General features: G+C 40.1%; 2 protein-coding genes across 2 annotated transcripts; one reads left to right on the top strand and one right to left on the bottom strand.

Annotated features, from left to right (window-relative positions):
- Positions 1–1597: 1597 nt before the first annotated feature.
- LOC140236946 (DDB1- and CUL4-associated factor 15-like) lies at positions 1598–15021 on the bottom strand. Its single transcript, XM_072316891.1, has 13 exons — positions 14609–15021; positions 13622–13749; positions 12728–12872; positions 11718–11821; positions 11136–11275; positions 9103–10387; positions 8439–8701; positions 7593–7681; positions 6388–6516; positions 5138–5247; positions 4319–4374; positions 3703–3873; positions 1598–2393 (listed from the first exon to the last, which is right to left on the bottom strand). Exons 1-13 carry the CDS (start codon positions 14714–14716, stop codon positions 2335–2337), a joined length of 2787 nt encoding a protein of 928 aa, XP_072172992.1. The 5' UTR covers positions 14717–15021; the 3' UTR covers positions 1598–2334.
- Positions 15022–18122: 3101 nt separating this feature from the next.
- On the top strand, positions 18123–51823 carry LOC140236619 (uncharacterized). Its single transcript, XM_072316539.1, has 15 exons — positions 18123–18371; positions 19055–21894; positions 22771–22857; positions 23845–24040; positions 34031–34143; positions 34780–34911; positions 36557–36809; positions 37429–37572; positions 38247–38360; positions 38992–39065; positions 39653–39763; positions 40915–41030; positions 47223–47361; positions 49313–49433; positions 51503–51823. The coding sequence occupies exons 1-15, from the start codon at positions 18269–18271 to the stop codon at positions 51592–51594; spliced, it is 4635 nt and encodes a 1544-aa protein (XP_072172640.1). The 5' UTR covers positions 18123–18268; the 3' UTR covers positions 51595–51823.
- Positions 51824–60948: the final 9125 nt, after the last annotated feature.

Raw genomic sequence — 60948 nt, 5'->3', positions numbered from 1 at the left:
TACCTTCATTAATACCATCGATTAATAAGATAAAATTAAAGTCATCCTCATGAGATGACACATTGATAAAAACTCAAATACTAGTACATCACCAGGTGCTCTATTACAAAGTGTAATGGGGTCTTAACCCGTTATAGACAAGTCCCGACTATACTCAGCCAGGTGTCTATGGGAAATGTGTGTTATAGCGAAATCAGTCCGTCCTCAACGGGTTAAGAAGGCAGCATGTTTAACAGGGCTGATAAAATTCATCCATTGAAATCAAGGAAACTTGTGTGTTACAAGCATCTCAATGAGAAAAAAAAAATAAGGCCTGAATCAGGGACAGCTGAATGTTCTATTACTATAATGTGCAACTTTTGTGATGTGGAAACTTTTGCACACTTTGCTCGCCATGAACGCGACAATAAAAGTGTGAGGATACTTCTGCTTGTTATACACTTGTGTGCAACAATATCCCATGTCTCTGACTCTGCGGAATTGAAAATACATGAAATCCATTTCACCCGGCTGAGAGCGAAAAATTACTTGAGGGAAAACTGCCACTTCTCTGGTATCAGCACATAATATGTGACCGTGCACTACAAAACGAACAAAAAGTCGCACACACTGATTTTGTGTGAGGACTGAATATAGGTGAAAAGGGTCAACCGAGCCAATGTTGACTTTTTCATATTTTCTGAAAGAGCAAGTCTTCTTGTACATTATGCTGAAATTTGGGATCATAAAACAGGCAGGAAAGTGTGATTTTTAGCCGTTTTTCTGGAACATTATTTGGCAGAATAGTGTGATTAAGTGTGTCTTTAGAGTCCCGTTTTCATTTCTTAAAAACCTTGTGCACACTCTTCACTTTCAAGTCCTATAAATTTTGAAGAGATAACGCTACTGCTTTGAAAGTTGGCATTCATTAAGGAGAGATTGTGGTAATAAGGCATGATCAATTTCAATTTAATCTGATAATCCTTTCATTGTTGTTACTCTGGTGGTTTACATCCTGTTTTTTGTCCCATTCATTGCACAGCCAGCACAGCTTGGTAAAGATTAAGCGCTTGAATAGACACTGTACTTCAGAGCCTCTTTTCTCAGTTCACACTTTTCCTGAGCGTGTGCCTTCTTTCCAATATTTAGATAGGTTATGAGAGTCAAATTGGTTTGAGTTATACATCATTTTAAAGCTAAAAGTCTGCTCTTTCAGAATATGCTCTTAACTAAAATTTCATGTCTGGCAACTTTTTGTTTGTTTTGTGGTGCAGGGTCACATATATGGGGTCATATTGATATTTCAAGGAAACCTACTGGTGTATCTCAGACTTGGCAGCTCTGTTTCAATTTTGTCAAGCATGTGTAACAGTTAGCATTATCCTTTAGGAACAGATTCTGACCTCTTTACAACATCACTCATTCTGTGCACCAAGCCAAGCGTGTCAACTGGGAAAGTGCATGTGTTTAACCTTTACGCAAAAATTCTCACTGAGGCTAGAGATATCATTGTTAATCGAATCTTAAGGGTGCTATGAATTAAGGTTGGTAAAAGAAATAAGACATAAAAGGATACATAATGTAAAAGACAGTAAAATTAGCATGTTAAATGATATCTTTAGGAAACTAAGAGTGTCAAATTAAAAAAGTCAATGGAGAATTTATTCACAGCTCATTTCAACAATTCAAACAAAACACTTTGAGAAAACAAACAAACCATTTTTGGTTGTTAGCAGCATCCACCCTACTACATTCTACGCAAACATCATTGAGTAGACACATGCTAAAAAATGTTAATGTAGTCAACACTACCACTGGTGAGAACGGGATTGTGATAATTATGCAGGGATCATCAAATACTGGAACCAAATACTGAAGTGAGTGTTACATTGAAAAACAGAACATGGTGTGACATCAAAGGCCTTCTTCCCACTGCCTGCAGATCATGGTAATTACACAAATTAATTAGGAAATGAATTGATAATTATGCACTGCATAAATTATGATTATTATTATTAGAATTAAGAAATTACTCATATGCATGGACACAAACATTGCACTTTGACTGCGAAAACTCACAGTGAGTCTTGGTCAAGCATGGTTCTAGTTTCTTTTTGGCCTCGGGAAGCTGACAAGGAGAAATGAGTCATTGCCTTTATGGGGTGGTCGCTTTTTTACAGGTGATGCCCGAGTGATTTCTGCATCCAGCGACCTAAACTTTGGTTGTCCAATCTCAAAGGAGACGTCTCCTGGTGATATTCAGCTCCCCGCTCAGCATGGAACCGTGTCATAAAAACACTATAAAATGCTGTGGGAATTAACAGCCATCGCAGAAGCTGCTCAAACGGTCTAAGTTCAAGTTAAGACAATGGCCACATAATGAAGAGGGTCCAGCAGCTTGGTCAAAGAGCGATCTAAAAGAAAAAGAAGAGCAAAAAGAATATATATATATTGTCAAAATCAACCTGTTAAAAATGACTCTGCACTGCATGTCCAAGTTGACTGTCATAGTAGAATAAAATCAAACTAACAGAGAAGTTAGATTTTCGTCAAAATTCTGATAAAATGTGACCCGCTACAACAAAATGATCCTAAAGTCGGGCGAGGTCGATTATTTGAAAATTGCATGACACAATTCCCTAATCTTTTTGCTTTAAATTGATATATAACACGTCTTATAAAAATAATCGGCTGCGGAGATATCGATGTTTAAAAGAGAGCATGTCAAGACGTCTAGGAAATCACTGTTTCGAGAAAAGCGCCCTAAAAGTTCTCCTTGCGACGCAATCGCAATCAAGAGACACGCAAGTCAGTATTCACCTCCGGACAATAGAAGTTAAGCCGTAGCAACCTCCGAAATGCTCAGGCATAGCGCAACCCGCTCGCACGCACCAGTCGACTGGGCAGTGTGCGAGCTTCACGCTTCGGTTAGCGGCAAGCAGCAAACTGACCAATGAGATCACTCTGGTCGTTGTTAGGGGCGGAGCCTATGTGTGGCGCTCAATCCAAATGTTCGAACCAGTTTCTGCTTCGTTGAAACGCCAAAAAAACATGGCCCAGAAAAACGCTATTTTTTGGTCTTTCCTTTCATCATTTTGCTTCAAAATTTCGACAGATGATAGAAAACATGTCAGACTCTAATAATATGTCAAATTCAGAAAATCGTAAGTTTTGACCAATTTTGATGCTCTAACTTCAAACTCGATTTTCACTGCTTCGACCGTGCGCGACTTTAGGACCATTTTGTTGTAGCGGGTCACAAATATAGTTAAGGTATGTTCTCTTTCAGTTGTACATATTTTCAAAAAGCAAAGGAATGAGGCAAGGAAAAAAAAAATTACATCTTGTCCCGGGCTGACATGACCCCTTTTCTCAACTGGCATAAATAAAAACACTTTCTAATGCAATTTTAAATTCATGAAAATACTGATTTGGGTTTTGAAACATTACGATTATGGCTGTATCCCATAAGAATATACAGGAAATTGCATTCACTGCAATGAAAGACAAAAGGACAACATTCTGACTCTCTGTCAGGGGAAAAAAAAAAAAAACAACAGAAAAACTCCTGCTAGCATTCTGCAATAACTTTCTCATTTCGTCTGCCAACACTGAAGAACTTTTCATCTGGGCTGATCTCTGGATTGGATTTCACTACTTTTGCTCAAAATCTACTTTCTAAGAATGGCCTCATGAGGAGCCAGACGTGCTTTGGAAACTCACTCTTAAAGACAGCCTCATTGGTGAGGACGTGCACCCCTTTAGTGTGAGCCTGGGGTATGGCCCAGCGTCTCTGGATCCTCTGGCACAGCGCCCTACCAGGATTCCACACCTTGCTCAGCTGGGACTGGTCAAACTCCTGCAGACCCTCCACCTCAAAGGTTTGGTACTGGCCTGGAAAAGGAGAAAACAACAAGACTGACAATTGTTAACCCGTTGAAGATGAGTCCCGAGAATACTCAGGCAGGTGTCTGTGGGAAATACGTGTTACACCGTACAGCAAAATCAGTCAGTCTTCAAAGGGTTAAAGTGGCTGAATTTTGTTTGGAATTGGTTGTCAGTAAATTCCTGGATTATCTTTGTTCAAAACATGGCAAATATCACAGCAAAATTATACAATCTTTTCGCTGACCATAACAAGTACCGTGTTGGATATATGGAACTGCATGCAGCAAAAACTTTCCTTGGATCTACAGAATCACCACATGTAGTGCAATACTTTCCATTCTGATCAAGGGATGACATGTACCATACAAATTTGTTTAGTAACTGGTAATCTATCCATAGATGAACATGTATGTGACAAAGTTCACAAAGGTTATTCAGGTCAGAACCCCACCTGTCTTTAGGTTCCAGGCAAATTTGAATCCAGTCTGGTACATCTGAGGAGTTTCACTGCAGTAAAAAGACAGAATTAAACAAATTATATCATGACTTTTATCATGAGAAATGAAATAAGAGTTGCATGGAAAGCATTAACCATGCATCATCTTTGTAAGAAAAAAACTATTGTCTCAAGTTTGTTGAGTGCAAAATTTGTTGACTGTTGAGAAGTCCCTGACTTATTGATATGAAATCAGGTTTTGAATGTCTGGAAGGAATCACAGAGATTCTGCAGGCATGAAAGCCAAAGCAAACATCTGAAAGCCAGATCATGTGGACTTTCTCATATGGCATAATAATTTTCTATTGATTTTACCTTCAAACCAAATTCTTGCCTATCACTTCTGAATCTAAACTTCCCCTTGTCCAAAAGTAATAATTGAAAAACTGGCAAAAACTTGCCATTTGATGAACAAGGATGAAATTGAGTCAGCCCGGCACATTAATCCTGGAACAAGGTGTTTCACCGAAAAAAGTTCCCCTTAACCCAGGTGTAAAAGAGCATACCTGAATATACGAGGATTTTGATACTGGCAAAGCCCTTTAGATGTAACTGATAACCTGATAAAGTTTACATGTGGTTCACCCAAAGAGTGCCCCTTGACCCAGGTGTAAAAGAGCATACCTGAAGTAGCAGGGTTTTTACACTGGCAAAACCCTTTGGAACATAACTGATAACCTGATACGGTTACCTGATACTTGTGTGAACAAGTCTACATCATTCCCATTCTTCTTACATCATATACAAACGACTGAAAGCCCTAGATCCACTCACTTTGTGGGATCGTCCTCAAACTCAAACACATCTTTGGGCTTGACTGGCTCGGGCCAGGCACGAACAAGGCACTTGATCATGATCACAACGTTGCATGAATCCGAACAGACCTGCCAGTAGTAATGCAGTTGATACACAACTTTTATTCATGTATACTTCTCGTTTTGCACAAGAACTGAGAGAAAATTGACAAGAAATGTCTACTCTGCATCGAAGTCCAGTCTGCTGCGGAACTTCTTTGTTCACTGTACACTCATTGACAACAAATGTTTACGCAGACTCCTTTAATAATTCGCTACTTTTTTTTTTTTGAATTTAATTTCAACAGAATCCTCACATGAAGGACATTTCTCTGTGATTCTCTGTGATTTTCTTTTAATACCCTCCTGCCTATTCCTACCCAATGGAAAACAAAACTGAAAAAAAAAAAAATGACATACAAGTAGTACACAGGGAGATTAAGCATTTTGATAGCATGGAATAGAGACCAACAATGAGTTATGACTGCCACCCAATGCATCAGTTTCGAGTGAGCTTTAAACAAAGTGCATGATTCAGCACTACACTAATAAGAAATAGAATCGGCCAAATTTTGGCTGGAATGCCTTGGGAGACATGTAAGTACTCGATCAGTAGATGAAGGTGTTGCCAGAGTTGAAGAAGAAGGAGCAGTGAGAGGGCAGTAACAGTAGAAGCAACGAATGCAGAAAATCCTGTTGCAGCAATGGTAGAAGTTGCAGTGGTTTGAGTGAGAGTACTGATGGTGTGTATACTGTAAAAGCTGTTATTTTTGCGAGGGTTGACTTTTTGCAAAATTTGGAATCTCTGTTGGGATGCGAATTAAACAACATGCAAAAATATCGCCACCTGATCTTGATCGTATCAAGTTTGCAGAATGAATGGACAGGCATTAGTGCATTTACGATAGCCTTGGTGTCGAATTGAGAAGACATCTCGCAAAAATATGTCTGTGACGTCATTCACAGAAACATTTGTATGCGAAAATAACAGCTTTTACAGTATGCAATGTAGGAGACGTACAATAAGGAGTGATCGTGTTAATATTCATGAAAGAGGCACCGATACTTACATCCAGAACCTGCATGTCATAGTCGGTGAAGGCAATGTAGTGATCGTAATAATATTCATGAAAGAGGCACCGATACTTAATCCAGAACCTGCATGTCATAGTCGGTGAAGGCAATGTAGTGATTGTGGTAATATTCATGAAAGACTGCACTGATACTTACATCCAGAACCTGCATGTCATAGTCGGTGAAGGCAATGTAGCGTCGGCCCCATGGTGCCACAGTCCGGATGGCTTCACACATGTAATGCTCAGCATCCATGGTCAGCTGCTTTACTTCCACAAAGGGACCCTGCCAAGGTACAGAGAAAAAAGTAAACCCTTTCATTGCAAGAACTGCACTACTGCATGGCATGCTGTATGATATTTTGACCGTCCAGGGGACAAGAATTTAAAGATTACTTGGCTTGGCACATAATGGTTGAGAGAGACAATTAATCATATCTTGCCAAGAGACATCCAGTGTTAACCAGAAAAATCCCCTTGACCCACTGTATGCTACTTCTATGTGACTGAAATTGAATTATCATTTCTTCAATAAATGCAAATCACCCTCGTTAATAGTAATTGCTTAATAGTTGTAAATGTCTGTCTAATTTATTACATTCTGATGCAGTATGTTGTATTGTATGTTGATATGTTAGAGCTTTAGTTCAGTTTGTGTAATTGTCTTTGTGTGTACTTGAATGTATCTAATGTACATGTATATCTTTATGTATTTGTATCAAGAATTTCTATTGTGGACAATAAAGTCAATCGATAAAGTAAGTCAATTAATCAACCAATCACATATAGAAAGATATTATTAAACATGAGCGAACAAAATGTGGGAGGGGGGAGAGAACAAGACTAAAATTGTAAAGATCCAGTCAATTCATCAATGAAAATATCTGATCTGGTCAATTGTACTATTTTGAACAGAGAAAGGGAAGGAATCACTGTCAATAATGGCAACAAATATTGGCTCCATCATATTTTTCTGAGATTGCCTTCAGGTACCCATGTCACTGATGGGGTTGAGAGAGAAAAGTGCAGTGGGGTCATCCAGTGTGTGACATTGAAACATGTCCCAGCCTCCTGGGGCTTAAATTGTGAGCATGAAGGCTGATAATATTACAATTTATCTAGCACAGCCTTGTCAATTTCAAAACTGATTATTATTACTAAGCACTGCCAGGTCCTCATTAACAATCATGGGTGAAGAGGGGGGTATTGTGGGTGACACACCTGGTCTAAGGATAAGTACAAAAGGATTTGAACCCTAGATGTTCTGTTCATGAATTCAAAGCCTTATCTGCTATACCACTGCGTTCCCACATAGACCCTAAGTCAGCGATATCGCATTGCTCAGTCACACGGATCACTCACCTCGTTTGGAAGACTCCTGTTAGCAAGTAACATGCGCATGTTGTTGGAACCCACTACAGTCAATGGCAGCATGCTGTGGTACTCAAAACCTGAACATTAAAAAGCATTGGATGCGTAATATGTTAAAATAACATTTACAACTATGACACGATTTTACTTTGATGATTACCTTTCACAAGCTTGGAAAACTACAACACTGAAAGCATGTTTGCAATCTTTGTGAGGGACTGCTCTTTTCACTATCTTGTCCTCTAACCGGCATTCGTGACTCTCAATCTTTGAATCAAAACTCATAACATTACAATGTACATGGCACATAGCAAGTAAAGTGCAGTAACCACAAAAGACCCCCAATACTGAATCATCATCATGTATGGCTTTACTTATATCTCTTGGAGATTCTGAAAATAGTCCGTTTATCATCTTATACCTGAATGGATCAGTTGCAGTTTAAATTAGTGAGGATGCAACAAAGCATGAAAGTAGACAGTACTCTTTATCACCTGGCAAGAGGAGTGAAGGTTTCAAGAGACAACTCTAACCTAAGACACAAGAACTACAGCATAAAAACACAAACAAATGAAACCCACAATCAATGGTGAAGAAGAACCTAACAAGATAGCTCAGGGTACATTCTTAGTTTCTTTCGATGGACTCATCTATAGAAAAGCAGAGTTTCACAAACTTCTCCACAAGGGCAGTGAAGGTTTTCAAGAAAAAAACTCAAGCCTGATACACCAGAATTACTGCATACACACTCACAAAAACAAATAAACAAACAATAACACCCATTAACAGACAAAGGCGAAGAAAAACCCGACAAGTAAGCCTGGGATACACACTTACTTTCTGTTTCAATGGGCTCATCCACAGAAAAGCAGCGCTCCACGAACCTCCTTACAGAGTAGGTGAACCGCTGCAGCTTGCAGGTGCACTCACGTATGGTGCTGCGTCCGCTGCCCTGCGAATAGTGGTCAAAGTGGCCGTGGTGGTAGGGGCACGTGTGGTCAATCTCACTGCCAATGTCATCCTTGTCATTGGCCTCGTTTAGACGGTGGAAGGAAACCGAGCTGCACGTGCTCCAGTTGTCAAAAGTGGGGCGATTGTGTCTTTTGGAATAAAATTAATATTGGAGATGACCATGATATTGAAGACAATAACAGTTCCATTATGTAATGACAAGGCAACAAAAACTGTACCCTGGGTTTATATCATGTTAGATTTTCCTACGGCTGTTTGACATCTGCGAAACAGAAACTACATGAGAATCAAAACTTTCTAAATAAGAGTATCTGATATGAAACTTTCTTGTAATGATGTTGATGATGGAAAAAAAAAAAACACAGCAACTTCCATACTTCGTACATCATGGAGTGATGGTTGAATCAAAATTCACATCATATTTTATGAGGCTAGAGTGAAGTGATACTTGAAATTTAAAATACAGTCAGAGAAAGTACATTTCTAGCCTTACCACTTTGAAATTGGTTCTACTTTCAATGACACTCACCGAAATGTTGGTGTTTGGCTCCAACGGCTAGGTGTGGGGCAATTGCTGGTCGGCGGGCTGAAATCCTCGCTATCAAAACTTCTGGGCGATAAACCATGACAACCAAAGTATGTTTCACTCAGTCCCACATGCTTTGAAGCAGTGTCTGCAACCTGACTGTGATACCTACATTCTGAGTCCAGCCCACACATATGTGGTAGGTGTCTAGGGCTTCCTTGTAATGGATTTGGGCCGCCCAGTTTGGGCGTCATGGCACTGGAGGAGGTCAGGGTTATACAGATCTCCCCTGGGCTTGTTGCACACTTGGATAGCACCGTACGGCTGGAGTCACTTGATGCATGGGGTACTGGTTTTCCAGACGAAGTGGACGGTTCATGATGATCGGGGGAAGCGATGAGAGTTCTGCTCTGAACACTGTGGGGCAAACATGAGATTTTGATGCTTCCAGCATCCGAAACTTTCGAATGTGATGCATCTCTTTGCACAGTATTGGTCTTTGGTGGATGCATGCAGTCATTGTCAGTGCTGTGAGAGTCAATACTATCAGAGTCTCCTTCCTGGGATACATGCTCAGTGGTCTTAGTGCTGACTTCCTGAGGGGACGGACTAGACTGGGGCTTGACTGGTTGTCCTTGTAGTACTTTGGTTTGTTTAGCGAACTGGCACAGGTCGGCTCCTTCAAAGTCCTCCTCGTCCAGGATGTCGAGAAAGTCTCTCGAGTCGATGACTGGAGGGGAGGAGCGCTGAGGGGCCTGGAGACCACTGGCTAGCCTCGTGCCCAGCAGCAGGTCCTCAGAGTCCGAGCTCTCCTCGTCCAGCCCAAAATTGCAGAAGTCGGTGATGGCAGTGGAAGACGCTGAGTAGATAGGCACTGTGCTGAGGTCCTGGCGTCGCTCTGCCCCGGCTCGCTCCTCTCCCTGACCCAGAACCTGAGATGTGGCGGTGGAAGAGTGCAGCCAGTCGCGGCAGCGGTTGCCGCCTCCGCGCAGCGAGCTCACGTCTGAGGCACGTGTAGCGATAGACCTCGCTGAGCTGTTGCCGGGAGAGTAGAGGCTGCTGCAGGGGGATCCCTTCCCAAGGCTGACAGCGAGAGCAATAACGGAGTACCCTGTGTTGAGGATTGTCACCCCATCCTTGGAGAGGCTATGTTTGGGTGAGAAAGATGGAAATGGTGGGGCGAGCTCGTATTTGGTGTGGACAGCAAAGCCGTGCTTGAGACAGGTTGGAGCTGCCGGAGTAGGAAGGTCCTCATGGAACTCTGGAGGTAACCAGCTTGGGTTGAAGCCTGTGAACACAAAGCAGTATCACATCTATGTCTCACATGAAGATATGATGCAAGCAGTGGGAAAGACATCATCTGTAATTGCCATTCATAACATCTATTGATGTGGACATAGTTATCCAATAAATTAAAAACTCAGCTACAATCACTCTGATGGAACACACACAGTGTTAGATAAAGTGAACAGAGAAGACGTAAGTATAGGTTGCACATGGTATGGCATGACAAAGAAACATAATGCACTGACTGGACATACAGGACATTCATCATTATGAAGAGAGAAAGGAGAGGGTATTTGTGATAAATTCTAGAGTATTTTACGTGATTTGTTCTCTTCATTTGATTCATTAGCATGATGGCAAAGTCCAGCCTTTTCTCATCGTGCATCTACAGCAGAATTATCCCTAACTTGGGAGTGAAAATTTTCACTAATGATAATGATAATAATAATAATAATAGCAATATGGTTTTCTTTATCAAGGGTAGGCCTCTTTAGTGTCACCACTGCTCTACCAGAGGGCCCTGCTATCATCATTACCCTAGCATTGCAAGGTACCCATTTATACATATGGGTCGAGAGGAACACTGGGCGCAACAGCATTTTGTCCAAGAATTGTAGGCACTAGAAAGGATTTGAACTCGAGACCTCCTATTGAAAGTCGACAGTCTTATCCACCATGCTGCAGTGCCCCCACACTGTAATTGTATGCATGCAAACCCATTTGAAAGGAAAATTCTGATCACTGCTCACCTGAAGAGATATTGGTAGTCATGTCTGAGGTGTACTTGAGGTGGAGACAGGCCTGGCAGGGCTCTGTGGCTGGGACAGCGGTGATTGTCACATAGCACAGCAGTTTCTCCTCATCCGTCAGTGGCTTTGATGATGTTGAGCTTTGGAAGACATCAAGGACGAAAGGAAATTGAGTAGTAATTAAAAAAAAAGAAACAAAAGAAACAAAAAAGGACATGTTGACTGAAATGCTCTGCAAATGGAATAGACAAATATAATTTGAATTTCTTTTTCCATTTTCTTGGAGTGTCCACAGAATTCTCAAGTCACTGTAAGATAGGTTATTCTAATTTCTATGGTGGGGGGGGGGGGGCAAAATTGTGATCCTGAATTAAATACTACTGCTGCAATAATCCCCTCAAAAAGAACATGGGAAAAAAAAAAATGAAATAAAAGAGGATACTCCAAAAGGGAATGCAGCAAAAACGTATAGATCATCTCAAATCAATTTTGGAAATGAAAGTTAATGTTGAAGAGAACAGTACTTCAGTAAGTACACTTTGCTTCAGATCATCCTTGCTATGAAGAGCTGAGTGGTCTCACCATCCATACACCATGACTTTGGTGTTATCACTGGGCCAACTACACACGGCAATGTACAGGTCCTGTTGTATCTCTTCCTCACCAAACAGGCCGACCTCCGACACCTAAAAGATGACACCAAATAAAGATGGGATGACACCAAATCATGACGAGATAGGCACCACATCAACAGAAATCAACACTCTAGCAGTGCAATCAAGTTCATACATACTTATCCAAACACAAACTTAATCACAAAGGACCCTGAAGTACATTTCTTCACACACTACCCTTCCACTTTTTTTTTTTTTTTTTGCAAGGCAACATTGACCACTTCCATTAGTTCATCTTTCCTGTGAAAAATGATGAGTGGGTCAATTTGCTTACAGCTTGTCAGACCAGCTTTTTGTCAAGTGTTGACTAATCCTGTTATCTTCAGAAATCACATACATTAGAATACACACAACTCATACAAAGGGCTTATTTTGATCAATCTATGGCTGCCAAGGAGAATCTGTATATTTTTTTGGGAGGATTTTTTAATCTTTTGGCACATGAGGTCAATGAGCATAGGAGATCTAGCTGCACATACTGGAGGGTTAGATACGCGCACTAAAGCACGTGCTCTGCCTTGGCAAGGCGCCGCGCAGCTGGAAGCTGATGATGTAAACAAAGAGGTTCTTGTTGCTTTTACGTCGATGTAGGGCAATTTGTCAATCAGTTGCAAAAAGGTTCTTTATCAGGAAACTGCATGTGTTCATGGGTGGAAATGGGTTGCTGGCTTGGCGGAGGTCTGTGCTCTCCCCGAGTGCTTTAGCTGTTTCATGGTACGCAGAGCCACATAGCCCTGACACACATTATCCTTTTTTTTTTTTTTTTTTTGGCATTCTTCTATGTAGATGATGAACCTGCTCTCATAATGTCGAGGTGATTAGTTATTTTAAATCTCTGTAGCAATACATAATCGAACAACAATCAACCACTGTGCAATAGAATGCCTGCAGTATTTATATTACAGTTGTAACATGTACCTTCTCCATGGCCTTGTAATGGTTGAATCTCCACCAGTGGAGCTGGTATATATAGACAGGGAAAGCTGTGTGTTCATTGGTGTCCACGTTGAGTGTGTACGACAGCACAAAGTTTCCATCTTTGCTAAAACCTAAGAATACATGGCTGTTTGGATTCACGGGGAAACAAGGAGATAAAAAAAATGCATCCTTCCAAATATGTAACATCAAGAGTGATCATTTGTCAGCAATGACACATTCATTGATTCATCAGTTTTCACTGAATAAACAAAACATGAGAAATATTGATTGCATATACATGTATCAGCCACTCTGTACATTACCCAATCGAGCACATCCTAACTGAGAACATTTAGGGAATGAGAAAGAAGTATCATTTCTTTTCAAGAGACAAATCTGCATTTTTTGGTGATATACCATACAATATATTTGTGTCGACATGGGAGGCAACGTTTCTAAATTAAGAGTTGTTAATTTTGCAAATACCAATCGACCTGTGAAATTTGCAGAAATGACAACACCATGAAATGAAAGCTGTATGTAAACAGTACTTTCGAGAAACAATAGATTAAACCCTTTCCTTATACAGTTGAATAAGCAAATACTGCCCAGAACCATAACTAATAAGAAAAAAAAAAGTCTTGTCATGGCATGAGATTCTTTAGAACTTTGTAACATTAAAAATCAAACATCCGTACATATTGTATCATTCCATCATTCACATTCTCCCTTCCCTTCCCCAAAAGTATTAACCCCTTGAGGACGATTTGATTTTGGTACAGTACAATACACATTTTCCATAGACACCTGCCCGAGTATACTCGGAACTCGTCCTCAACGGGTTAACAATAGAAGCCAAAGGCAGATTGAGAACTTTCAGGCGCCAGGTCTCACCCTTCTTCAGTGAGGAAATGGTCATCTATGATGGCTTTCAGAGGAATACCAAGTCGTCCCGGAATCTTGCCAAACAGTGATCGGCACACTGGGTACGTCTGTCTGGTTGGCTGTAGACATCCTCTCAGCTGGAAGGTGATATGATTATCAAGCACAAGATGTGATGAATAGTTCACGTTTAATAGCATTAGACCCTATATCAAATTTAACTGCAGGTGCACATTTATAATCTAGCATTCAATCTTCCTACGAGGTCAAACTGTTTTCATTTCAAATTAAAGAAAGATTTATATGTAATTCACTTCTAAGCTGTCACTAATTATCTCCCTTGATAAAAGAAGTAACATAATCTAGATCTAGGATGAATAGTCAGATGGATAACTTGAACTGGGTGGAGGCAAAAGAAAAATAAAGTGCACGTATAAAAGATTCAATTATTGTAAAAAAAAAAAAAATAAATAACGACCATGTTTATGACTATGCTTATTCAAATACAAAAGAACAGGTTCGTGAAACCAGACTAGTCAACACTGCCTTTTTAGGCTTTTATAGATCTTACGGTCCACATAAAAACTAACATTGCTATAATAAACAACCTGGCAATCGGTCTTTCGAGTCACTAATTAAAACTCGGCGACAGTACGTTCATCCCTACCATTACCAAGCTAGAGACAGACTTCATTTAACACCTTGAATCTAAAACCAGCTTATTTTGTGTTTCTATGGACTACAGAACAACGGTAGATCTCTATAGTTAGGCCTAGGACCTACTGCTTTAGACCGCCAGCTGGCCAGACCTACCCAACACTGCATGCACTAGCACTGCACCGAGTAGTGTGGTCTAACGTTTATGTAGGGATTCACAGTCTGTCTGGCTTGATCATGTTGATCAAACCTCTCGCAGCAGTACTGAGTAATCTGGACCTTGGTTACTTTTCGTCTTATCTTCGTCATTTTTTCCTGAGCACAAGCTAACGAGATACCAACCTCTCGCATTCGCAGTCTATGTGTGACGTTGAAAGATGCGCTCACTCCCTTCCTTGTGTTCATCAAACATGGAAAACCCTTCAAAGTGCCCGTCCTCTTCTGCGACATAGCTCACACAACAGCGGTGTACGGGTTGGCGGGAACGCCGCACCTACCCGCGAACACTTGGCCAACTTATGATGCGCTCCACGGGCTCCCGTAATTCACCATGTAGCATGTATGTGGTTTGTACTCTTTGTCACTAAAATTGGTACGAGTTTAACACAAAACAACCTCACAGACAAATTCAGAAGTTCATATTTCTGAGGCCGAGATTCTTCTCATCCTAACTCGACCTATCAAACACTTGACCTTGGGCAGATGAAGCAGTTCGGTTGATGTTTATTCATAGTTATCAGATAGAAGAAGCCAGCCAGAGGTTCCACAATTTCTCGTACGGCTCTGATCGAGCTCTCTCGATCTCGCGATAAAATCTTCAAATTCTCGCGGAGTATGTCATCTCGAACAACGCGAGATATGATCATGGATAATACCACCTAGATGACCAAATTTAGGTTTAAATGTACTGTGTTGTTATGTCTTCAATGTTTATTTTCTTCCATCATCCCCCCCCCCCCCCCCTCAGTCTATACAGTACAGGTTTACAGATTTTGTGTGGATGAGGTTTGTCATGTCAGAAGGTAGAAACAATAGGTGTTTGTTGTGGAATTAGAATACTTTACATTTCAGGGCAAGTTACTGAGAGATAAGATGACAGGAATCTTTCGTAAGATATCTAAAGAGACCTAAGTATAGATAGCTAGGCTAACAATAGTTTCTATTGCCCCCTCTCTCTCCCCCTCTCTAAACGGGGGGGGGGGGGGGGGGGGAGTGAGGGGATAGCGGGGGATTGGGAGACAGACAGACAGACAGACAGATCTAGATATCACATCTAGAGGAGGAGTGAAACGGGAGGTCATATAACGTGTGATAACTATAGACTGGAGAATGAAGAACTGAAAGATATATGGAGGAAATAGTTTTACAATGGAAGCTAGTGCACAAGTTTGCGTGAAGTAACTGTACACAGTCAAAGCATGGAGTGGTCCCCCCCCCCCCCACTCTCTGCAGAAGATATAAGGTCTGACTTTTTGTGTCCCCCCAGTTTTTTTTTTTGCAGAAAATACTTATGGTCTGACAGTTGTGTTGCTTCTTAGGTGATGCCTAAATTGAGAAAGGATTGCCAGCGAAAACTGTGAAGACTTTTTTTTTCTTTGTTCTTTTTTTTGCTTGTCAGCCGATTTTGATTTGATTTGATTCGATTTTGATTTTATTTCTGAATTTCTCTTTCATACATAAGTGAAATACAAGGTCAATTGAACGACTAAGTGAGCACAGTATATAATTTGAATCTGACAGTTAAAGGGTGTGTACAGTTCTGGTCGAGGTGAGGATTTAGCTTTTAACGTTTTACGAGATATTCAGAAACCACTCTATGAGATGTCAAAGAGCATGCAGTTCTAAGGGGTATCAAAAGTTTATTCGATGAAAATCGGTTTTGAAATGGCTGAGATATCCAAAAACAAGGTGAAACAAAGAGATCCTAATAAAGTTGTGGCATGTCGCCTTTTATCATTAGCACTTTTTGGGATATCTCAGCCATTTGAAAACCAATTTTCATCAAATAAACGTTGAATCCTTCTTAAAATTACATGCTCTTTCATATTTCATAAGAGGCTTTTCATTATCTCACTTAGGAATGTTCAAAGCATGAATCCCCACCTCAACCAGTACTGTACAGTCCCTTTAAAACAAATAAATGATTAATTCAAATATCCAACATTTTTTTTTTCTGACATGTAATGCAAAATGAAGATAAACTATTTTGTGCATACAAATTTATGCAAACATAAGTTACAGTATCTTTATTGTTCAAAGACAAATTAGGCAACTCTTGGGATACTTTTGGGATACACTTGAGTGTCACTCAAAGGTGTGAAAGCCTTATTTTCTTCTTGTTTGCCGATTTTGGGGAGGTAAGTTGTAGCAAAAAATGTTAAAACATTTGTGTGTGTGGTTTTTTTTTGTTGGGGGGGGGGGGTACGGTTGTCTGCCAATTTTAGTAGGCAAGTGGCAGGAAAATGTGGTCCCCCCCCCAATTCCTGAAAGCAAATCAATGTTCCTGTTCCCATACAGTTGGCCCCCTCACTTGAAAACAACAACAACAACAACAACAACAACAACAACAACAACAACAACAACAACAAAAAACAAAAAACAAAAAAAACCAACAACAAAAAACAACAACAACAAAAAACAACAACAACAACAACAAAAACAACAACAACACCCCCCCCCCCCAAAAAAAAAAAAAAATACATAGCGCCGCCCTTCCCAGTTGTATATTATAAGCTGTTTTAATCATGGCTTGTGGACCGTCAGCGCAGTTTTCATTATGAGATTATAATATCATATCATTATTATACACGAGTTACATCATCTTATGCGTCTCCTTACACACTCTCAGGTAATGATATCATGAGAGCTGGTTAGCAGCCGCGCCTGTGGTTTCTATTGCCTTTCCCATTTGGCTTTACAATTTGAACTGTCCGTATTTTGTTAAGGGCCAACACTAGCTTTCTTATAATATCCACTTCATTGTAAATTTTTGTCCGTTTTGCCTTGTATTAGATTTGGACCTCACAATATTATGGTATTATGTGTAGGCCTACATGCGTGTATTGCAGGAACATTATCATATAATTTGAGATAGAGAGGGCTTATACATACTAGTACAGTGCACTCCCGTTATAACGAACACGGTTATAACGAAATCCCGGTTACAACGAAATAAAATTTAGGGCCGCAACATTATCAACTCTAAGTATTTTTATTGTTTATTCATTCGGTTATAACGAAATTTCGTTATAACGAAAGAAAACTGCCGGTCCCGAGGACTTCGTTATAACGGGAGTCCACTGTATTCGTTTGTGAATTTGTGCCTTGTCAGTAGTAAGTGAAAGGCGCGCGGCGGGATTAAAATCTGCTGACCTGAGCGGGCAGTCAGCAATTCGCTCGCTCAATGAAAAGTATGTACACACTGGAACTCAATGGCCGAGTGCATGTCTATGGTGCTCATGCAATACGTGTACTGTATAATATTTATGTAAAGGGGCCCGAGGTACAACGAAGGAGTTTGTGTGAATGCACGCTGGAGTCTTTGACAAGAGGAACTTTTGTGGCTTATGGATGTGGGTATAAACTTCTTATTATGAAAATACACTATGTCCTAAGCAAACCGATGTATTGATACCATCTGGAAGCAACTTCTTACTTTGATGCACCTCGCGAAAGTAGAATCTCATCTCATTCCATCCCAGTGACTTGAAGAAGAGCGGACAGCCATCGGACATCGCACGGGAAAAGCGCGGCTTGGATTACCGCTACCACCACCACCACGTACCACCACACACACACACACGGAACATCCGTCCACGTATATTGTAGATTTTCTTATACGGAGTGGGTCTGTTATGTTAGACAGCAGTGCACCAACAGCCTTTCTGCATTTTTGGGATTTTGAAATTCCATCTGTCTTCACATCCGATGAATCCTTTGCAAAGACAAGGGGACACTTCAACCACAACCACGTAGAACTCACGGCAAACCTCATTACACAACATGTTTGCCACGTCTGGCTTCTTTCGGGGCGTACTGTGTCCAGAAAATGATACAGAAAACAGATGTAAACGTCCATACTGCCACTTTAGGCACATTCGAAGAGGTACGAAGTATATTTAAATTGTACATTCTCAGTTTGTATAGAGAAAAACCATAATGCATAATTTGTCAATTGACTTCCCATAAATGACATAGACAAAAAGATAGAACACTTTCTACCATAAGAAATAGTTAAAAAAAAACAAAAAAACACAACAACTTATTTTTATATGTTTTAATAGTGGAATAGCTAGCCTACCCCGGTACTGAAAGTGGTAGAGTGTAGACTCGTAATTGTGATATGAGGTGAAGTGACGTGTAGAATCTGACTATATAGGTACATTGTGTTTTATATACCTATATGTTAAGTTACATGTTTAAATGCAGGTCATTGCATTGTGTCACCTGGTATGTGAATCGATTGTGATAGAGGCTAGAGCATTAACAGTGTGTTAGAGGAGATGTGAGAAATGCCTTCAGTTGTGAGTGCTACTGAAATTTAGTGAAGGAAAACATTTGAGAAGATCACAACTTTGACCTACATAATTGAATATGTTACTCCGAACCAGTTGACAATATTTTTCATCACATACATTGTACCCATTATGGGCTCAATTCAAATTTTGTAGCCGGAGGGTGTTTTATTTCCTCAACCTCTTGTGTCTGTGAATGTGTTTACTACTCCTCTTTTATGCTCTGTTATTTTATATGCTTTCTTATCTATTTTCTGTGGGTTGTATGATGTAGTTCCATCACTTCAAGACACTCCGGCAGTCAAGAATGCTGAAGAAAGAAAGGGATCTTCAAAGCCAGCCCTTGAGAGTGGCAGCTTGCCTTCCCACCGCAGACATAAAGATAGGAAACCCACTGCCAAGCCTATCAGGTATGTGCCCACGCCACTGTTTCTGTGCAAGAAGCCTGACCCAGACTCTTCATCCCATGATGCAGAAGAGACGGGAGACCCAAGCGGGTCAGCTGGGGATGACTTGGAAACTGACCTCCGGCCGAACCAATCAAGTTACACCCCAACTCCACTGGCAGAACTAGAGGCGATGGGGGCTGCAGGAAATGATTCCTGTGACAAAGGTGATGATGATGATAATGAAAAGGATATTCTGGCAGGAGATACTTTTGCAGATGAAGTTGATGCGGATGGAGATGGCTTAACTGTTCGTCATACAAGCCATGAAAAAGGAGGAAGAGGAGGAGGAGGAGGAGGAGGAGGAGGATTGGGAAGGAATTTGCAGTCAGGGATGCCTGAATCTGACAGTGAAGATGTCATCATTGAGACACATTCATATGGTGGTGTTACCATAACAACCAAGACTCCAAAGAGTCTGTGCAGGCAATTGAGTGGTGGGAATGAGGAAGATTTAGAGTATGACCCATTCTCATGCATGGAATCAAAAGAAGACGCAGGTCTTGATGACTATTCTTCAGGTGTTCGTGATAAGCCCTCCTATGTCCCCACAAAAACTTTGCAAGTTCCAGGAGATATTTTAGACAATCAGTGTGACACTGACAGTTATAGTCCAGATTCTGAGAGAGACCAAAATTCATATCAATTTTCAACTGATACTGGTAAATGTGATGGTCAAACTACCAGCTTTCATTCTGATGGCATACCTCTGTTTGGAGAAGAAGAATACCAACAGAACAAATATTCTCCTCATGTTTTATACTCTCATGATGACAGAAGTAGTTGTGAACTGCAGATGGAGTACGACCCCTGCAGTGGTTTCTCTGCTCCACATGACATAAAGAGGGATCTCCCTACATACTCAACTTCGTCAAATGAGCCGTTTCCGAGTGAGGTCGACAATGAATGGGAACATGATGATATTCAGTCTCCCTCCAAAGCTGAACAAAGAGCTTTGGGCAAAAATGATGCTGAAAGTCGAAAGATTCTCAAGACGAAATCACATAAAGCTGACATAACAAAAAATCTGTCAAATTTTAAGTCAAAGAAAGAGGAAAAACTAGTTCAGAAAAGTGAAAACAAACAGCCCATGGTGAAGATTTTTCCTGGCAAAGAAAAGACCAGTATCAAAAGGACTACATCACAAGAGAAAAAGGAAATGAATCAGTCAAGTAAAAGTAAGAAATTGCAAAGTGAAGCACTAAGTGAGACAAATGAAAAACAATCATCAAATAAACATCCTCAGCCCATGACAGACAGGAAAATTATGCCTGAAAGTGCAAACAAACATGCTGCCATCACAAAGGAAGGAGCAAAGTCAATCAGTGTACATGACAGTGGTAATGTGAAATCTGTAAGTACTCCTAAAACAAAAGTGTCGTCCAAACAACTTGAAGATTTCTTTCAGAAACGGCAGAAAGTGAAAAAAGAGCAGCAATGTGTGAAGTCAAATGAAAAGAAATGTGACAACTCTGATCTTGTTGAAATATCGAAGGTACACAGTAAAAAGCCAAGGTCAAATTCTGTAGGTAGTGTTGACAAGCAGCCGTTATTAAATCAGACTAAAGCGAAGAATGTTGTGCAGAAAGGAAAGTGTCCTGTGTCAACAAGTAAGCACAAAGAAAACACGGTGCGGGTGGAGAAAACTATGAAGAGTGATCGCAGTGTGTTTGCAAGCATAGAAAAATCTCAAAAGCGCATCGTAAAGAAACCTTCTGTTAGAGAGTGCAACTTTGATCTTTTTGCCATTGCCAATGATTCTGACTCAGAAGTTGAAGATGATGATGATAAGCCAAAGTCACGCAGATCTCAATCTTCAAAAGCACCATTGGGAAGTTCTACCGGAGCGTCAGCTGCTTCAAAATCAATCCCTCCGAAGGTGAAGCATAGAACGAAGGAGGATGTAGCCATCAAAAAGAGGTCAGCTTCCCAGGGTGACCTCCAGGCTGCAAAGCGCCTCAGAATGTTCTCCTCGTCAAGGTCTGCCGAAGATAGTAAGCTTGTTGAACTTGACCTCTTTGGCGATGATAGCGATGAAGCAGAAGAGGAGGTGAAAGTCCGAAACTCAACTTCAAGGCCAGATGGACAGTTGAAACCAAAGCCCAAGGCAATCAAGAATAGCATCCAAAAATCAAATTCTCTGTCAACTGGAAGCAGTAAGAAATCACCGAGTGTAAATAAGGAAGTGAAATCCAAGACTAGTTTTAGTCCAGTGAAAAACAGTGGACCCCATGATAATTTCATGCCCAAGTCTGTTAAAGCCAAGTCCAGTGGGCTTGGTGGAAATGAACAAAAGCGTGGCAAAGCTACTGTTGGCGTCGATGCTGCACATCTCAAGAAAACCTCCCTGCCGAGGAGACCTTCAATGGACATAAGGAGCCCCCTGAAAGAGAGTAAGCCTTTTCGCACCACCTTGGGCAAGAAGATCGGAGGGGATGTGGTATCCAGCTCAGATGAGGATGACCCTGATTTGCCCAGGGATCTACCGTCCAACATCAATGATGATAGTGACTCTGAAGATGATGCCTGTGAATCTGTAGGTGATGACAGAGATGACCTGAAGAGATTTTTGGAAGACAGCTCTGAAGAAGATACGTTCGACGAGTGCCTGAGGATTTTCCAAGAAGACGGGCAGCGATTGAGGGAGCAGAGCAAATCTCATTTTGTGGTGAGCCCTTCAATCCTTTACGTAAACCCTTGACATCTTATGTAGCATTGCTGCTGGTGGTATTGAGAATTCAGTGCATCGTACAGTCTTTCAGTATTTTCTGTTGCAAGGGAGCGATGTTACAATGGGAGCATGTGTGACATAAAATCACTTTGTAGAAGGGATATCAGCCTCATTTCTATTTCAATGTATGGTGATCAGTGGTGAGACAATTTGTTTATGATATAGTCAAGGACAAATTATGGACTTACGAGAAGTGTTGTTGCTGACTGCTGTCGGCAAAAGAAAAATGTCAGATATTCACCTGTCTGGATTAACCAATGCTGTCCATTTTACAGATCTTGGCCATATCAGTCATATCTGTGAGGATGTATTATTTTAAATTTGTATCTTGATTTGAGATGTACAGTTGTACACGCTCACATACACATGATGCTAAAGTAGCATGAAACTTGAAATTTTCTAGTGACTGTTCTGTAAGAAAGTTCTGTATGAATACCAAATTTTTGTGTTAAACAAATGTCAGAGTAGGTAATATTTCAAATTGTTTACCACTGCCATTCCACTATACACAGTAGATATGAACTCAATGATTATTAGAAAATGTTTATGATGTGACAAGTGAGATATTGTATTTCACTTGCTTCCCAAAACCACTGCCCCCCCCCCCAAAGAAAAGAATAGAATAAAAATAAAGAGATCTTTAAACACTTAAATAACTGGATCAATTACATGCTTTGCACAACTGCACTGGCACCATGCACTTTATCTTTATAGCAGAAAGTTCTTGCTTGTGAAATACAAGAAGTAAGCTGTATTGCTTATTCAGTAGTTTGACACCGTTGGTATTGGATTTACACCTCTACTGCTATACAGAGATCAACATCACATACAAGGAATGAAGATGCTGACACCTCAACGCAGATCGGCAAACAAAGAGTTGCCCACAAGTCCAAGTTTGGGGTACGTAAGTTCGGTCAGGCAGATCCTTTTATTAGGATCCCTGTTTTGGATATCCCAGCCATTTCAAAACCAATTTTCATCAAATGAACTTTGAATTCCTCTTAGCATTACATGCTCTGTAATATTTCGTAGGATGTTTCTCTTTATCTCACAAAAAAAGTTGCAAACCTGAAGCCCCATCTCAACCAAAACTATACCATACATTTAACCCATCGAGGACGGGCTGATTTTGCTACAACACACTGTACATATGTATTTCCCATAGACACTTGTCCGAGTATACTCGGGACTCGCCCTCAACAGGTTGAGGGAAATGATGCCCTCGGGTTTTAAATCTTGTCCTGCACAAGAAATGTCATTGTCTTGTCCATATGGTAGGTATTCATCCTAAGACTGCCGCAGATAGACAGCATTGTGTCTCACGTTTGCTGGAAATTTGCCCCTCCTTTGTTGAATGTTACATACTGGCAATACTTGCATAAGGTATACTCAGGTTACACATTGTGGTATAGATGCATGTCAGTTAAATTGATAAGCTGTGGCTTGTGTTCACAGATTCATTTCTACCGCAGGTTGCAGTATCAAGATATTAGATGTCGATTTGCTTTATTTGAAAATAATGCTTTGAACAGTACAGATCATAAATCATCTGGAAATTCAGTTTTGTTATAATTTGGGTCATGGGTTTACTGATATACATTGTAGTGGGTATAGATGTTTTGCTATCATTACAATGTCTTTCTCTGAAAGTATGCTTTTTCCTGTGAATGTACATTTTTGTGTGTGTGTGTGTGTAATTCTTTTACATAAGCTTTTGCCCATGGTTAAAGACATGGCAATTTTTAGCTCCAGTGAGATTTTTAACACAGGCTTTAAAAAATAATTAAAGAAGAAAGAACGCTTCTGAAGGTACAAAAACCATGTATGCTATTAATGGACTTGCAGTAATTTTTTTCCTCCTGGATGTCATGCAAAATTAACTGCTAGGATCCAAAGAGGAGGAGGGAGCAGCCCAAGAAAGCAGCAAATGCCAGACCCAGCCCCGCCCAGATGTGCTACAACCGCTACCAGATGATGCAAGAGAGGGTTCGGAGGTCGTCTCAGGAGGAGGAGTCCAGCAGAGGTCGGCAGAACCCTGAGGGCCTGTCCATCACAGGGAGGAAGAGGATTGCCCACCAACCAGGTATAGAACCAATTCCACTTTATAGATTAGATTCCATTAATTCCAGGTATAGAACCAATTCCATTTCATTCACAAACTAGAAAAGCACTCGTAAGAGCGCAGACCTCTGCCAAGCATGCAGCTCATTTCCACCACTGATCTTGTTCTTCCATAGAGATATCAGTGATTTCCACCCATACGTACTTATAGCATTGTGTGTTGAAAGTTGCCGGATTTCCCAATACTAGTATAGAAGCCTTTGTTACGTCATAAACACTCGGCTGCACGGCGCGCCTCACCCTAGTAGAAACTAGAGCACACACTTTAGTGCGCGCATGCAAACCTCAATTACGCACAGCCTGAACTCCCAAGTTCATTGACCCTACCTGCCAAAATATCAAAAATCCTTCATAAATTGCCCCAAATATCTCAGATCACTACCAAAATTTAATCATTTGTTACTTGAATCATTCTAAACCTTTCCTGCAAGTTTCATCCAAATCCGTTAAATACTTTTTGAGTTATCTTCATAAAAATCTTTATTAAAAAACTGTGAGCTGTAACTTTTACTTTTTCACTCTATACATATTGCTGCAATAATGTACAATGTATTCTCATTGCAACTGATTGACAAATTGCCCTACATCGACGTAAATAAGCACTGAATTGATCAGTGTTTTAGTAGTAGCCATGATAAAAAATCATGGGCGTACATACTCGAGCAGGATTTGAACCTACGACCTCCTGATCACCGGACAGGCGTCATCTCCACTAGACCACCGAGCTTTCGCCCGAAAGCAAGTGTTGGTTCTAATCCTTATAGCATGCAGCGGGTACTGCTTTGTTATTCAAATTCATGATTCTCTTCCGTCGAGATGTTTTCATTGCAACTGATTGACAAATTGCCCTACATCGACGTAAATAAGCACTGAATTGATCAGTGTTTTAGTAGTAGCCATGATAAAAAATCATGGGCGTACATACTCGAGCAGGATTTGAACCTACGACCTCCTGATCACCGGACAGGCGTCATCTCCACTAGACCACCGAGCTTTCGCCCGAAAGCAAGTGTTGGTTCTAATCCTTATAGCATGCAGCGGGTACTGCTTTGTTATTCAAATTCAAGATTCTCTTCCGTCGAGATGTTTTCATTGCAACTGATTGACAAATTGCCCTACATCGACGTAAATAAGCACTGAATTGATCAGTGTTTTAGTAGTAGCCATGATAAAAAATCATGGGCGTACATACTCGAGCAGGATTTGAACCTACGACCTCCTGATCACCGGACAGGCGTCATCTCCACTAGACCACCGAGCTTTCGCCCGAAAGCAAGTGTTGGTTCTAATCCTTATAGCATGCAGCGGGTACTGCTTTGTTATTCAAATTCATGATTCTCTTCCGTCGAGATGTTTTCATTGCAACTGATTGACAAATTGCCCTACATCGACGTAAATAAGCACTGAATTGATCAGTGTTTTAGTAGTAGCCATGATAAAAAATCATGGGCGTACATACTCGAGCAGGATTTGAACCTACGACCTCCTGATCACCGGACAGGCGTCATCTCCACTAGACCACCGAGCTTTCGCCCGAAAGCAAGTGTTGGTTCTAATCCTTATAGCATGCAGCGGGTACTGCTTTGTTATTCAAATTCATGATTCTCTTCCGTCGAGATGTTTTCATTGCAACTGATTGACAAATTGCCCTACATCGACGTAAATAAGCACTGAATTGATCAGTGTTTTAGTAGTAGCCATGATAAAAAATCATGGGCGTACATACTCGAGCAGGATTTGAACCTACGACCTCCTGATCACCGGACAGGCGTCATCTCCACTAGACCACCGAGCTTTCGCCCGAAAGCAAGTGTTGGTTCTAATCCTTATAGCATGCAGCGGGTACTGCTTTGTTATTCAAATTCATGATTCTCTTCCGTCGAGATGTTTTCATTGCAACTGATTGACAAATTGCCCTACATCGACGTAAATAAGCACTGAATTGATCAGTGTTTTAGTAGTAGCCATGATAAAAAATCATGGGCGTACATACTCGAGCAGGATTTGAACCTACGACCTCCTGATCACCGGACAGGCGTCATCTCCACTAGACCACCGAGCTTTCGCCCGAAAGCAAGTGTTGGTTCTAATCCTTATAGCATGCAGCGGGTACTGCTTTGTTATTCAAATTCATGATTCTCTTCCGTCGAGATGTTTTCATTGCAACTGATTGACAAATTGCCCTACATCGACGTAAATAAGCACTGAATTGATCAGTGTTTTAGTAGTAGCCATGATAAAAAATCATGGGCGTACATACTCGAGCAGGATTTGAACCTACGACCTCCTGATCACCGGACAGGCGTCATCTCCACTAGACCACCGAGCTTTCGCCCGAAAGCAAGTGTTGGTTCTAATCCTTATAGCATGCAGCGGGTACTGCTTTGTTATTCAAATTCATGATTCTCTTCCGTCGAGATGTTTTCATTGCAACTGATTGACAAATTGCCCTACATCGACGTAAATAAGCACTGAATTGATCAGTGTTTTAGTAGTAGCCATGATAAAAAATCATGGGCGTACATACTCGAGCAGGATTTGAACCTACGACCTCCTGATCACCGGACAGGCGTCATCTCCACTAGACCACCGAGCTTTCGCCCGAAAGCAAGTGTTGGTTCTAATCCTTATAGCATGCAGCGGGTACTGCTTTGTTATTCAAATTCATGATTCTCTTCCGTCGAGATGTTTTCATTGCAACTGATTGACAAATTGCCCTACATCGACGTAAATAAGCACTGAATTGATCAGTGTTTTAGTAGTAGCCATGATAAAAAATCATGGGCATACATACTCGAGCAGGATTTGAACCTACGACCTCCTGATCACCGGACAGGCGTCATCTCCACTAGACCACCGAGCTTTCGCCCGAAAGCAAGTGTTGGTTCTAATCCTTATAGCATGCAGCGGGTACTGCTTTGTTATTCAAATTCATGATTCTCTTCCGTCGAGATGTTTTCATTGCAACTGATTGACAAATTGCCCTACATCGACGTAAATAAGCACTGAATTGATCAGTGTTTTAGTAGTAGCCATGATAAAAAATCATGGGCGTACATACTCGAGCAGGATTTGAACCTACGACCTCCTGATCACCGGACAGGCGTCATCTCCACTAGACCACCGAGCTTTCGCCCGAAAGCAAGTGTTGGTTCTAATCCTTATAGCATGCAGCGGGTACTGCTTTGTTATTCAAATTCATGATTCTCTTCCGTCGAGATGTTTTCATTGCAACTGATTGACAAATTGCCCTACATCGACGTAAATAAGCACTGAATTGATCAGTGTTTTAGTAGTAGCCATGATAAAAAATCATGGGCGTACATACTCGAGCAGGATTTGAACCTACGACCTCCTGATCACCGGACAGGCGTCATCTCCACTAGACCACCGAGCTTTCGCCCGAAAGCAAGTGTTGGTTCTAATCCTTATAGCATGCAGCGGGTACTGCTTTGTTATTCAAATTCATGATTCTCTTCCGTCGAGATGTTTTCATTGCAACTGATTGACAAATTGCCCTACATCGACGTAAATAAGCACTGAATTGATCAGTGTTTTAGTAGTAGCCATGATAAAAAATCATGGGCGTACATACTCGAGCAGGATTTGAACCTACGACCTCCTGATCACCGGACAGGCGTCATCTCCACTAGACCACCGAGCTTTCGCCCGAAAGCAAGTGTTGGTTCTAATCCTTATAGCATGCAGCGGGTACTGCTTTGTTATTCAAATTCAAGATTCTCTTCCGTCGAGATGTTTTCATTGCAACTGATTGACAAATTGCCCTACATCGACGTAAATAAGCACTGAATTGATCAGTGTTTTAGTAGTAGCCATGATAAAAAATCATGGGCGTACATACTCGAGCAGGATTTGAACCTACGACCTCCTGATCACCGGACAGGCGTCATCTCCACTAGACCACCGAGCTTTCGCCCGAAAGCAAGTGTTGGTTCTAATCCTTATAGCATGCAGCGGGTACTGCTTTGTTATTCAAATTCATGATTCTCTTCCGTCGAGATGTTTTCATTGCAACTGATTGACAAATTGCCCTACATCGACGTAAATAAGCACTGAATTGATCAGTGTTTTAGTAGTAGCCATGATAAAAAATCATGGGCGTACATACTCGAGCAGGATTTGAACCTACGACCTCCTGATCACCGGACAGGCGTCATCTCCACTAGACCACCGAGCTTTCGCCCGAAAGCAAGTGTTGGTTCTAATCCTTATAGCATGCAGCGGGTACTGCTTTGTTATTCAAATTCATGATTCTCTTCCGTCGAGATGTTTTCATTGCAACTGATTGACAAATTGCCCTACATCGACGTAAATAAGCACTGAATTGATCAGTGTTTTAGTAGTAGCCATGATAAAAAATCATGGGCGTACATACTCGAGCAGGATTTGAACCTACGACCTCCTGATCACCGGACAGGCGTCATCTCCACTAGACCACCGAGCTTTCGCCCGAAAGCAAGTGTTGGTTCTAATCCTTATAGCATGCAGCGGGTACTGCTTTGTTATTCAAATTCATGATTCTCTTCCGTCGAGATGTTTTCATTGCAACTGATTGACAAATTGCCCTACATCGACGTAAATAAGCACTGAATTGATCAGTGTTTTAGTAGTAGCCATGATAAAAAATCATGGGCGTACATACTCGAGCAGGATTTGAACCTACGACCTCCTGATCACCGGACAGGCGTCATCTCCACTAGACCACCGAGCTTTCGCCCGAAAGCAAGTGTTGGTTCTAATCCTTATAGCATGCAGCGGGTACTGCTTTGTTATTCAAATTCATGATTCTCTTCCGTCGAGATGTTTTCATTGCAACTGATTGACAAATTGCCCTACATCGACGTAAATAAGCACTGAATTGATCAGTGTTTTAGTAGTAGCCATGATAAAAAATCATGGGCGTACATACTCGAGCAGGATTTGAACCTACGACCTCCTGATCACCGGACAGGCGTCATCTCCACTAGACCACCGAGCTTTCGCCCGAAAGCAAGTGTTGGTTCTAATCCTTATAGCATGCAGCGGGTACTGCTTTGTTATTCAAATTCATGATTCTCTTCCGTCGAGATGTTTTCATTGCAACTGATTGACAAATTGCCCTACATCGACGTAAATAAGCACTGAATTGATCAGTGTTTTAGTAGTAGCCATGATAAAAAATCATGGGCGTACATACTCGAGCAGGATTTGAACCTACGACCTCCTGATCGGGTAAAAGCAGTACCCGCTGCATGCTATAAGGATTAGAACCAACACTTGCTTTCGGGCGAAAGCTCGGTGGTCTAGTGGAGATGACGCCTGTCCGGTGATCAGGAGGTCGTAGGTTCAAATCCTGCTCGAGTATGTACGCCCATGATTTTTTATCATGGCTACTACTAAAACACTGATCAATTCAGTGCTTATTTACGTCGATGTAGGGCAATTTGTCAATCAGTTGCAATGAAAACATCTCGACGGAAGAGAATCATGAATTTGAATAACAAAGCAGTACCCGCTGCATGCTATAAGGATTAGAACCAACACTTGCTTTCGGGCGAAAGCTCGGTGGTCTAGTGGAGATGACGCCTGTCCGGTGATCAGGAGGTCGTAGGTTCAAATCCTGCTCGAGTATGTACGCCCATGATTTTTTATCATGGCTACTACTAAAACACTGATCAATTCAGTGCTTATTTACGTCGATGTAGGGCAATTTGTCAATCAGTTGCAATGAAAACATCTCGACGGAAGAGAATCATGAATTTGAATAACAAAGCAGTACCCGCTGCATGCTATAAGGATTAGAACCAACACTTGCTTTCGGGCGAAAGCTCGGTGGTCTAGTGGAGATGACGCCTGTCCGGTGATCAGGAGGTCGTAGGTTCAAATCCTGCTCGAGTATGTACGCCCATGATTTTTTATCATGGCTACTACTAAAACACTGATCAATTCAGTGCTTATTTACGTCGATGTAGGGCAATTTGTCAATCAGTTGCAATGAAAACATCTCGACGGAAGAGAATCATGAATTTGAATAACAAAGCAGTACCCGCTGCATGCTATAAGGATTAGAACCAACACTTGCTTTCGGGCGAAAGCTCGGTGGTCTAGTGGAGATGACGCCTGTCCGGTGATCAGGAGGTCGTAGGTTCAAATCCTGCTCGAGTATGTACGCCCATGATTTTTTATCATGGCTACTACTAAAACACTGATCAATTCAGTGCTTATTTACGTCGATGTAGGGCAATTTGTCAATCAGTTGCAATGAAAACATCTCGACGGAAGAGAATCATGAATTTGAATAACAAAGCAGTACCCGCTGCATGCTATAAGGATTAGAACCAACACTTGCTTTCGGGCGAAAGCTCGGTGGTCTAGTGGAGATGACGCCTGTCCGGTGATCAGGAGGTCGTAGGTTCAAATCCTGCTCGAGTATGTACGCCCATGATTTTTTATCATGGCTACTACTAAAACACTGATCAATTCAGTGCTTATTTACGTCGATGTAGGGCAATTTGTCAATCAGTTGCAATGAAAACATCTCGACGGAAGAGAATCATGAATTTGAATAACAAAGCAGTACCCGCTGCATGCTATAAGGATTAGAACCAACACTTGCTTTCGGGCGAAAGCTCGGTGGTCTAGTGGAGATGACGCCTGTCCGGTGATCAGGAGGTCGTAGGTTCAAATCCTGCTCGAGTATGTACGCCCATGATTTTTTATCATGGCTACTACTAAAACACTGATCAATTCAGTGCTTATTTACGTCGATGTAGGGCAATTTGTCAATCAGTTGCAATGAAAACATCTCGACGGAAGAGAATCATGAATTTGAATAACAAAGCAGTACCCGCTGCATGCTATAAGGATTAGAACCAACACTTGCTTTCGGGCGAAAGCTCGGTGGTCTAGTGGAGATGACGCCTGTCCGGTGATCAGGAGGTCGTAGGTTCAAATCCTGCTCGAGTATGTACGCCCATGATTTTTTATCATGGCTACTACTAAAACACTGATCAATTCAGTGCTTATTTACGTCGATGTAGGGCAATTTGTCAATCAGTTGCAATGAAAACATCTCGACGGAAGAGAATCATGAATTTGAATAACAAAGCAGTACCCGCTGCATGCTATAAGGATTAGAACCAACACTTGCTTTTGGGCGAAAGCTCGGTGGTCTAGTGGAGATGACGCCTGTCCGGTGATCAGGAGGTCGTAGGTTCAAATCCTGCTCGAGTATGTACGCCCATGATTTTTTATCATGGCTACTACTAAAACACTGATCAATTCAGTGCTTATTTACGTCGATGTAGGGCAATTTGTCAATCAGTTGCAATGAAAACATCTCGACGGAAGAGAATCATGAATTTGAATAACAAAGCAGTACCCGCTGCATGCTATAAGGATTAGAACCAACACTTGCTTTCGGGCGAAAGCTCGGTGGTCTAGTGGAGATGACGCCTGTCCGGTGATCAGGAGGTCGTAGGTTCAAATCCTGCTCGAGTATGTACGCCCATGATTTTTTATCATGGCTACTACTAAAACACTGATCAATTCAGTGCTTATTTACGTCGATGTAGGGCAATTTGTCAATCAGTTGCAATGAAAACATCTCGACGGAAGAGAATCATGAATTTGAATAACAAAGCAGTACCCGCTGCATGCTATAAGGATTAGAACCAACACTTGCTTTCGGGCGAAAGCTCGGTGGTCTAGTGGAGATGACGCCTGTCCGGTGATCAGGAGGTCGTAGGTTCAAATCCTGCTCGAGTATGTACGCCCATGATTTTTTATCATGGCTACTACTAAAACACTGATCAATTCAGTGCTTATTTACGTCGATGTAGGGCAATTTGTCAATCAGTTGCAATGAAAACATCTCGACGGAAGAGAATCATGAATTTGAATAACAAAGCAGTACCCGCTGCATGCTATAAGGATTAGAACCAACACTTGCTTTCGGGCGAAAGCTCGGTGGTCTAGTGGAGATGACGCCTGTCCGGTGATCAGGAGGTCGTAGGTTCAAATCCTGCTCGAGTATGTACGCCCATGATTTTTTATCATGGCTACTACTAAAACACTGATCAATTCAGTGCTTATTTACGTCGATGTAGGGCAATTTGTCAATCAGTTGCAATGAAAACATCTCGACGGAAGAGAATCATGAATTTGAATAACAAAGCAGTACCCGCTGCATGCTATAAGGATTAGAACCAACACTTGCTTTCGGGCGAAAGCTCGGTGGTCTAGTGGAGATGACGCCTGTCCGGTGATCAGGAGGTCGTAGGTTCAAATCCTGCTCGAGTATGTACGCCCATGATTTTTTATCATGGCTACTACTAAAACACTGATCAATTCAGTGCTTATTTACGTCGATGTAGGGCAATTTGTCAATCAGTTGCAATGAAAACATCTCGACGGAAGAGAATCATGAATTTGAATAACAAAGCAGTACCCGCTGCATGCTATAAGGATTAGAACCAACACTTGCTTTCGGGCGAAAGCTCGGTGGTCTAGTGGAGATGACGCCTGTCCGGTGATCAGGAGGTCGTAGGTTCAAATCCTGCTCGAGTATGTACGCCCATGATTTTTTATCATGGCTACTACTAAAACACTGATCAATTCAGTGCTTATTTACGTCGATGTAGGGCAATTTGTCAATCAGTTGCAATGAAAACATCTCGACGGAAGAGAATCATGAATTTGAATAACAAAGCAGTACCCGCTGCATGCTATAAGGATTAGAACCAACACTTGCTTTCGGGCGAAAGCTCGGTGGTCTAGTGGAGATGACGCCTGTCCGGTGATCAGGAGGTCGTAGGTTCAAATCCTGCTCGAGTATGTACGCCCATGATTTTTTATCATGGCTACTACTAAAACACTGATCAATTCAGTGCTTATTTACGTCGATGTAGGGCAATTTGTCAATCAGTTGCAATGAAAACATCTCGACGGAAGAGAATCATGAATTTGAATGTATTCTCAGTTTAAAGGGTGTTATTTGATGATATATCAGTAAAGCAGTCATGTTAAGAAAATTACTTAACATGAGATATCATTATCCCAGTAATTTAATGCTACCCTCACAAAGCTCCACTTACACTGAACATCGGGGAAGTTTCTCCTCTGTAGGAAGGACATTGGTGATAGCCAAGGATCGTTTGCTATTGTAGTGGCCCCCCCCCCCCACCTTCCCTCATATCACACTAAATCTGTGCTGAATAGAAAGCAGGAGTTTAAACTGCTGTGGTTGAGAATTTAACCCCTTTCCTCCCAAGATATGTGAGCCACCATAGGAGTTGGTACATGGCATGTCTAGTTCCTGGAGGTGTTTTGGTCAACTTTCACTCTGTTCTGCCATATCCACTTGAGCACTTTCATTGCTGCTTTACTGCACAGTGCCTGAAACTACATGTAGCTGTCAATGAGAGGGAAATCTTTTAATCTTCCTAGCCTTCATGCAAGACTTCACTACATTGTTATCCAGAGTGAGTTTGTCTCACTTACATCATGGCCAAGGGTTGGAAAGAATTCAACTGAATGCCATGAAGATGGCAAGGCAAGCTTAGCTTTAATACAGGTAAATAGCATCTAGATGCATAATAGGTTCAGTGAAGGTGTTCATACAGAGATGCACTCTCAAAGACACAGCTCAAGTGCTGAGACTCCATACAAATTATTCAACAGCATATATTACATCACAATGTATACACTCAGTTTTGCAAGATGTGATTCAACATTTTGCCAGTTTTTAATGTGTTGTTCATAATGGTGTCAGTCTTGTTTTAAGACTGGCCAGTTTACCCATGATATTTCACCTTTAGATGCTGTTTGATAAAAATATTCTGTGTTGCACTCTTTGTACATAACACTGCAATTAGGCACATGCATCAAATTTGCTAAGACTAGCTGTCAGAGATTACACTGTATATCTGCAATGTTTTCTATCACCTTCAAGGAACGACCAATTCAACATTGCAGCGGCTGACAATGGGATCAGACCCATCCAACAAGACGACAGCGATGTCGAACGCAAAATCGGCAAAGAGGGTTGCTCACGTGCCCAAATCAGTGAGTGTGATCTTTAGATGTTCTAATTATGAGTCAGTGGGAAACTGGATAATCCTGTGCAAAGTGTATAGAGATGTCAAAGTCTTGTGGAAAAAAAAAAATCTATGGGTTTCTCAGCACTGTGAATTCATTCTTATCACATAACTTGAATGTATGCATATTCTTTTCATTCTACTCTCTGTGATAAGTCTGCTCTCTATAAATACGATGGAATAAAAATAACAAAGATGGACGGGGCAGTAGTACACTCAACAGATAATTGTGACTGTTTTAATGGAAGTGATAGTAATATGTGGAATAAATATAGCCATAGAAGTGATGAAAGGAAAAGCAAAATTCAGATTTCTTTTAGTTTACAGGAAAAAGAGAGAAATTCACACATATGCTTATAGTTTTTGAGACAACCTCTTTAGTTAAGAGAAAGAGTGGGAATAGCAATGATTATTACAAATATAGTCATGGAGAGATAATACGAATAAATGACTAACAAAGATACTGAAGAGATTCTCATCTTTTCCATCTCCTTTGAAACTTTATGCATACGTGTATCTTCATTTGAAACTTAAAGAGATTTGGTGACATGGCCATGCTCCTGTTCCTACTCTTTTCCTACTCTTATTTTGTGTATCATATAAGGCGAGCAAAAGACCCATGGTGGTTCCGGACCGGAGCAACAAGGTGCCAACCAACATCAGGCAGCGCTATCTCAACTTATTCATCGACGAGATCATCAAAACGGCCAGGACAGAAAAAGAAGCCTTTGATAAGGTAATTGTATGCAGGACACATGGGATCTGACTGATGGCATGCATCTTGTGGGTATGTCATACATGGGTATGTCTGTGTTTAGGACTCTTGTGGACCAACATGGTTGTCAAAATCATGGAAACTGCCAGGAGAGATAGAGAAGCCTTTGAGAAGGCGAATGCACACATGACATGGGGTTTGATTGAAGACAACCTCCCTGTAGTAGAAAGTTTCACAGCTCTCAATACTCTTTGCAACTGATCTCAACACTCGGGATCTTGTGGACCAGCATGGCCACAAGCCTAGACAGTAAGGTCTACAATGTACAGCTGTAGGTGATGAAAATAAAAGAAAATAAATAATAAAGTTGATCTCCTTCCAAGCATTTTTAACCCGTTAAGGATGAGTCCCGAGTATACTCAGGCAAGTATCTATGGGAAATGTGTGTTGTAACAAAATCATTCTGTCCTCAATGGGTTAAGATGTAACACATGATCTATGATGCTTGTCAAAGTGGGATTTGTGTCTGTAAAATTAATTTCATTTGTCAATGTCACCTATAAGACTAAATTCAATATCAAGTATATGAACATGCTATCATGAATATTAGCAACAGGGATCATTGTTTCAATGTAAGCATTGGTCATATGGAATGGTAAACCATGATATTAAGTGTGATTTGTGTGAGGAAACCAAAGGAAAGAGCAGGGTGAACTCCTACAGTGTGGCCTAAAGCACCATGTAAGAAGGATTAGTTAGAGTAAGAAGTTTTAACCCGTTTAGGATGAGTCCCGAGCATACTCAGGCACGTGTCTATGGGAAATGCGTGTTGTAGCAAAATTAGTCCGTCCTCAATGGGTTAAAGATGGAAAATTAGAGAGAAAGAAGAGAAAGGTAGAGGGGCGAATACAAGGAAGTGAGAATTTAAGACAACAGAAAATATAAAAGAAACTTATACAGGACATACTGTCTTTATATGATAAAGCCAACCTATGCTTTGCTGGTATTTTATGCCGTGGGTTCTTTACTTCTTCTTTTATTTGCTATGTTTTTTCTGCAAAGTTTTAACATAGGCAAGCATCATCATGTCATGACCTCCAAATATGTGTAGAACCAAGGAGGTACTAGGCTCGCCTAGTACCTCCTTGGTAGAACTTGTGCGAATGTGCTGTAATAGTGGATATTTTGATGTTAGTAATTTTTTGCGCTCACCCGGATAAGGTGAGTTTTGCATGTTTTTAATTCTGCAGAATCAAGACATCAACCACTGGAACATATAGCAAGCAAAAATATTCGCATGCTTTAATTTTCATGCTAGTTTCTGGTTGCTTGAAATGTGCCAAAATTTCAACACCGCAAAATATTAATCCACTTTTACAGTAGTGACAAATGTCAGTTTCTGTTTTTTGTTTTGTTTTGTTGATGAACATTTATTTTGTTGTCTGTGAGGTGTAGTGAAACATGTCCATGTTCACTACTAACCATTGATGATGCCTATAGCATACAGAAGTGATGATGTGACAGTCTTTTTGTCATAGCCTGTTTTAGAACCAGGTGAGAGGATGGTTTGCAACAATAGCATTCACAGACCAGGCCAGGTGAGGTTGTCTTGAACCAGTTTCTATGGCAATGAATGCCTGTGACATCACACTTTGGTTCTCCATAGGGACTGGAGGAAGAGAAGGTCGTCTACCAGAGGGCTTCCAGCCGCAACATCTACCTCAACCTGTGTGTGAATGCCCTGAAGAAACTGCAGAATGTCACGGCGAGTCAGCTGGACTCCCCGCCGTCCACCCCGACGCTGATGTCGGCCCGGAACGTGATCTCGCACGAGGCGGTGCTGGGAGGGAAGCTGGCAGCCAAGACGTCCTTCAGCATCCATCGCAGCTCCCACAGCCAAGAAAAGGAGAGTTTCACTGGTGAGAACGCAACCCTTTAGTGGTTTGCTCCTCGGGGAAAACTTCCATGGAATACTGTTAGATGAAAACAGACTAATATATTGTATACAACGTGATATATCCATATATCGTCATTTCATATCATATCATACCTCGTATATCATACTACTTGTATATTATACAACTTGTATGTCAATTACAAATGAAATTGAGATATTAATATCATACATAAAAACAAAGATGGTAAGGTGCATTTGCAATTATAAAGGTTCAGAATTGTGTGATTGTAAGCTCTAAAAAAGACTTACAAACCAGATTTCTTACCAATACTTTGGATTCAAAATATAGTGCATTGCCATTGCTGATTTTGCTATTTTGTAAAAGTATAATTAGTGTCACTTCTAAATTCTGAGTATTTTGTGTCATTAGGAAGTTTGTATTCAATATTTGTGTGATATTTTTGTTGACTTTGTAAGAAATTGTTCAATTTAGCCTTTGTTGATGTAAGGACATTTTAAAAATATTTCAATCATAACCATGTGAGATGTGGAGAGATTTGGAGGAATTTTGGAAGTGATAATGTCCTTCTCCCGTGAAGTCTTACCAAAGCTTATACTGTCGATACTTGTATCATATGTAGGAGCACAGCTCTACGAGAGACTGAAACCGTTTATCCTCACTGAGACACTGCTGAGAGAGAACGGCTATCCTCGACCATCAGAAGTATCGGGACATGCCCTCATTTACAAGGAAGAGGAGACCAAGAAAGTGACCAGTAGTGACCGTGAGTAATGCCAGCTGGAAGGAAAAGGTCCATCCTAGTAATAAGTTGCTTTTTATGAAAACAGAAAAATTGGAGAAGTAGATCAGTGAAAATTTTTGGGGAAAAAGCAAACACACACACACACACACACAAAGGTTATGATCAGATAAAGTATAGACAGAAAGACAAATTGACATTGTATGATGTAGGTGTTGAGCAGCTCTCTATTTGTTTTTGCACAAAATTGCACTGATTTTCATATTTCTCAAATACTTTGGTACAGACAAAAGATATCTACTCTCAAATATTAGTTGTAAAGGGCCATATTCCTGTAGGCAGCCAGAAAACAGCAAGATCTTGGACATTTTATTGCAGAAGGTGTGCCAGTTATGCCTTCTTAACATTTCATATGATACAGGTTGGTGGAAAGCTCCCACCTGCAATGTAGATTAGCAAACTGTGATATCATAGCCATTCATACCAAAATGTGATGTCATTGCCATTCATCACCATGGAAACTGGTTCTAGTCAACCTCACATGGCGCTAGTGTTTATGCGCGCATTTGGTTCCCACCCAAGCTATAACGTAAGACTCGCGTCATCACTTCAGTACTCTATAGGATACGTTCAGTGTGGCTTCTTAAAAATTAACTGGGTAGCTTTCTTTCACTCCTCTCCACATGTGTGAACACCAGCTAACCAGCAAGTGTGCTGTCGTTGTGGTGCAACCTTCCTTAGGCGGCCGACGGGGCAGTATATCACCAAGGAGCCCTGTACCTATCACTGGGGCAGGCTGTGGACTCGCAGGAGTGAGATTACAGCTTTTTGTTTGTTTTGATTTTGGTCCTCATAGATATTCATTTTATGAACAATACTATTTATCATAGTGTCACTAATATTCATGTTGATTGTTACAACATGCCCAAATGGTAATTACTGACGAGATTACAGAATGACATGGCTTGTTATGAATGTTGGAGTGATCAATTTGCATATTGCCTGAACTTAACTCGTCTTTGCAGTATGAGGGAGCAATAGAAATGATTGCCCTTGTTGTGAGTATTAAGATTGATGTTCTGGTAGAACAAGGCAACAGTTAAAGAGAAACCGATGCTGTGTGCCTGTTGGGCTGTATATGATATGTCATGATAATGTTGTAATGAAAGTGATGATGTCAATTTTGATGATTATGATGAGGAAAAGGTTGATGATAGTGAAGAAAAGGAGGAGGAAGAGGAGGAGGATAATGATGATGATGATGACATGGGGGTGGAGAGATGATGCTGATGCTAATGCTGCTGCTGCTGCTGCTGCTGCTGATGATGATGATGATGCTGATGATTGTGATGTTGGTGCTGGTGATGCTGATGATGGTGGTAATGATGATAATGATGGTGACAAAGCAATCATCTCCCACCTCAATCTCCTATCTTCTCCTAGTTGCTGGTGTGCTTGAAAGCCGATTCTCCTGCTGCTCCGGAGACATGGAAGTCAAGGGATGCTGCTCAGCAAGAGTAAGAAATACAGTTTGTGAAACAGTTCTTCAATTTGAAGAAAAAACAAACAATATAAAACAAATGAGTATAAAGCATACAACTACAAATAGAACAAAATATGCAATGCTCTGTACTGTTCTCATTGAAATAAAGAACTGTCATTGCATGTGTATCTTATCCTTATATCATTGTATTGAGATTATTTCACTTTTAACCCATTGAGGACAGGCTGATTTTGCTATAGCATGCATTTCCCATAGACACCTGCTTGTGACTAGTTTTCAATGGGCTAAGGTAGGTAACCTTCCATGAATTTGTCTCGCCTCATGGATGTTTTAGTGTATTAGGTCAAGTCTGCAAAAGTACATAATAAACATGCAAATTTGTCGAATAACTTTATCCTTCCACATACGCGTGTCTTCCTCTAGGGGTTTGATATGATTTTTTTTTTTTTTTTTTTTAAAGCAACAACATTGATTTGTTGGTATGAACGTGTCCATTCTGGATTTAAATCAAAATTGAAATTTCTTTACGCTTAAAGCTAAACAAGTGTATATTTGGTTTTGCTTTTGATTTATTTTTAAATATCTGTTCTTGTTTGACAGCTTCATGTGACAGAGGACAAGACAAGTAATCTCTCAGGATACATGAAGACCATTCCTAAATCTCCTCCCAGAAATGGACATCCTGGAATATATGCCCTGGACTGTGAAATGGTAAGGTGGTGTGTGTGTGTTTCCCTCATCCCACTCTTCCCCCCCCCCCCCACCCCCACCCACCTCCTTTCCTTTCTCTCTCTCTCTCTCTCTCCATCTTGGTCTTTCTATCTCTTTCTTTCTATATGACATTTATATATCCCCCTCTCTCTCTGATATTTATCTATCCCCTTTCTATCTCTTTTTCTCTCACACATGTCTCTATATCCCCTGTCTCTCTTTCTCTCACACATAAACTTGCCTATCTACCTGTATGCCCCCTTAGCTCTGCACTCTGTCTTTCTCTCTGATATATCTCTATATCTCCTCTCTCTTTCTCTTTCTCTCACACACAAACACATCTGCATGTGATCTTCACTCTGTGTCTTTCTCTCTTCTCTCTCAGATACATCTCTATCCCTCTCTATTATCTCTTTCTCACAAAGATGAATACACCAGCATGTGATCCCTACCATATGTCTTCTGTTCTGTCTCTTCCTCTCCCAATTATGGTTTTGGTATGAACTGTGTTTCCATGGTGTTCTTACTATCAGACATGTTGCCTTGTTGAGGTACACTGTATGCATATTTGAATAAATGACCAAGTAAATCAAGAATCATCACCAAGTTGTGATTACGGCAGGCGAAGAGATAATCCTCACAAGATTTTGTTCTTTGTTACTATTTGAAATAAAATGAGTAAAGAAAATAGCTCATCCCAATGGAATCCTATTTTATTTGCTCATTTTCATTCATATTAGATATTTGGGGATAGTATCCCTTTTTGTTTGAATTCATTATAATGTCATGTGAGATAGCAGTCGATACATTTTCCGCTGTTCTTTGTGCATGATAGGTCTGAAAGACTCGTAACCCATCGAGGACGGACTGATTTTGCTACAACATGCACATCCCATAGCCCCTTGCCCGAGTATATTCGGGACTCGACTTCAATGGGGTAATAGTGTTTGAAGGGTTTGAATGGTGTTTCATTGTGTTAAGCCTACAACTTTGTTAGAACTCTAATAGGCATTATACAAAACAAACAAATAAGCAAACAAAACAAATGGACAAAGCCAGCCCTGATTTCATAGTTTACCCTTTCCTTTACTGAGGCTTTTGGTGTTTTTAGTAGTCCCTCATAATAGTCTGTCTTCCTCCCCTACCTCCAGTGTTACACCTCCAAGGGACTGGAACTCACCAGAGTGACAATTGTTGATTCTGATCTGGAGGAGGTGTACGACACCCTGGTCAAACCCGACAATGAAGTGGTAGACTACAACACAAGGTGAGTTTTCAAACACTTCACAGTCCACTGAGTGGTGGAACAATTCAACACCCAAGGAATGGATTGTGTAAAAATATATCTATCGCCTAGAAAATATGTAGGGGCATTGTTTTCAAGGGTGCCTACTGTATGTTTCATCCTTATTTTCTTATCACTTTTGTCTTTTCTCAGTTTACAATTCACATTGTGGAGACTTAATGAGCTCCTTTGTGGAGACAATATGAGCTCCCTCGTGGAGATGATAAGAGCTCCCTTGTGGAGACTTGGTATATTTAATATTCTTGTTTATATCTCTCTAAGATTTATAATTTTTGTTTTATGTTAAGTGCTCTCTGGGACAATTTATTTGTATACCCCATTTTTCTCTCTTCTTTCTTTCTTTAAAACAACAACAACAACAAAAACAATTCACATTAAATGTTTTGTCCCAGTTTTTTATTTTATGTATGTGTGATGTAATGTAAATGTATGTGACCATCTAATTTCAATGTGTTGGATAGCCTCTAAATGAATAGTAATTATGTTGTGAAAATAAGCCAGTTCAGAGTTAGCTTATGGGCACATTGGTACGAATGACCTTTCTTTTTTCTCAGTTGGTTAGGGGCACTTCACTCGTTTTCAGAGCGACATAATGCATAAGTTTTACGTAACAATTAATGGGATTCATCAATCCTGTTCAAACAAAGAATGAACTTGCGTAGCGACCAGATGACCAGAATGATCCGTCAATTAAGACCTGTAAAAGCATCCATTTGATTATCTGGCATTGGATGTATTGACAATCTCTTTTTATTGATATTGCCAAATACCACTTTTGCTGTCAGGTGGATGTGCTGGCAAGCGGCATTTATAGTATAAGGATTACATGAATAATCATTACATCACAGATGCTTATCCCAGTGAATTTAAAAACCAACATGCATGTTGGTCCGAATGACCTTGTTTCTGCTCATGCGCAAAGTGGGACTCTGAACTGGCTTATTGTAGAGAAATGAGACTCCAAATGCATTTGCTATAGCAGAACAATGTACAAACAAGGGGACTGCCAGTTCATGCAATGTACAGCCTTCATGAGATTTGTGTGAAGTGGAAGTCTGCCCTCTTGTGTTGGTTTGAAGTACATTTATGCCAATGAACTTGATATACTGTACAAGTGTATATGTGTGACCTACATGTGAACGTGATGCAAGTAAAATGTTTGTCTTGCGTGTTGCAATATCTTGCAAAGGTTAATTCACTGTTGACTGAGTAATCATAGCATATTTTCTTCTTCATTGTTCAATACAATGAAGGTTATATACATACATCATTTGTATCACACCTTTTCACCACAATGTGGGTGGTCAAAGGACTTTACAGCATAACATCTTTAATAGTCAGCTGAATAAAACCTGTGCCACAATCCAGTATGGTCACACCCTCCCCTTTGGGAGCCAAGCATCCAAGCAAATGGGAGAGGCTGCCATTATTACTGAGCACACACATGGCATATCTAGCCACATGTATGTTCACCTTCACTGCAAAGTGCCCATTGATACCTTCATTATTATGTTGAAGATGCATCCTTTTGTCAGTGATGCCGTGTTTGGGTAATGAAAGGGTAATGCACTATCCACTTGAACAGGACACAGGTTCTTTGTTTTATTGATCTGATCAAATGCCATCTGTTTCCAAATTTGCATGCAGGTATCTGATTGCCACTAGTTTATTCAGAAAGTGACTCAGAGAAACGTTTAAACAGTAAAAATGGTCATCATGAAGAATTGTCACCCTTGAATAAAGCATTATAATTTCACATGTGGTATTTGTATGTGCCTGTATGTGTGTTTTTGTGTGTGTTGAAGGCAAGGGAGTGAAGTAATGGTGTCTCTACAAGAAAAAAAATCAAAACTTATGGTAATCTTCAGATTTGCGAAAAAAGTAGGAGGGGGTTTTAGAGTTTTTATGGAGCTTGTCTCTGAACAGAAATGTCTATTCTTATTATGTGACAAAGCAATGTAATTCAATCCTTCACACAACACATAAAATTATCACTGTCTCATGACATTGCACATTTACCAACATCAGTCAATGAAGCTGACACACAGAGTATCCAAGTAGTGCAGCCAATATGCCAAGTGGCATATTGGCTGAAGAAATGTGTAACGAATGCAGATAATCTGTTTTCCAAGGCCCCTAGATTTGTATCCTGTTTCATGCAGTTGCATCCGTGAGTCGTTCATCCAAATATTTTCAGTGCAATTCAATCTGGAGTAGCCTCATGAAGTGAGAGTAGAAAGTTTGAATCACATGTTCTTCCTGTTTGTGTAGAATGTCTTGCCAGTGAACTTTTTCTCAGATTTTTGCCTATGTTCCCCAAACACTACAGGGAACTTCCCAGAGCACCACATTGTTTCTAGGTCTGTTTTGACAGTGTATTAAAATGATATTTCATCAGCTGTTTTGACTCTAGCCAGGTGATCACATTTTCTCCTTTCATTTGCATATATGTGACTGTGACCAGTACTATTGCTTTGTACAAAAAAAAAAAAATAATAATAATAATAATAACATTTTAACCCATTGAGGACGGACAGATATTGCTGTAACATGCATTTACCATAGACACCTGCCCAAGTATCCTCGGAACTGGTCTTCAACAGGTTAAACCTAGATGTACCTTTCTTTTTATATGTGTCAGATCTTACTTGAAGCCTAACATACCGTTTATTTGATTTTACTCTATGTCTGAAAGACAGTACGAATGTGGTGAGACAGTCCACTTTCAAATTGTCTCCCAATTGCTTCCAAGAATTGGTGGAAATCTCAGAGAATCAAACCCATCATTTCTATAAAACATTTCGATGTCTCAATTTGAAAGCAAAAATTTTCAAACTCTGCTGAAGAATGTCATTCAAATTTATGATAAATGCTCCAGCAAAAAAAAAGAAGAGAATTATGTTGTCACTATAAAGAGAGCTACAGATTTTTTTTTTTTTTTTTTAAACAAATACATCACCATGCTTTCATACATGGTATGCTTACTGAATGGTTTTGATAACCTTTGTATGGGGAATACTGCATATGAAATCTGGTCATGGACAGGTTTTACCATGCTGAAGCATTAACCATTTATTTTCTACCCTAATTTTTTGCCCCCTAATTTCCCCAAATTTCTAAACAAAACCATATAGGCTCTGGTATAATATGTTGGAGCATGTACAATGTAGCTCAGATTTTCAAACAGGAAGCAGTATTGACTGCTTTTTTAAACACAAGGTAGCCCTGGTTCCTGTGAAATAGATATAACACAGGAATTACTTGTAGGAGTGTGTGTGTGGGTGTGTGTGTGTGTGTTTGGGGGGGGGGGGGGTAACCCAATTTTATGAAATTCAGATATGAAGTCGAGACCAGGTACAATTAAATTAAATATTTGGGCAACTGTGTAGCAAGTAAAATGAATCTAGGACACAGGATGTCTTTATATTTCATCAATGTTTGTTCTTTTTGTACTTTTTTTTCTCTATGTTTTTGTCATTGTTGTACCCGTGCTCCCTATCTTAATCTTTAACTCGATTTTAATTGGGACCTACGATCAACAAGCTCGCTTTTAAGTAGGTTCCTTCATATTTCTTTAGCATTCATTCACAGATTCCAAACCTCATAGATCGACCACTATATGTTTTATATATTTGCAATATTTTATGTATGTCTCCAGCTTGATATCATGTACTTCATTTAATTTTGTTATATTTGATGTATTTTTTCATCGAGAAATATGAAAATAAATTGAAATTGAAATTGAATATTTTGTATATGGCCAGTGATTCTATGCAATAATCTTAACCTTAACCATGATCCTAACCCTGCCGCAGACTTCCCATCGGTGTTAATATCTAGAAAGGAAGAAAGTCCAGGAAGCAGTGAACCAACTCTGCAAATTGTCTTTCCACTTGGCCCAGAACCTCTTTCAATGACCTTGCTGAAAATTCCCACATACTATATCGAGCCTTTGATAAGAAGGGGAGAAGTCCGGGAGCTGAGAGTGTCCACTTCCACGCTTTGACCATTGTCCAGTCTCCTGGCAGTGTGTCAACCTGGCGGCATCTGTCTGCCTTGATTGTCACATGACCCGAAAACCCCCCTCGGCAATCCCAAGTATGATGCGGTGTAGTGATTACATACAGCGTCAGCTCTTGCGACATTTCCTGTGCCCATTCCACTGGAGCTGCCTGTTTAGTCCATGCGGAAAGCTGCTTCCTTTTTCAAACACTGTGAGAACGAGGTGGTGTGATCAAGACCATTACCTTATTTGGCCTTGAACATGAACAGAAATTAAATAAAATGAAAGGCAAAGTATGTCAAATGATTGGGGGGGGGGGGGAGTTGTGCAATTCTGTGCAAATAGTGGGAGAATCCCACTTTTATATTGTCCAGGCCCAGCATCCAAGCTTGTGACCTTGCAGAACATCCGTTTCACCAGTTGTCAATTTGACAATACTCCTTTAATACAAGATTGTAGAATTGAAAAAATAATTCCAAAAATTAGTGCTTGTGAAATAAAAAGGAGACAATTGATGATGTACATTGTATATTATTTCTTGCATTTTGCCCAATACAGTGTCAGAAGTGAAATGAGACACTAGCATTAATTTCCATCAGATTTTTTTTTTTTTTTAAAGTACGAGAACAAAAATGTGTGACATATTTTTTGCTGCACATAATCATATTCTTTCATTTAGCCCTTGTGCACTACTGATGTTTTCCGATACTTGCACATGAGACCTGCTAAAAGCACATCTGTAGTGATTACTGAATACTGACGTAAAGTACACAGGACATAAACTATGTTTGATGCAGTGTTTTTCCTTTCGTCCCATAACTTTTTGCACTTCCTTGATAGATCAAAGTCCCTTTTCCAGCTATCCTTACCAGTAGTGCAGATCAGCATTTAAACAGTGGATTTTCATAGCAAACATTATTCATTGAAATCTTGCATAATCACATATCCCAGTACTCTGAAAAATAAACATAGATATTCTATTTAAAAAGAGAAGACAAATCCGACAGTTAAGCCTGGCTTTGAATGGAATGGTGATCAGATATGAATGATAAAAAAAAAAAGACTTTAAAGGGGTCGTACAGTTTTGGTTGAGACTTATTTTCAGGTTTCTAACATTCTTTTGGTGAAATAATGAGTAACCTCTTATGAAATATGAAAGAGCATGCAATTCTATGAGGAATTCAACATTTATTTGATGAAAATTGGTTTTGAAATGGCTGAGATATATCCAAAAAAGAGCGATTCTAATAAAGTGTGGGACCCACACTTTATTACGATCGCTTTGTTTTATTTTGTTTTTGGATGTTTCAGTCATTCCAAACCCGATTTTCATCAAATAGACTTTGAATCCCTCCTAGAATGGTATCCTCTGTACTATGTCATAAGTGTTTTCTTGGTATCTTGAAAAAAGTTAAAAGCCCAATTCTCATCTCCACCAATACTGTACCTTCCCTTTAAATAGGCTTATGTTTGTCTTTGTGTCTGTATCTGTTTGTCGTATTGAAAGTAAACTGTGCTTCTTTCTGATTATTGCAATTGCTATAAGCTAATGAGCTAGTTTACATATGGGTGTCTTTGCTGAAGAAAATTTGTGAGGTGTGAGTCTATGACAGGGTAGATATGCAGCCTGTGTGAAGTTGCTAATGTGTACGTTTGAGTCTGGATTATTTTCCGAATAGATTCAGCAACAATGTCATGGGACCTCTGTCATTACTGGTGATATGCAAAAGTTGTCCATGTGCATGTTGTATCTCCTAGAAATATTGTTTTGTGTAAAAGTATAATACCCATCCTCCCGGAAGGTTTACACAATAAATGCAGATTGCCTTATTTACTTATTATTTTCACATGTCTCTGTGAGTTCTGTGCTGTTGTTGTTGGGTTTTTTTTTTTTTGCATATAATTGTTTGTAGCAAAAAAGGGGATGGGGAGGAGGGTGTGAATGTGTGTCATACATTCCTGCTTCCATGGATTCCTGCTTTATTTACCACAAATTTGCAATAAGTTGCTCTGTATTGCTGGTTTCAATAACTGTTTTTCCCTTTATGTATTACCAAGACAACACACGACTGTTAGTCTGATGTGGTAGTCTGATTTGGTATTGAGGAACTCATTTATCCATTTGTTGTGTTTGTATTTGTGTCTTTCAGGTTCAGTGGTATAACAGAAAATGACCTGAAGCCTGTGACGACAAAGCTCCGTGGAGTCCAGGCGGTTCTTCTCAACCTGTTCTCAGCGCACACCATCCTGATTGGACACAGTCTCGAGAGTGACCTTCTTGCACTCAAGGTACTGATAATGCTATTGTGATATATCTACAAGTTGCAATGCCAAAAGATCATGGTTAATCTTTTTAACTGTAAGTTCCTGGAAATGTGTTCTGTTTTCACTGTTAAACTGTCATATCCTATGTGAAAGATGGCCATTTTTACACCAGAGCAATCCCCTTGAACACAAATTACACTATCCCCAGACCTACTACCCAGTCCTGTCCCCCATACCCTGCACCTTCCTTATTTGATTTTTACCCAAACTCCAATCATCCCTTCACCACACACCTAGTATATTTCTAACCCATCCCGTACCCATTACACGCTTCATTTTTCAGTGTTCTATTCCTTCCGTAGCCCTGCCATCCCTACATCCGACACTTTCCTTAGTCCATTCCATACCCACAACTACAGTGTAGCCACTTGCACCCTACACCTTTCTTGTTCCATTCTTACCCCACACTCACTTTTCTACTCTTCCTGTCCAGCTGTTTGCACTCTACACCTTACACCTTTCAGTTACATTCATAGCTGATCCTCCGGATCACCCCATTACACCCTACACCTTTCCTATTCCATTCCTACCCTACATTCACTCCAGACTCAATTCTATTATATCCCCATTCTGTTCCTATTCCACTTATAGCCCTCTACACCTTACACCTTCCCTAGTGCTAACACATCCTCACCCCTTACATAAATTATACACCCTACACCTTTCCTGTTCCATTCCTACCCCACATTCATCCCAGTTTCACTTTCACCCCATCCCCAGTCTTTTCCTATTCCCCTTCTAGCCCTCTACACCTTACACCTGCCCTAGTCTGTTCTTAACCCATCCTTTCCCCTTACACCCTACACCTGTAGTTCTTAACCCATGTATGCCCCCTTTACACCCTACACCTGTAGTATTTCAACTCAACCTGAACTTCATTATCTGTACACCTGACTGCTTCCATATTACATTCCTATTAAGAATTGTGTGCCCTTGGCCTAGGCTGTATACCTTCCCCAGTCCATCCCTTACCCATCCCTACCCTGCATACCCTACACCATCAGTATTCCATCTCCGCCTTTGCCATTATGCTTACATCCTACCCCTTCTATATTCTATTCTTACCAAATTTCCTCTCCTTAACCCCTACCATCTTTTATCCCTTCCCTCCTGTACACATGTGACCCGCTACAACAAAAGGATCCTAAAGTCGCTGACGGCTGAGCCAAGGTGAAGTCACATCATCAAAATTGGTCAAAACAATCGGATTTCTGTTTGCGGCATAATTTTGTAGTCTAATGTTTTGTCTATCACTTGCCGAAAATTCGAAGCTAAATGATCAAAGGAAAGGCAAGAAATCAACGTTTTTCTCGGCTATGATTTTCCGACTTTCAACTTAACAGAAACTCGTCCGAATATTTGGGTTTAGTGCCGCAGCTAGACTCCGCCCCTTGCAACGAGGGAGTGATCTTATTGGTCAGTGCGTGGCATCCTGATTACTGATTGGTCGTGCTAGACCGCTGGCGCTAAGCTTGAATGAACATCACGGAAGTCGCTACGAGCATGCCTTCTACTGTCAAGCGGTGAAAACTGTCTAGCCTCCCCTTGATCATGATAGCGTCAGAATGAAAACTTTGAAGGCGTTTTTCTCGAAACTGATTTCCTCAACAACTTGACATGTGCTAATAAAATCATTGATGTCTCCGCAACCGAGTACTTTAATGAGTTGTGATATATATGAAATTAAAGAAGAAGAGTAAGGGAATAAAGTCATGCCATTTTCAGAAAATTGTTCTTCCCCGATTTTCGAATCCTTTTGTTGTAGCGGGTCACATATGTCTATCCTCTTTCTCTCTGTCCATTCCCACAACTACTTCACCAAACTGTTAGATGGGAGGGAGTGTTGCATGATCACCTTCAGAAGAATTGGTTCATTTTATCCTCTGGTATCCTCTCATTATCTCTACCATCACAGCTGTTGCACAGTACCGTGGTGGACACGTCCGTGGTATTCCCCCACCGACGAGGGCCACCCTTCAAGCGGGCCCTGAAGACGCTCATGGCTGAGTTCCTCAAGAGGTTGATCCAAGACGATGGTAAGTTTCAACAGATTTAACCCATTCCATACTGAATTCTAAAATCCCCATAAACTTTTATACACAGACCACCAGGTTCCTGTAAGGAACGGGTTAAACCACCTTTGAGAAGACAGGTGTACGAGTCCATTTAAAACACACAAATTGTCATAGATGTGACAAGCTACTGAAATCCTTGCATCTGATTGGCTGAGAGCAAATTTGTCGTAGAAATGTGGCAGTTGTCACTGATGACAAGTTTTATGAAACGGGCCCCAGGTCTCCCACTGCTCTGTACATTCATGGGGATTAATTTCATTGAGTTGAAGTCCACATACAATATTGACAATGATTTTAGGATAAAAGACTCTGAGAAGATTATCAGAGTACAGTTGAGATTACAATTATTTGCTTTTTTTGTGTGTCTTTTTACATGTGAGCTCTCTTGTTAGGTCTAACTTTAAAGTCAGAAGTACAGTGGACTCCCGTTATAGCAAAGTCCTTGGGACCGGTAGTTTTCTTTCATTATATCAAAATTTTGTTATATAACCGAACAAATAAACAATAAAATTACATGGATTGGATAATGTTCCGGCCTGAATTTTTACTTTGTTGTAACCGGAATAACCGTGTTCGTTATAAGGGGAGTGCGCTGTACTGTGCTCTTAGTAGTGGGTACACTTTTGCAGAAGATTTTTTTTTTACCTGTCTGTTTATCTTTAAAGATTGTGAAATGTGTCTAAGAAATTCCATGATATGACATTGCTGTTAGACACTGCTTGGCATTTGCCTTGTTTAGGTGTAAGTTTTAAATGTACTTCGCTCTTAATAGCACTTTTGCAGAAGGTATTACCCCAGTGTCTGTTTATTCTTAAAGATTGTGAAATGTGTTTGAGAAATCCCACGGTGTGATTTTGCTAGCCAGAAAGTGACAATGGACCCTTGGTACCTATCTTCTTCCTTGTCTAAACAAAACATTTTTTTTTTTTTTTTATGCCGCTGTTTAGGGTGAGGGGAGCATTGTATGTTTGGATTGTCTGTCCATGTATCTGTCTCACACATCATTCCACAGCAATTTAAGGACAAATGCTTGACTCATTTTTTGTGGTACCTAGCCCATGTATACCATTTAAGGTCCTGATTGTATCTCGGGGGAAATCCATCAAAGTAAAGGGTGCTGTACCTTGGTTATTCTTTTCTTTTTCAGCAGTATCTTCACCTAGAAATGTCCACTTGTGATGCAATTTTGTAGATTGGGTAGAAATTAATAGACAGCTATTTGTAAAATGATATGAGTCAACAGTCACTGTACTTTTGCAGGAAAGAAAGAAACAAGAAGTAATCCCTATCCATTACTTTACCTTGGAATATCCAGTAGTGATGTAAGTTTATGGAAGGGTAGAAATAAAGTTATAACTACTTGCATAACAGTTGTAGTGATAAAAGGTTAAAGTTCAAGGTCAAAGGTCACTTTTCCTTCAAGATAACCAAATGAACAAAAAAAGACATTTCAAGCCATAGCATCAGCCAGGAATATTTACGAATGATATAAGTAGGTACACAGGGTAAAAATTAGTTGACAGTTACTTGCCTGCACTTGATGGTTGTAGGATGTCAGAGGTAAAAAATCAATGGTCTATGTACTTTTGTTACTGATGTCATTTTCAAGCCATAACTGCAGCTAGGAATGTCAAGTGGTAACATTATCTGGTAAGAAGATTAGAAATAGGACATTTTGAAAAGCAATTCAAAATGTGATTTTTGTCGTATTGGCGTGCACAAACCAAATGGAATGGGAAAATTGTGAGTTGATGACTTCATGACCTCAGCTTATTTGTAGTTGCAATCAAAATCATCGTTTTGTGAAATCACGTAAGAGTTCCAAAATTACACAACTTCTTTAGTTTTAGGGTAATTTTGATGAATCTTGTATCATTTTGCTTATCTGATTTTACTCTATTCACTGTAGTCTACTTGAACTTTGTGTTGAATTGCACACTCAGAACACCATTGCAGAATGGGATGTACCGGTAGTTGCTTTGATGCATTGCCATGTGACATAAAATGGCTTCCCTCTCTCCTTCGTTCAGTTGGTGGCCATGACAGCTTGGAAGATGCCAAGAGCTGCATGGAGCTCATGATCTGGAAGGTCAAGGAGGATGCCAAGGTCCGAAAAAGATGACCGCAGGCATGAGGGAGCGGCCACTCTGATAGCATTCCCTGCGTGGAACAAGTTGGACATGCAGACTAACTGGTAGACGATGCCAAGGTCTGAGGAAGATGATCGCAGACACAAGAGAAGGAGAGAGCGGCCACTCTGGTATCACTCTGTACAGTGAGTTGGACATGTAAAGTGACCGATAGAGAGTGCCACGGTCAAAGGAAGATGACCACAGACACAAAGACACAAGAGAGAGTGGTCACTCCGGTGTCACTCTTTTTGCAGTTGCAAGGTCTTGAAAAGTGACTGAACCTGGAACAGATTTCACTGTGGATGACATTCTACATTTCACATGCATCATGTTGGTTGTGTCTGCTGCACATTTTATGATATGATACATGGAGTTGTGTCAATCTTGAAGTCATTTTGTTAAGAGTCACAAGTATAGATATTATTTATGAATGCACCACGTAGAGAGGTGCTCGTTTTATTCTGATGTGATGCATTCATTTTTCTGTTGTCATGCCAAATCAGCCAATGTTTTGTAGCCTTCACTGATAGGTGGATGTGGTCACAGCTTTTTGCTGCCTTGTGTGTGTGTGTTTGAGGTTTTTGTGATGTTCGGTTGTGTTAGAGCTAGATCAACTCGTCCTCAATGGGGTAATGGAGAAGAAACAATGCAATTTTTGTATGAACAACTATTTTCAAGAAAATTGAAAAAAAAAATATTATAAAGCTTATCTTAGATTTTACCATTTGTTTTCTCAGAATTTCATTCAATGTCAGGTGTAACAAGTAAAGAAGTCTAATTTATCATATGCTCAAAACCAGCATTATGTACTGTAAAGAGCTGTTAAAACAGCATCTATTTTGTGCATGATTTATGTACATTAGGTAGAATTACTTACAAATAGAATTACCTAAATGTAATATGTGCAAATATGTGCACCAGTTAGGTCTTTGCATCAGCATTTATGTGGTAAACTGCGAGCTCACATTATAATAATAATAATAATAATACATACAATTTCTATAGCGCCGTTCTCCACTTTGATTAAATGCTCAAGGCGCTTTACAATAGGTACATCAAAGCAAACAGATTGATTATGGATAAAGAGTGTAGAATTGTTGAAACCGTGTAATGAAGGATTTTGTTGAGGGTGATATAAGAAGAAGAAAAACTCATGCGTTTTTCCCAAGGTAACGATAAGAGTTTACTGAGCCCATCTTCTCTAATCGGAGCTACTGTGGTGCTGCTCTGAAAATGGATGAAATGTATGCACCTGTGCATTAGAAAACCAATGATTTGCTAGTGGAGAAGTTGAAATTTGCATTATGTTTGAAAGCAAGATATTCCTGTTTGAAAATGAAACACAACTCATTAACACTGGAAGTTCGTAACTGAAATTAGTGATAAGAATCAATTTGTGAGAGTGTAAGAAAGGCTTTGATGTCAGTCGACTATTGTAGCATCAAAAAGTCTCTGTCGTAGCCACATGTGCACATGCACACACACACTCACAAATATGTGTAATACATTGTATGTTAAAAGAGTGGAAACTCCAAAGCAACAGCATGTAATGATTATCAATTGCCTTGACACTAAGCAAACCCAGTACTCACTTAGCACATTCTGTTATGTTTTTTTTTTTCTCTCTTTTTATTTTTTTTCAAAGTATCAATGCTGCTGCTGACTGTGTAGTATTTTTATGCCTCCGCCAACGAAGTGGCCGGAGGCATTATGTTTTCGGGTCGTCCGTCCGTCCGTACGTACAATCTACGTCCGTACGTCCGTCCCATTTTGTTTTTGTCGATATCTCAAGAACCGTGTGGTGGTTTTACATCAAACTTGGTATGAGGGTATATCCTGGGGGTATAATACTTTGTTTAGATTTTAGGGTCACGGGGTCAAAGGTCAAGGGTCAACGGTCAAGTGAAAATGTTAAAATTTAACTTTTTTCTCCATATCTCACAAATATTTCAAGATATATCTTCATGGAACTTGATATATATACATGTACTGACTGACAGTGATCATTTAGGGTATTTATAGGTCATGGGTCAAAGGTCAGGGGGTCAAAGGTCGAGGTCAACTCATCAAATTGTCATTACAATGTATTTCCCTCTCATCTATGCAATGCCTGTAGAATTTTTCCTTGAAACTTAGTGTATGCATGTATTACCCAATACAGATTCTCTTGGAAGTTTCTTGTCAAAAGGTCAAAGGCCAAAAGGTCAAAGGTCAAGAGAAAGTGCTAAATTTCACTTCTTCTTTAAACTTATAATTAAGGGTTAAAAGTTTGGTACAAATCCCTAAATACCTGCACTCTTGTTAGACAGTATAGCCGTTCATCCAAATTAACCTAGTTCAAGGAAAGTGAACATTCAGTGCATTTGTGACAAACCTGTCATTTTTAATGTTTTGCCAGTTATGTGAAACTGTCATCACACATTGTCAAGACATTGTGCTATAGGCCTATTCGGAGAACCATGCATTATGGCGGAGGCATACCAGTCGCCATAGCGACATTTCTAGTTTTTGTTTTGTTTTTTTGTACTCTGTCATGCTGCTCATGAGTGGAATATGGGCAAATAAGTGTACCTCAAAGAAAAAAAATTTTGGATGTTCATAAATTAAGGGGGAAAAAAAGCACTTTCCTTTCACTCGTAAGTTTATGCTTCAGATTTTTAGATTCCGATAGGAAATACATAAATTTCTCAATGAATAAAACAAAACCAATCAAAACAAAACCCATTGAAAACCGACATCAGTGAGCCCCAAATGTGTGTTATCAAATGCCCTATTGAGTATCCTGTGTGAGTATCCTTTTTCTTCTTTTTTTTTTTTGTGTGTGTTTTTGTGATGCAAGGTCACATGTGGTTTAGTTTGGCAGAACATTTGTCGCCAGCCTGTCAAGAGCACCAGAGTACTTCCCATGTGGAAGCAGCACTCCCTGTCACATTACGTCATATTTAAGTGGTCCTGTGACCGCAGAGCTGATGAGAGTCTCAATACATTTGTAATTCCTTCATGTATTGATGGTGGTGGGGGGGGGGGGGGGGGAGGGAGGGGGTGGAGGTGTTGGAGAAAGTAAGTGTAATGTGGTAAACATGAAATGGTCTAGGTAAAAACAAGAGGAAATGTTTACTTCTCAGTGTATCAGTATTTCTATGAATGGAATAAAAAAAGTAGGGTCCTGTCCATCCCCACCCAATGGAAGGACCACCTTTCTGTAATAATCAGCAGTTTGTCACTGCTACTCCATACATCTGGCATAAGAAATATTGGCAAATGGTGCTACTGTGATTATGTCTAATCATAGATGTCTGTGTCACATGACGTGCATCGCATGATTGGCTGAGTCGTTTGCGACACCATGCACAATTTGTAAAATTTCTGGTAGTGTGAAATGCAATGAGGTCATAGAGCTGGTAGTAGTGTAATCCGTTTGTGATCACTTCCTGAGTAAAGTTTAGACTTCACGTGAACGCCTCTAGCACCCTTTTCAAGATATTTCCTTTATGCACAGTGCATTTCCTCAGTGGGAGTGTATGGAATGTTAAAGGACATGTGACATTTTTAATTTGATTTCTGGTATAACTTCAGCCACCACATTGCAATGATAATGTGCTCAGAGAGAATATTGCATTTTGGTTCATACCAGTGGAATTGTTCAATTTTTATTTTGGTATGATTTTGTAATGACAATGTTTTGTTTTTTCTAATTTAATTTGAAAATTTCTGGGTTCCTGTTATCATTTTCAGTGATTTCAATTTGATTTGATCATTATCAATTTCCTGATTTTTTATTTCATCTAGCCTTTTTTTTACATCAGAGAAGAGAGAGTGGGAGAAAAGATGAGGTGGAAAATGTTTCCCTTCAACCAAAGTATATTCAATCACGTGCAATCTATTGTTTGATTTTCAACTCATGGCAGAATTTGTTTACATTTGTGTTCCTTTGTAGTCTTCAATTCATATGTTTAATTGTTACTGTGTTCTGTCTGTGATACTAAGTGCAGTCAGTGCAGATGCATAAATCTTCTTTTGAAAAAAAAAAAATTAAGCAAGGTAGTTGCTTAAATACAGAGACAAACATATATATTTACTTGTTATTGTATTTTGTTAATTAAGTACAGTGTTAATCACCCCACCCATCAATAAGATTATTGAATTGGAGGAGATTTAACCATGAATGATCCTGAAAGTAATGGTAGCATTCATTTCTCGTGATACCACCCTGAACACTGTGCAGTTGTGTGCAAAGATTGAAGTGGGCATTAAAAAAGAAATATAGTAGCTCTACAATTGTCCTCGTGTGGTGTGGTGAGGATAAGAATGGTGCGTTCTTATGTTATTTCTTAGAGTGACACAGTTGTATTCGTGTGCAAAAATTGCCAATGTATTGCGTCTATTAAAGAAATAGATCAAGCGGGATTAGCCAGAAGAGATGATTAACAAATCAAACTTTTCTTGAGTGTGGCTTTAGTTGCGGTTGTGGTTGCGTTTCAAAGATAGTAACACTTTAAATCACTTAATCCCCAGGTCACAGGAAACTGTATTCATATTTTTTTTCCCTTGCTCCATTTAATTTACAGACATCCTGCTGTGATAAGGAATGATGTTTTCATATGGTTTATGATGGGAAGAGCTAGGGCGGGGGAAATTCCCGGAAATGGCTTTCATTTTCCCCACGTCAGTTTCATTTCATTTTGTTTCTCTCTTCAATAATGAAATATTTCATTTTTTAAAGTTGGATTGGTCAAGTCTCTGTCAAGACCTCAGCAATATTCAGCAATAGATTTTAAGCTATCTCTTTATGTCGCAACATGGCCTCTAAACAGGGAGAGGGAAACAGAACTCTGATTTTAGAGTAAGATTAACCTGCTTCAGAATCAAGAAACTTCCTTTGATCTACTGTCGCAAAATCCAGTTAAATCTGTCTGTGCCCCCATATTACCTGTCCTTGAATATCATTGTTATACATGTTACCCCAGTGGCATTGGGCTTTCCCTGTGTTTCCCCTAAAATGTTTAAAAAGGCTATCACAGTTGTATATCTCACATGCCGCCTTCTTAAGTGCCGTCTTCAGTCCGAAGGTTGGCGACTATGGACCTCCACTCTGTTCTGTTTTAGAGGTCACATGCCTAGTGACCAATGAAAGAAATAAAGATACACTGAGACAGGGGAACATCCCTACGTATCATGGGGACGTAAAAACCATGACAATTACCTTGTTATCGGGTTTCTCACTGTACAATGGTACGAAAATTGAGAAAAAGTAGGGCCTGCTAAAGGTGTGATTTCACGGAGCACGCGAACGATTTGCGAAGGACGCGAATGGCAAAATCCAGCATTCGTATTTTAGTCTGCAAAAGATCGCCAAACGAACGTGAGGGGTCGGAAGCGTCGTCAATTGTTCGCGAATGTCGTTTTTACTTCGGCGAGAATTTCAAAAAAGTTTGAAATTTTTTGCGAAACTTTTCCGCACACTTGGTCGTGATTTGCTCTTGAATTGTTCTCGAAAGTGTCTTTAAAGCCTCGTCATATACGCAAGACCTTCGCAAGACACGCGCGATGTTCGCAAAATGTTCGTGAAACCCCAAACAGACTCCGAATCTTTGGAGAATGTCTCGCGTATGTTACGCGAAATCTGCGAAGTCTTTTCCGATCATTTTACGACGTAATCGCAAACTGTTCGCGTACCCTTTTTAGACACTCTCGCGAACGTTTAGCGCACGTTTGGGGGATGTATGACCTATACGTTTTCTACAAATAAAAATCGTAGCATACATCTAAACATCAAACAATGATTATTAACAACTATAGTAACAAAAAAAAAATAAAGACTAGCAAAGAGAAAGAAGTGTTTGATATACAAAAAAAAATCGCAGAATACACTTAAAATTAATCTTAAGTATGTAAAATTTCATTTGAACCATAGAGATTATGTGTTGGAGGAACTGAAAAAAAAATCAAATGCTTTACTAGTGGAGATAGGTCCTAGGAAAAAAGAAATGTAGGAAAGCACACGATAGAGAAATGAGATAACAAGAAAGGAGAAATAGAAGAAAGAAAAAAAAAACTCAACTCAAGACAGCTTCCACCTCTCCTTAGGTACATTTTCTCCCATGATTATTGAAAATGTTTTGTTGTTCGCATTTCCGTCGCGTGTTCTTCGTGTACGTAACATGCTGTACTTTAGCAATGATACACACGACATTCGCACATACGTCGTGGAAACTTCGCACAAATTGCGCAAGAGTAGTTTTCGGCTTCATTGTCGGAACACATTCGGAGAAAAACTTTTCCGAATGTTGGATTTTGTCATTCGCATCCTTCGCAAATCGTTCGCGTGCTCCGTGAAATCACACCTTAAAGCATCTTGTAGAGAATTTTGTTATGTATCTGACTTCTTTAATGAGGCTCCACTGTATTGATTTCACAGCAAGGAAAGGATAAAAACATTCATTTGTTGAATGCAGTGGAATGAATTTATGTTGGGTTTTGTGTGCTAGAGTTGTGGAGCCTGGATATTACATTAATCTCTGAATGTAGGGGGATAAGTATCATTTCTCATTTGCTACTGTAATACTATCACAGTTCTTGTGTATCAGATGAAATGAAAGGAAGCAGTGTAATCATTTCTACAGATCACGCTTCTTTCTACAAGACCGACCTTTTATGCATTCAAAGAGAATACTAAAATAGCATCAAAAGAGAATGGTTTTCTGTGTACTTTTTGCTTTGATCTTTTAGTTTATTTACGCAGTGGATAAGTCTTGATGTTCGTAAACGTGATAATTTCTGGTACGTCTTTAAAAGAAAAAAATCACATTTGAGAGAAGTGTGTGGAATATTTCATCTTCAAAGAGGAAAGATGAGTAAGTTGGGTGTTTTATGTTGTTTTTTTTTTTTTACTCGATAAGCAGTTGTCATGCTTATAAATGCTGCATGTGAAAGCTTCACATTTTGTCCCTGATGTTAGATGTTATGTGAACAAATTCGTGTGAGAATATTCAGTGTTGATTGTAAACTACACTGTAGTCAGAAAGTTCACGTACACTGTATGTTTGAGCGAATAAAACTTATGAATTGTTTCAACATGTGAATGATTTTCTCCTATTACCCATGACTCCACTATTGCACTAGCCATTTTCATGACACGTCTAAAGGAGAAAATAACAAAGAAACAAGGAGCTTATAGGTATATTTTTTCTGTGCCCAGGTTGTTTTGACATTTAAAAGTGTGTCTCACGTACTACTCATAGATATCTGATCACATCAAATAAAATAACAAGCCTGTGACAGACGATGTGTTTTCTCTGTGTGTTAATGGGTGTTTGTGTAGTCGTTGATAATGTGTGACCTGTTATAAAATGAGCAGTGTGAGAGTTGCATGGAAAACTACTGCGTGTAAAACGGAACACTTCTCCCTTCCTCGTTCATTTTTAGTCATTAATTACTTCTCATCGTTCACCATTTTATCTATCTTTTTCCTTTTTCTCTTTCTGTCTTCTCCATCTTTATGTTTGTTTGTTTGTCTGTCTCTCTTTCCTATTTTGGCCAGCAGTTGAGCAACTTCCCTTTCAAATGTTTAGACTATAAAATCTAGGGTTGACAGACAGGTTGTTTCGTGTGTGTATCTAATTGATCCACGGATGTATGCAAGTGCTACCGGTGGAGACTTCGCTATCATATCTTTCACTTTCTTTTCTTCTCTTCCTACGTCGGAATGTACATGTATACTTAAAACCGCTTTGGATAACGGAGTTATTGCTTTGTGAAACGTGTAGTGTATTTATAATAGCTTGTTCTGTGCCAAATGATTATTAGAATACAATATACCTACTGTGTAACTTCTTAAACACACGAAACAAAGTTACATGTTACAACTTACAAATTACCCTACATCGACGTAGGTAAGCACCAAAATTTTCATTTTAGAAATAGCCATGATTTAAAAAAAAAAAAAGCAAAAAAAAAAAAAAAATCATGGGTATACGTATATAGTATATATACGTATGTAGGCCCTGCTCGGGCTAGATTCGAACCAAGCAACGATCTGATCACCGGAATGGTGTCTTATCCACTAGACCACCGGGCTTCCGCTTTACAGCCAGTTCTGGTTTCAATCCTTGTAGCATGCAACGGGTACTGCCTATTTATCAACTTAATAAAGTTATAGAATTTTTGTCAGCCAATTGCAATTAAACAACTCGACGCAAGAATTTCATTGCTTTGGGAATTTCTGCAAATACCTGTACAAAAAATTAATAAACTAACAGATCATACAGACGTATACCGAGTTCTTACCCCCTCCCCTGCCACCTCGATCCTCCCTCTCCCCATCTCTTCTCCCTGCCCCCCCCCCCCCCAGTCTTTCTTCCATCGCGTCTAGTATCACTATTGGCAGGATAACAAATGCTTCTTCTCAATTGTGCCAAATTGTATAGGTAAACAAAAATCAATGAAAAATCTATTGACTGCGCCGGAGCTCGGCCCACGAGCAAGAGTCTGGCTTCTGAATTCGACGCAGCAAAAGCGCGCCCCTTTTTATCCCGCTTAGGTTTGAATTGGCATTATCCTACATTCTTCGGGATATTTGAAGGTTTCTTGGCTTTTGATCAGATATAGACACCGAGGAGAGCATGGGGACATCCAGCAGTAAATCGAACAAACAAACAAACAAACGATCAGCAAACAAAGCAAAACTCAACATTATAATTGTGTTTGTTACCTCCAGTTTCTCCTTGTCATCCCTTCCATTATATCTGCCTGTCTTTTTCTATCCCCCTCTTTTTCTCTCATTTTTTCCAGTCTGATTTTCCTCCCCTATAGACCTTGTAAATTTCTTCACATCATCATTTTGTCTACAGTATTGATTAACATGAGAGGTGGTGAGTACAGGAATAAACCTATAGAAGCCATGATCAAGGAAAAAAAAAAAAGCTTACGAATATACGTTACTGCCGTATCAGTCATACAGCCGACTCCCGTTTGGAGCGGCAGTTTTCTGTCGGGCTTATCGAAATTTCGTGAAAACCGAAAAAATAAAGATGAACAAAAAAACAAACAGACAGAAGAAAGCTGTGGCCTGAAGTGTAACTTCGTTGTAACCGGGTTTCCGTTATAACAGTGTTCGTTATAACTGGAGGGCACTGTACTATACAATGTACCGGCATTCTTTTAGCCACGCATATCAGAGTTGTGCGTTCAGACTCCTGAAATAACTTGAATTCAGTGTATATAGATGGGTAAATTAGGGAAGAGATAAATAATTGAGAATAAGAAGCCAAATTTAGGATGTAAGACATGACCGTGAATTCAGTACTACAGAATGATCGAATTAGGGTAGATAAAGACACGTTTAT

Source organism: Diadema setosum, chromosome 13 (assembly GCF_964275005.1).
Source record: "Diadema setosum chromosome 13, eeDiaSeto1, whole genome shotgun sequence".
NCBI lineage: Eukaryota > Metazoa > Echinodermata > Echinoidea > Diadematoida > Diadematidae > Diadema > Diadema setosum.
This window is presented reverse-complemented; position numbering and strand designations above follow the sequence as displayed.

Coding starts and splice junctions, on each gene's coding strand:
- LOC140236946 (XM_072316891.1), bottom strand. CDS start 14,716: ATGTCGCAGAAGAGGACGGGCACTTTGAAGGGTTTTCCATGTTTGATG. Junction 8,702..9,102: donor AGCCAAACACCAACATTTCG/GTGAGTGTCATT, acceptor TTATTCCAAAAG/ACACAATCGCCCCACTTTTG. Junction 6,517..7,592: donor ACAGGAGTCTTCCAAACGAG/GTGAGTGATCCG, acceptor GTACCTTGGCAG/GGTCCCTTTGTGGAAGTAAA.
- LOC140236619 (XM_072316539.1), top strand. CDS start 18,269: ATGTTTGCCACGTCTGGCTTCTTTCGGGGCGTACTGTGTCCAGAAAAT. Junction 18,372..19,054: donor CTTTAGGCACATTCGAAGAG/GTACGAAGTATA, acceptor TGTATGATGTAG/TTCCATCACTTCAAGACACT. Junction 39,066..39,652: donor AGGGATGCTGCTCAGCAAGA/GTAAGAAATACA, acceptor CTTGTTTGACAG/CTTCATGTGACAGAGGACAA.